Here is a 71,640-nt window from a genome sequence, read left to right as displayed (position 1 = left end):
TGCAGTCCACTTTGGCTAAATAACATCTCAGCTTAGTAAAATTCGCTTTTCCTCAATTGAGAACTTTTATTACTGGCCTATCCTTGTCCTTTTCCATAACTACCCTAAATCTAACTGAATTATGATCACTACTGTTGCGTCCGTGTATAATAAGACACAGACTGCGAAGAACGGTACAACAGGTGTTTACTCAACGTGGCTCACACTGCAACTGATCTGTACAGATTACTACTCAGTGCTATATACAGGTGTGGTCACTGCCGGTACTGCAGTATACATGAGCTGTAAAACATAGTTACCCCCTTAAAGGTATATACATTACAATTCCTCCCCTTTTAGATTAACAGCACCATAACACTCATTTAACAATTAAATATCAAACTAATTATAATTAACACTTTTAACATGCAACATTAGCTGAAAATAGTCAATTTATATATTCAGTCTTTGGGGAGGCTTCCTGATCCTTTCTGGATAGCGCCTTTCCTGAGTGGCTTGCTCTTGGTGCGGAGGCGATTCTGGCCCCCTGTCGTCGGTTGGTTCATCAGCTTCCGATGCTACTGTTTCTGGGGTAGATGCGACCTGTACGTCGGGTTCATCACCAGGTATGTATGGGCGAGGCATGGGTTGACTTGTTCCTGGGACTCTAGGATCTGGTCAGCATGGCGTCTCACGATGCTCTCCCCAACGTCCACTGTGTACATTAGTGGGCCCTGCCGTGTGCATATCGTTTCTGGCTGCCATTTTTCTGTTCGGTAGTCACGGGCCAAGACTGGTTGCCCTACATTGAAGCTCCTTGTTGGCTTCTCATGGATGTGCTGGAATTGCTTACTCTCAACATCTCTTCGTACGTTTGGTCTGAGCAAATCCAGGCGAGATCTTAACCTTCGGTTAAAGAACATCATGGCTGGGGCCTGGTTGGTGACTGCATGTGTCGCATTCTGGTAGGCGAACAGGAAATTGTCCACCTTGTGCTGCAGCGGAATGTTGTCATTGTACATAGCCTTTATTGCCTTCTTAAAGGTTTGTACGAACCTCTCAGCCAATCCATTTGTGGCTGGATGATACGGGGCGGATGTGTAATGCCTTACCCCATTCTTTTTCAAGAAACTCCGGAACTCTTCGGGCACAAACTGTGGTCTGTTGTCGGAGCAAATCTGTTCTGGCAAGCCATTCCTGGCAAAAATGGTCCGTAGGACTGCAATAGTTTTCTCCGTGGTGGTGGAGGACATTTTGATGACCTCAGGCCATTTCGAGTGTGCATCCACGGCTATTAAAAACATTGAGTCCATGAATGGACCAGCAAAATCAATATGCACCCGTTATCATGGAGATGAGGGCCACTCCCATGGGTGTAGAGGGGCCTGTGGTGGTGCATTTTGGACTTTCTGGCATCCTGAGCAGCTCTTGGTCAGGTCCTCGATTTGTTTATCGATTCCCGGCCACCACACATAAGCCCTGGCTAGGCTTTTCATTTTTACCCTCCCAGATGACCCTCATGAAGCTCATTGAGCACTCTATCCCTTAACTTGGGTGGAATTACCACTCGGGATCCACACATCAAGGTCCCCCGGCACACTGACATCTGTTCTCTCCTTGTCGAGAATGCTGGCAACAGTGAGTCACCATGTGCTGGCCATCCCTTCACCGTCAAATCATATACCCGAGACAGTGTCGGGTCATTTCGGGTTTCCTTTTCGATACAAGCGTTAGTTACCGGTAGGTATTCAACTATAGTCGAATGGAATATTTCGACAGGATCCACTGCTGGTGCTTCCTCTGCAGTAGGCAGTGGCAGGCGTGATAGCCCATCAGCATTTCCATGCTGTTTCGTGCCCTTATATTCAATCTCATAGTGGTGCGCCCCTAGAAAAAGTGACCATCTTTGTAGTCGTTGCGCAGTCATCACCGGAACGCCCTGCTTCGGATTAAAAATGGAGACAAGAGGCTGGTGATCAGTCAGCAAGGTGAATTTCTGCCCGTGCAGATAGTGATTGAACTTTTTCACCCCCCACACTAGGCTGAGGGCCTCCCTGTCGATCTGGGCGTAGTTACGCTCGGCTGAGGTTAGTGATCATGACGCAAAGGCTATTGGCCTCTCTGAGCCGTCCGAGAATTTGTGCGACAGCACCGCTCCAATGCCGTAGGGTGACGCATCACATGCCAACCGAATTGGTAATGCCGGGTTGTAATGGGCCAATACCTCTTTCGATGTGATTAGTGTTTTGCTCTTCTGGCAAGCTCGTCTACATTCGTCATTCCACTTCCATGGCACCCCAGTTTGCAGTAGGGTGTTCAGTGGGTGTAGTATTGTGGACAAATTTGGCAAGAACTTATGGTAGTAGTTTACCAGCCCGAGGAACGGCCTCAGTTGTGACACATTTTCCGGTGCTGGAGCCTTGACTACTGCCTCAATCTTCTCTGGGGACTTATGTAACCCCTCTTTATCGATAACGTGGCCACAATACGAGATCTGTTTTCTAAAAAACTCACATTTGGGGCGGTTAGCTCGGAGCCCATATTCCTGCAATCTAGTGAGCACCTGCTCCAGGTTGGCAAGGTGATCACTGTCATTTTCGCCCGTGACCAGGATGTTGTCCAAATAACACTGGGTCCCTGGGATCCCTTGCAGGACTTGTTCCATTGCCCTCTGCCAAATAGCCGGAGCTGATGCTACCCCGAATACCAGCCAGTTGTATTGGTAGAGACCTTTATGGGTGTTGATTGTGAGGTATTTTGTTGACGCTTCTTCTACCTCCATTTGCAGATACGCCTGGGCCAGATCAATCTTAGTGAAGCGTTTCGCTCCAGATAGCCAGGCGAAAATATCTTCAATCCGCGGAAGTGGATATTGTACGGTGTGAAGGACCGGGTTCACTGTTACCTTAAAGTCCCCACAGATGCGAACCTTCCTTGGTTCCCTAGGCGTGCTGCTCAATGACTTTTTCATCACAGGGACGATGGGTGTAGCCCACTCGCTCCAGTCTACCTTGGACAGTACACCTGAACGTTCCAGACTCTCCAGCTCTGCTTCGACGGCTGGGCAGATCGCATAAGGTACCGATCTGGCCTTAAAAAATTTTGGGCTTGCGTTTTCTTCAATTTTAATCGTCGTTGTCATGCCTTTTAGTGTTCCGAGTCCTTGCTGGAACACTTCTTTCGCGTCAGTTAGGATCTTTGACAGTCGCCCAGGTGTGACGTCGTCATCCTTTTTGTCAGCCACAGTCAGTGCCTGTATGGAATGCCAATCCAGTTGTATTTTCCAGATCCATTCACGTTCCAGTAATGGTGGTCCTCCATCTTGCAATACATACAGGTCTAGTTTTGGTGTTTCCTTACCGTTATATATAACGGTCACCCTTATTTTTCCTTTGGGGTAGACTTTTTGCCCCGTGTACGTCTTCAAAATAATTTTTGTGTCTCTCAAGGGTATGTGTGAGAATAGCCGCTCATAGTCCCGTCGGTTTATGACTGTTAGGGCTGATCCTGTGTCCAATTCCATCTTTACCTGGACTCCTGCTAGCTTGAGAGTGACCCAAATGGTTCGGTGATCCTCCGTTGTGATCACATTATGTAGTTTCAGACAACTCAGTTCCCTGCTTTCGTAGTCATTATCACTCTTTTGTTCGTCTGAACTATTCTCCGTCATCTTATGTACCTTCTTGTACTTTCCTTTGGTAGGTTTCTTATTGCTGGTTTCTTTCCCGACCTGCAGACTCGTGCTATGTGTCCTACTTTTCCACACTGTCTGCACACTTTGCCTTTGAACCAGCAATCATTCTGGTCGTGTGTTGTTCTGCCGCAGCGATAGCACTTCTCTGTTCCATATGACATTTCGTTTGTGCCATATTCTTGCGGTCTCTGTTGTATCTCTGCAGCGCCCCGTGCTGCTGCTTCATATGATACCGCAATGCTGAAAGCTTTTTCCAGCGTAAGGTCCTTTTCAGATAAAAGCCGTTTCTGGGTTCCTTCATGCTGTGTATGTGCCTTTAAGAGAAGAACTGATTCTATACTGCAGTACCAGCAGTGACCACCCCTGTATATAAATCCATAGCAGGCTTCTGTATTTCAGTCTTAAGTTACCCTCTGTTCCAGCATTTCTGGCTGTGCAGCTGCCTCAGTCAGCAGGAGGAGAAGGAGCAGCCAAACCAGGAGAGTGGAAAGTGGTGGTCTCCTGACCAGGAAGAGGAGGACAACGATAGGCCACCACCACCACCTCCACCATCATCATCACATCAACAGAGGTGCCTGGAGAGAGAGGACAGAGGAAGAGAAGGAGAAGGGAGGCCAGCAACAACACCAACTAGGGGAGAGGCCTTTCCTATCACTGCTTCCCCAAATTGGCCTCCAATTCAGGAGAGGGAGAGAGGGGTGAGAAACCACCATCAACAACCAACTGTTTGGAAGGAGGGAAGAACAACATCATCTTTTCTGAACATCTACAGGTGGGTGTTATTTGGGGCACTCTCCCAAAGACTTTGTATTTTAGGTGGGGGGAGAAAAGAAGAAACAAGGCCGGATCATCAAGGGGTGTCTGTGTGTGTGTGTGGCTCTTGTTAAAAGCTAGGCCACACACACCACTAATAAGCACCCCTTCTATTGCCTGACCTGGGACAGCTGGAGCTGCCTAGGTGAAGTCCAATTACATCATTAAGACCTGGTGTGGGATTGAGCCTGGGGTATCTCCAGCTTTCCCAGGTGAAGACATCTTCTCCCCCTGCCAGAAGACCACCACCATCAAAGACTTTAAATTCCCATCAGAGAGTGCACCCCTGCCAACACCCACCATCCTGAGTGGCAACCCTGCCTTTGCGGCCTCCCTCCTTCCCACCCCCTCTCTCTCTTTTTGTCTCTCTCTGCCTATTTCTCTGAGGCACCTCAATTTCACCTCTTTTTATTAATTGCCTATTGAGCAGAGGGGAGAAGGCCCCTCTCCCAATTTCAATCAATAAGGGGAGAGGTGTGTCTTCATTTTAAACAGCTCCCTCTGCTCAATAGAGGACCAAAAAATACCTGAGGCCATTAACACCTTCAGGCCTGTGACTTGGGGTGAGTGCAGCCCTTATAAAAACACCCCATAATGGCGACTGTATCTTCGCCGGTGGCGGGGCCAGCCAGGACTTATGCGGGAGTGGCAGCCACAGCCACAGCTGCTCCCGCTGCTTCTGCTGCCCCGTCACCTTTTAAACTTATGACAAAAAAGCTTGGGGTGAAGAGCTACACTCACCCCACTATGACCATTGAGGCCTGCGTTAAAGCCATGGCTGGGGTTGTCGGCCCCTCAGCCATCGTCGCGGCCTCAAAAATGTACGGGAAGGCTGTGTTCTTCCTGGGGTCGGAGCGGGCGGTGTCCCTGGCCGTCGCCAAGGGGCTCACCGTGGGCGGGACCTTCCTGCCGGTGGATCCTCTCGAGGCCACCGCGCAGAGGATCGTCATCTCGAACGTCCCGCCCTATGTTCCTGGTGAGCTCCTCCTCCCCCATTTATGCCAACTTGGGGAGGTGAGGTTAGGGATCACGCCCATCCCGCTCGGCTTCCGGGAAGCCAGCCTTCGCCACGTCTTCTCCTTCCGGCACCAGCTGTTTATCCAGCTGGCGTGGGAGGAGGACACTGACGGGGCGTTCGTCGTCCACCACGAGGGGACCGCCTATCGCGTCTTCTGGATGTCGGACGGTGTGCGGTGCCACGCCTGCAAGGAGGTGGGGCACATCCAGAAAAACTGCCCCGCCTCCAAGGCCGCCAGATCATCTCGTGCGGCTGAGGCTGGCGCCGCCGCCGCTTCTCCCCCCGGATCTGCCAGCGCGTCGGGAACGTCTGATGCGCGGTCGACGTCGGGGGCCGATGCCACCAAGGCCTCTGGCGGGGGGGAGGGAGCGTGTCTGGCCGGAAAGAAGGCGTGGCGAAAAAAATAAACACCTTAGGGCGGGTCCCCCCGTGGATGGCCAGCCCTTGCCCCTTGCGCCCCTTACACCCGCGCTCCTCGCGGAGTTAATCGGGGCAGACGCGAGTGGGAGGGGCCTCGTGCCCGAGCCTGTGGCCGCAACCGCCGTAGCGGAAACGCCAATACCTGTGGCCGGGCTCGGGCCCGAGGAACCCGACAAACCTGCTCCGCCGGAGGGAGCGGACGAGGAGGCCCCTGCAGACATGGAGGTCTCCCTCACTCCCTCCGCGTTAAAAAGAAGACGCGACCCCCTGGAAGAGGGGGAGGACCGGAAGGAGGAAGGTCCCTCCGAGCAGGGGGAGTCGTCGCCCGCCGCGGGTACTGCGCCCCCCCCCCCCCGCTGTCATTACCACCGGCGCTCGGCAGGGGTTGCCTGTCCCTCGGGAGGCTGAGGCAGATGGGTCTGTCCGGCACGTGCCTCCCGGGGATGGGGACAAGACCCTGCACGTGGGGGTGGGCGCGGGACAACCCGCAGCGGTGATTGACATTTTATCAGTGCCGTTACCCCTCGCCGGGTCGGGCGGCCTGGGGTCTGGGTCGGGCGAGCTCGAGGAAAATGAGCTCGCCCAATGCGACCCGGACATCTCCCAGGGGCTGCTCGTCCCAGTGGAGGTTTTAATTGAAAACACCCCATCCGCTGGGTCGGAGGCTGGTGGCGGGGAGGAGCATGGCCCCCTGGCTGCGTCTCTGGTGCCAGATGCACTGGAGGAGCTGGGAATTGTTCTCTCCCCGGTTTCTCCGGTCATTCTGGCGTCTGAGGCGGGGGGGGACTCCGAACCGCCGCCGTCTTCTGGCCCGGCGCCCCTAGAGGAGCCCAGGGAGGAATCCTCTGCCGCTGATCCTGGGGGTGGGATCAGGGCGGAGGCGGGGCCGGCTAGTGCGGCCAAGCCGTTCACTGCGCACTGCGCGACGGACGGGTCGGCCGCTGGTGATGACCCCCTGGAGGAGGATGGGGACTCGGTGATGGGCACGGAGGACGATTTGGACTCCACCGTCAACGAGGCGCTGGATGACCTCGTGCCCCTTGCCGAGGTCCCTCCTCATTCCCGTAAGGGAACTCCGCGACTTTATGGCCACGTGCCAGGGTCGGCAAAATAAGATCCGGCTGGCCCTCGACAGGTGGTCGGAGCTGGCGCTGCTCATCGTGTCCGTCCGCGCCGCCGTTAAAATCATGGGCGCGGACAAGGGCGTGGACCCGCTCGAGCTGCGTCGGCTCAGAACATTTCTCACTGGGCTGCTGAGGAAGTGGCGGCTGACCAGCGGCTGCGCTCCCTCCCCCCGTTAGGTGTAGGTAGAGGTTGCACTATGCTTCTGACATGAAGATAACCATAGACAGCCTCAACATCAACGGCAGCGGGGAGGCGCGCCGCAGATTCAACAACTTCTCGGTCCTTCGGGGCGGGAAGTATGCGGTGTGTTTCCTGCAAGAAACCCACACCGTTCCGGGAGACGAAGCCACATGGCTCCTGGAGTGGCAAGGAGGGGTCAGCATGAGTCACCTCTCCAACAATTCTAGCGGGGTGGCTATCTTGCTGGCCTTGCATTTTCAGCCGGAGATCTTGGGGGTCAAGGAGCACGTGCCGGGCCGTTTGCTCCAGGTCACTGTTTGCCTGGGGGGCGTGCTGCTCCATCTAGTGAACGTGTACGCCCCTCAGACCGGTGCGCAGCAAGTGCTCTTCTTCGAAGAAGTGTCCGCTCTTTTGGGCTCCGTCGACGCGGGCGAGTGCGTCATCCTCGGGGGGGATTTTAACTGCACCCTCGAGGCGAGGGACCGTTCGGGTCCCCCGCGAAGCCCGGCGGCGATGGAGAAGTTGAGGGACCTGGTCGGGTCCTTCGACTTGGTGGACGTCTGGCGAAATCTCCAATCCGACTCCAGCGCCTTCACTAGCGTGAGGTCTGGGGGAGGAAGGTCCAGAATTGACCGCCTCTACATTTCCCGGGCGTACGTCTCCTGCGTTCCGGCGGCTTCCATGCGGCCGGTGCCGTGCACGGACCACCACCCGGTGTGGGCGGAGCTCACTCCGCTGCGCGCGCGGGGGGTGGTCCGCGTACTGGCATTTTAACAACCTGCTGCTGGAGGACGCGCGGTTCCGGGATTCGTTTCGTCGGTTCTGGGCCGACTGGAGAAGGAAACGGGGGGGCTTCCCCTCCTTGAGGCTATGGTGGGACGTGGGCAAGGCTCACATCCGTCTCTTCTGTCAGGAGTACGCGAAGGGGTCGACCAAGAGGCGGGAGGCCCGGGCCGGGCGGTTGGAGAAGGAGGTGCTCGACCTGGAGTCCCGTCTCGGTCAGGTCGTTGAGGACCCGGCCCTGCGGAAGGTGTACGAAGAGAAGAAGGGCGCGCTGAAGGACCTGCAGCTCGTCGGGTCCCGAGGCGCGTACGTGAGGTCGTGGATCCAGCTCCTGCGGGACCTGGACCGCGGCTCCCCCTTCTTCTACTCGCTGGAAAAAAGACGGGGGGTCCGTAAGCAGCTCTTGAAGCTGCTGGCCGATGACGGATCACTGGTCTCGGATCCGGAGGGAATCAGCGCGGAGACCTGCGCCTATTACGGGGCTCTGTTCTCTCCGGATCTGTCCAGCGAGGATGCGTGCAGAGTTTTGTGGGAGGACCTGCCGAAGGTCAGCCCGGAGGGCGCTGAAAAATTGGACGCTCCGCTAAGCCTGGCGGAGCTGACTGGCGCCCTCCGCCAGCTCTCTAGGGGAAAGTCCCCGGGGCTGGACGGGCTGACCGTGGAGTTCCACAGGGCGTTCTGGGACGTCTTGGGGGGCGACTACGCGCGGGTCCTGGGGGAAAGTTTGGCGACTGGGGAGATGCCCCTCTCTTGGCGCAGGGCGGTCATTGTCCTGCTGCCTAAGAAGGGCGATCTCCGCCTCCTTAAGAACTGGCACCGGTCTCCCTCCTCAGCACGGACTATAAAATCTTTGCCAGGGCCATGTCTGCTCGCCTTGGCACCGTGCTGGCCCACATGATCCACCCCGACCAGTCCTACACGGTCCCGGGCCGGACCATCCACGATAACATCCATCTGGTCCGGGACCTGGTCCACCACTCCCAGAGGGCTGGTCTGTCGGTCGCCTTCCTTTCCCTGGATCAGGAGAAGGCGTTCGACAGGGTGGATCACGAGTATCTCTTCGGGACTCTGCGCGCATTCGGGTTCGGGACGCATTTCGTCACCCGGATCCGACTTCTGTACACCGCCGCGGAGTGTCTGATTAAAGTTAACGGGTCCTTGACGGCGCCCCTTCGCTTCGGGAGGGGGGTGCGTCAGGGATGCCCCATGTCCGGTCAGTTATACATCATTTGCGTGGAGCCTTTCCTGCGCCTCTTGCGGAAGAGGTTGACGGGACTGGCTCTGCAAGGGCCGGGCGTGGAGGTGGTCCTCTCGGCTTACGCCGATGACGTGCTCCTCACGGTCACGGATCCCGCTGACTTGCGGAGGATGCGGGAATGCCAGCAGATTTACTCGGACGCATTCTCCGCCAAGATCAACTGGGAGAAATGTTCCGGACTCCTGGTGGGTCAGTGGCGGGTGGACTCCCTGCCGGAGGAGTTCAGGCCTTTCGCCTGGAGCACCACGCACCTCCTCTATTTGGGAGTCTACCTTAGCCCTGCCAAGGACGCCTGGCCGGCGAACTGGCAAGAGCTGGAGGCCAAAGTCACCGCTCGCCTAGGACGCTGGACAGGACTGCTCCGAGTGTTGTCCTACAGGGGTCGAGCGCTGGTCATAAACCAGCTGGTGGCCGCCATGTTGTGGTACCGGTTGGTCACTTTGATCCCTCCCCCTGTGTTTGTCGCCAAGATGCAGAAGAAGCTCATCGACTTCTTCTGGGACAAAAGGAAGCACTGGGTCTCTGCCGCGGTTCTGTGTCTCCTGCTTAGGGAGGGCGGTCAGGCGCTGGTGTGCCTTCGCACCCAGGCTGCGACTTTCCATCTTCAGACACTGCAGAGATACCTATACGTCGAGAATCCTCTGAGATGGTGTGCGCTGGCGACGTTTTTCTTCCGCCAGCTGCACGGCCTCAATTACGACACGCAGCTCCTGTTCGCGAAAGTGGGCGGCAGGCGTGCCGGCCTGCGGGAGCTGCCTGTCTTCTACCAGGAACTACTATGGGTTTGGAACTACGTCGCTTCCAGGCGGAGTTCTCCCCCGTCAGGAGCGGCGGCTCTCCTTCGGGAGCCGCTGCTCAGGAATCCGCACCTCCACGAACGCGGGTTCGGGCGGCTGGCGGAGGGCAGGGCTGTGCCTGGCAAGGTGACCAGAGTCGGGGACCTGCTCGATGGCGGAGGAGCGGGCTGGATGGCGCCGGAGGAGCTGGCGCGGCGCCTGTCCTGGGCCAACGTCCGGCTCGCGGTCGAAGCCATCGAATCGGTGAAAGCGTCAATGGGCCCCAACTCCACTAGGTGTATCGAGGCGGCTCAATCACGTGGGTCGATCCTGTCCAAGCTTACCCCCATTCGGACGGAATTCCTCATCGGCGCCCGGCCCCGAAACTCCCCTCGGGAACCGGCGCCTCACAACTTGAGCCGTCTCGAGGAAATACCCTCCGTGCCTTTTCATTCCGCGCGGAGGGGTTTCCTGTACGGGCTGCTCCTGCACACTCTCCACTTTGCCATTTTCGTCTACCGTCCGGACACGCCTTGGCGTGGCGTCTTGCCGACTGGCGGTGGCGGAGGTCCCCAGTGGAGGGCTCTCTACGCGGGAGTCCTCCCTTGTTCCATCGGGGACTTGACCTGGAGGGTGTTGCACGGAGCGGTCCCGTGCAATTAGGTTTTAAGTAGGTTCACGGACTCCCAGGCCGCCTGCATTTTTTGCGGCCTGGAGGAGTCCGTGTTTCATGTTTATATGGAGTGTGAGAGGTTGTAGCCCCTCTTTCACTACTTCAAGGGGCTGCTCCTCGATTTTTGGTTGCACTTCAGTCCCACGCTCTTGATCTACGGTCACCCGGTGCGGAGGGGAGCGGACAGGTTGGAGGACCTCCTTGTGGGCCTGCTCCTGGGCCTGGCTAAAAGAGTCATCAATTGGTCCAGGCAGCGGGCGGTCGAGGGGGTCGTCCAGCCGGATTGCCTGCCTCTCTTCCGCGGCCATGTTCGCGCCCGGGTGGCCCTGGAGATGGAGCACGCCGTGTCCACCGGCGCGCTTGAGTATTTCCGCGACCGGTGGGCGCCGCAGGGACTGGAGTGCATTATCAACCCGGAAAACCAAATTTTAATTTGATTTGTTAAGTTTTAGTTGAACTTTTGTTTATTTACAGTCCAATTGGGTTTTTTTGGGGTCCAAACAAAAAGAGTACCCTCTGTTCAAGTAAATACCTGTTTTATTGTTCTCCTGCAGTCCGTTTATTATTTACTAGCTGAAGTGCCCGGCGGTGCCGAGGGATTCTTGAGGGCATGTTGTTGTTGGAAGAGAGAGAGAGAGAGCGCGACTGGGGGGAAGAGAGAGTGCGACTGGGGGGAAGAGAGAGAGCGACTGGGGGGAAGAGAGAGAGTGACTGGGGGGAAGAGAGAGCGCGACTGGGGGGAAGGGGGGGAAGAGAGAGCGAGACTGAGGGGAAGGGAGGGGGGAAGGGAGGGAGGGGGTGAGGGGGGGAGGGGGGAGAGAGGGGTGGGGAGGGGAGGGGTGGGGGAAGGAAGGGGGGGAGCCAGCAGACCCTCTCCCCTCTGCCAGCGATGGCTCCGCTGAGCTCCGTGCCGCCCCACGCACTGACATGCCGAGCGCAGCGCCCCGGTGAGCCCGAGCCCCGCCCTCCCGAGGTCGGGCCTGAGACGGCCGATTGCGGCTGGCCGGGTCCGGTTGCCTTGGTAACCCTCCTCCCCTCTCCGCCTCCCGATCTCCGGGACCGGGCCTGGGCCTGAGCGGCTTGAGACGGCCGATTGCGGCTGGCAAGCCCGGTTGCCGGGCTAACCCTCTCCGCTCCCTCTCCCCGCCGCCCCCCCCGCTAACCTGCTTGCTTCCCTCTGGCCGTGCTCTGTGTGGAGGTGCGCGTGCGCCGTGCAGCGCGAGGAGCTTGCACTGAGCCCAGCCAACCTTTACCAAGATGGCTGGCCGCTGGTTCGGAATCGGGCCCAGCGGGATGGCCGGTGCGTAGCTCGGGCGTGGCTGGGCAACAGACGCCCAGGCTTCGAGGCCTGCCTGCAAAAACGGTGAAATGTAGGAAAATTATAGAGGTTAGAAAAAAGATTTACAAATGAATTAACTTTTTTAAAAACAATTTGTGTTTTAAAAGCAACTTTTTTTTTGGTGGAAATGTAGATTTGAAAAGAAACACACAGAAAGCGGGAAAAAGAAATGAAAAGTTTGGAATCAAGATGGCGGCGACTCACCTTGGTTCAGAACAATAAGGCCCGCCCACACATGCACCGATTGGTCGACCGTCAGGTCACCGAAGCATAGGATTGGTCAATCGTCCCGTCACTCGACTCTAGGAGGGCCCGCACGCACGTGCCAGGAACCCGCCCCCACCACGCAGCGATTGGTCGACCGTCGGGTCGCTCGACCATACGATTGGTCGACCTCGACGTCACTCAATGCTAATGAGCAGATAATGAGCGTAATTTTGAACTTTTTTGGATACCGCGCGCGCAATTTTTGTCTCACCGAAACGTAAATACACTTACGACCGTTCTGGAATCGTAAGCTTTCTTTTGATGTAACACACGTGTAGGTACGCTCTATAACTTTTGATTGTATAGCCGGACAGAGACAGAAAGACAGACAGAGAGACATACCGTTTTATATATATACTCGGACATTACACTGGCGATGGGCAGGTTTGAACTCACTTGCAGTACTGTATCACCTCACGGGGATCTTTTCCCTGAAGAGAAGCTTCTTGGAGGTCGAAGTCAGAACGGCGGGCGTCGACCGCAGGCAACCGCCCAGGGATCCGTCGGAGAGTTGCAGGGGAGGCTGTGGAGAGCTGGGCCTGGCTCCCCAGTCGAGGTGTTCCAGCAAGTCGTGATGGTAGCAGGTAGTGCGCTGACCCTTCCGGACTGCGGCGGGCTCCGGCTCGATCGAGCGGCTCTGCAAAGGGGCCATGCAGCGTTGTCGGGAGGAAGAGAGAGAGAGAGGGTGGAGCGCACAGGGCGCGGTCGGTGCTCAAGAACAGGGCAGCGTGGCGAGGATAGAACGCGGGGAAGGAAAAGTGATATGCGCCGAAGCCGCGGGTCGCCGCCATTACCCTGTAGAATGCTAGGAGCAGCGTGGCAGCAAGGGGAAGAAGGAAAAGCGCAGGAGGCGCCATTTTATTACATTGGGGAAGAAGGAAAAGCGCGGGAGGCGCCATTTTATTCCATTGGGGAAGAAGAAAAAGCGCGGGAGGCGCCATTTTAAATCACTCAAGATGCCGAAGAGTGGCAGTATCACTGCTTTCGACAACGAGGTAGAAGACTGGACCACGTATGTGAAAAGAATTGAAGTGTACTGCAAGGCAAATGAGGTGGCCGATGGAAAGAAGGCGTCGGTATTATTAAATGTGATGGGCATGAGAACGTACGGCCTATTGCGGAATTTAATTACCCCAGCTAAACCAATGGAGAAAAGTTTTGAAGAGATTGTTAATATCGTACAGGAACACCTAAATCCTACACCACTGCTGATAGCAGAAATATTCAAGTTCCATAAAAGAAACCAGCACAAAGATGAGAGCAATGCTGACTATCTTACGGAACTACGCAAGTTATCGAAGCACTGCCAGTTCGGAGCAGGACTGGCAGACACCTTGCGGGATAAGTTTGTCTGCGGGCTCCAGAGTGAAGGAACCCAGAAACGGCTACTTTCGGAAAAGGACCTGACGCTAGAACAGGCTTTCAGCGTGGCAGTATCCTACGAAGCAGCAGCACGGGGAGCTGCGGAAATACAACAGAAACCATAGGAATACAGCGCTAACGAAATGGCGTATGGAGCAGAAAAGTGCTATTGCTGTGGCAGAACAACCCATGATCAGAAGGACTGCTGGGTTAAGGACAAAGTATGCAGGCAATGTGGGAAAATGGGACACATAGCAAGAGTCTGCAGGTCAGGAAAGAAAACCAACACTACAAGAACTACGAAGGAAAAGTACAAGAAAGTAAAGAAATTGACAGACAGTAGTTCGGAAGATCAGGAGAGTGATAAGGACTCCGGGAACAGGAGACTAAGTTGTCTAAAGTTACACAACGTGATCGCAAAGGAGGATCACCGAACCATTTGGGTCACCCTCATGATAGCAGGGTCCCCAGTAAAGATGGAATTGGACACAGGATCAGCCCTAACTGTCATGAATCGACGAGACTATGAGCGGCTATTCTCACACATACCCTTGAAGGACACGTCCATTGTATTGAAGACATACACGGGGCAAAAAGTCTACCCCAGAGGAAAAATAAGGGTGCCAGTTGAATACAACGGCAAGGAAACACAGAAACTGTATCTATATATACTACCAGATGGAGGACCACCATTATTGGGACGTGAATGGATCCAAAAAATACAATTGGATTGGCATTCCATTCAGGCGCTAACTGTGACTGATAAAAAAGATGATGACGTCACACCTGGACGACTGTCAAAAATTCTAACTGACAAGAAAGAGGTGTTCCAACAAGGACTTGGGACTCTAATAGGAATAACGGCAATGATAAAAATCGAAGATAACGCAAACCCCAAATTTTTTAAGGCCAGACTGGTACCTTACGTGATCCGCCCAGCCGTTGAAGCAGAGCTGGAGAGTCTGGAGCATTCAGGTGTGCTGTCCAAGGTGGACTGGAGCGAGTGGGCCACACCCATCGTTCCTGTAATGAAGAAATCATTGAGCAGCACGCCTGGGGAACCGAAGAAGGTTCGCATCTATGGAGACTTCAAGGTAACTGTGAACCCAGTCCTGCACACAGTACAATATCCACTTCCATGGATAGAAGATATTTTCGCCTCACTATCTGGAGGGAAACGCTTTACAAAGATTGATCTGGCCCAAGCGTATCTACAAATGGAGGTGGAAGAAGCATCTAGGAAATACCTCACGATAAACACTCACAAAGGCCTTTACCAGTACAATTGACTGGTATTCGGGGTAGCATCAGCCCCGGCTATTTGGCAGAGGGCGATGGAACAAGTCCTGCAAGGGATCCCGGGGACCCAGTGTTATTTGGACGACATCCTGGTTACGGGCGAAAATGACAGTGAACACCTTGCCAACCTGGAGCAGGTGCTCACGAGATTACAGGAATATGGGCTACGAGCCAACCGCCCCAAATGCGAGTTCTTCAGGAGACAAATCTCGTATTGTGGCCACATGATTGATGAGGAAGGGTTGCATAAGTCGCCGGACAAGATTGAGGCTGTAGTCAAGGCTCCAGCACCGGAAAATGTGTCGCAACTGAGGTCGTTCCTCGGGTTGGTGAACTACTACCATAAGTTCTTGCTGAATTTATCCACAATTCTGCACCCACTGAATGCCCTACTGCAAACTGGAGTAACATGGAAATGGAGTGATGAGTGTAAGCGTGCCTTTCAGAAATGTAAATGCCTAATCACTTCAAAAGAAGTATTGGCCCACTACAATCCAACACTACCGATTCGGTTAGCATGTGATGCGTCTCCCTACGGCATCGGAGCGGTGCTGTCACACAAATTCCCTGACGGTTCAGAGAGGCCAATAGCCTTTGCGTCGCGCTCGTTAACCTCAGCCGAGCGTAACGACGCCCAGATTGACAGGGAGGCCCTCAGCCTGGTGTGGGGGGTGAAGAAGTTCAATCACTATCTGCACGGGCAGAAATTCACCCTACTGACTGATCATCAGCCCCTGGTCTCCATTTTTAACCCAAAGAAGGGCGTTCCGGTGATGACGGCGCAACAGCTGCAAAGATGGTCACTTTTTCTAGGGGCACATCAGTACGACATAGAGTACAAGGGTATGAAACAGCATGGAAACGCTGATGGGCTGTCGCGCCTACCGTTGCCTACGGTAGAGGAAGCACCTGCAGTGGACCCTGTTGATATTCCATGCGACCATAGTCGAATGTCTACCTGTTACAAACTCAAGTATAGAGAAGGAAACCCGAATTGACCCGACACTCTCTCGGGTCTATGATTTGACGGTGAAGGGATGGCCAGCACATGGCGACTCACTGTTGCCAGCATTCTCGCCAAGGAGAGAACAGCTGTCAGTGTGCCGGGGGACCTTGATGTGTGGATCCCGAGTGGTAACTCCACCCAAGTTGAGAGATAGAGTGCTCAATGAGCTTCATGAGGGTCATCTGGGAGGGGTAAAGATGAAGAGCCCAGCCAGGGCGTTTGTGTGGTGGCCGGGAATCGATAAACAAATCGAGGATATGACCAAGAGATGCACAGGATGCCAGAAGGTCCAAAACGCTCCACCACAGGCCCCGCTACATCCATGGGAGTGGCCCTCATCTCCATGGCAATGGGTACACATTGATTTTGCTGGTCCATTTATGGACTCAATGTTCCTAATCGCTGTGGACGCCCATTCGAAATGGCCAGAGGTCATCAAAATGTCCTCCACCACCACGGAGAAAACTATTGCAGTCCTACGGACCATCTTCGCCAGGAATGGCTTGCCAGAACAGATTTGCTCTGACAATGGGCCACAGTTTGTGTCAGAGGATTTCCGGAGGTTTCTGAGGAATAATGGGGTGAAGCATTACACATCTGCCCCATATCATCCAGCCACAAATGGATTGGCTGAGAGGTTTGTTCCGACCTTTAAAAAGGCCATAAAGGCAATGCATAATGACGACATACCACTACAACACAAGGTGGATAATTTCTTGTTTGCTTACCGGAATGCGACACATGCAGTCACCAACCAAGCTCCAGCCATAATGTTCTTCAACCGAAGGCTAAGATGTCGCCTGGATTTGCTCAAACCAAACATAAGACGAGATGTTGAGGATAAGCAATTCCAGCACATAAATGAGAAGCCAACCAGGAGCTTCAAGATAGGGCCACCAGTCTTGGCCCGCGACTACCGAACAGAAAAATGGCAGCCAGGAACGATATGCACACAGCAGGGACCACTAATGTACACAGAGGACGTTGGAGAGAGCATCGTGAGACGCCATGCTGACCAGATTCTAGAGTCACAGGAACAAGCCAAACCCATACCACGAGCAGATGCACCTGGTAATCAACCCAAAGTACAGATTGCGTCTACCTCAGAAGCAGTGGTATTGGAAGCTGACGAACCAACCAATGACAATGAGCCAGAATCAACTCCGCCGCAAGAACAGGATACTCGAGAAAGGCGCTATCCAGTCAGGATCAGGAAGCCTCCTCAAAGACTGAACTTATAAATGATTATTTCAGTTGATGTATATAGTACAGAGAAAATTGTAATTGTAATTAGTTATTATTTAGTTGTTAAATGAATGTTATGTACTGTTTATCTAAAAGGGGAGGAATTGTTGTGTATGTGCCTTTAAGAGAAGAACTGATTCTATACTGCAGTACCGGCAATGACCACCCCTGTATATAAAGCCATAGCAGGCTTCTGTATTTCAGTCTTGAATTACTCTCTGTTCAAGTAAATACCTGTTTTATTGTTCTCCTGCAGTCTGAGTATTATTTATACTCGGACATTACACTTCACTTTGAAGCCCACAAACTGGCAGTGTTTCGATAGTTTGCGCAGTTCTGTTAAATAATCAGCACTGCTTTCATCCTTATGCTGATTCCGTTTGTGAAACTTGAATCTTTCTGCTATCAGCAGCGGTGTGGGGTTTAAATGTTCCTTTAGTATCGTTACTATGTCTTCAAAACTCTTTTCCATTGGCTTCGTTGGGGTTACTAGATTTCGTAATAAACCATACGTCTTTGCACCCATTAAATTTAACAATACCAATGCTTTCTTGTCATCTGACACCTCATTTGCCTTGCAGTACACCTCTATTCGTTCGACATATGTAGTCCAATCTTCGACTTCATTGTCAAATGCGGTGATACTGCCACTCTTCGGCATTTTGGGTGTGGTGTAAAATGGCGTCTCCCAATGGCTTAAAATGACGTCTCCCGCTCTTTCCTTCCTCCCCCGCTGCTGCCAACGCCGCTCCCGGCGGTTCTCGTGGCAATGGCGGCGCCCTGTAGGTTTCACGCGCTTCTCCTGCGCTGCTGCCAACACCGCTCTCGGCGGACCTCGTGGCAATGGCGGCGCCTCGCGGGTTTCTGCGCGTATTTCTCTCCCTCTCTCCGACGCTGCTCGGCCCCTGAACACCGGTTGTGCCCTGTGCGCTCTGCCCTCTCTCTCACTCCCCCGTCGACGCTGCTCGGCCCTTTGCTGTGCCGCTCGGTCAGGCTCTAGCCCGCCGCTGTCCGGGAAGGGTCTGCGCACTACCTGTTGCCAGCCCGTTTCGCTGGACCACCTCGACTGGAAAGCCAAGCCTGGCTCTCGACAGCCTCCCCTGCAATTCTCGAGTCTCTGCTGGATGACTGGGCGGTTGCCCGTGGTCGACGCCCGAGTCTCTGGCCTTGACCTCCAATCCACTGATCTCCAGGAACGAATCCCCGGGAGGTGATGCAGAGTTGCAGGTAGGTTCGAACCTGCCTCGTCGCCAATGTTGCGTCCGTGTATAATAAGACACAGACTGCGGAGAACGGTACAACAGGTGTTTACTCAACGTGGCTCACACTGCAACTGATCTGTACAGATTACTACTCAGTGCTATATACAGGTGTGGTCACTGCCGGTACTGCAGTATACATGAGCTGTAAAACATAGTTCCCCCCTTAAAGGTATATACATTACAACTACCACCAATATGTTCTCCCACTGATACCCTTTCCACCTGCCCAGCTTCATTCCCTAAAACTAGGTCCAGAACCGTGCCCTCCCTTGTTGGGTTTCATCTCCCGAAACTTTGGCCCAGTGTCTTCAAGCTCTGGCCCCGCCTGAGTCGGCTCCCCACTTCCCGAGGCCGCAGCTTACTGCTCAGGCCTGCCCCGCTGAGCGCTAGTAATGGAGTGGCGAGCACCCTCTGGTGCACATGCGCGGCTCTGGTGGGCGCAGGGCGGTGTTTAGGCCCTGCCCCCGTATGGGCGCATGCGCAGGATACCGTGCAAATAATGACCACGCACAAAGACGATCAGATCATTTCCAGCAGCAACTGATGTCGCTGAATCCGAGAAGATAACAGACTCAAATTTGTAATATATGGAAAATATTTATTGCTGTACTGGCCAGTTTATAAGCAGTTAACATTTTGTTGATAGTTTTGTGTCATCAAAGCCTTTGCACCAAATCCTGAAGTATCAGCCAGTTCTGAAACTTCCTAACATCTACTTGAACGTGAAACCCAGAAACATAATGCAAGAAATTTTGGCGACCGCTATTTGATTGTAACTTTCAGAGTCCCTGCCTCAACAACCGACCCAATTAAACCCACTCTTGCCGTAAACTCTTAGTGCAGAGAAACAGTCGTTAAACAGAAAAACGAGACCAGTCAACAGATAAAAACGACATGATAATGCTAGGGAAACACGACTGCAACATGAACATTGTGCGCTGATAACAACATGGTTGGTTTTATGGTCCTTTCACAGTCTTGTTTGAGCTTGTTCTAGCTGAGCTTTGAAATTGCGTTTGTGAAACTCCTGAGAAATTTCCAGAAAGGTCTTCCCTTTCGTTTCTGGCAGAAAGAATCCAATGAATAAAGTGGCGAGGAAACTACAGGAAAGGAACGGCACATAACAGAAACTGCCCAGTCCCTCCTGAAAGAGAGAAAAACCGGGTGAGTGCAAACAGCACCGATTTTACATTTGGTAATGATTCTGCTATTGCCATTTACACCTCCTCTAGACCCATCTTTTGTTTCATTCCTTGTCCCATTACCACCCCCTTTTGCCTTGCACCATCATCCCTTTTGTCATTTAATCTCTCCTGCCCTCCAGCCTATCACAGAACTTCCCTTTTATTCTTTCCTCCCCTCCCCCTTTCCCTGTCCCTGCACTTGCTTAAAATATGTTACATCTCTAACTTTTTCCAGTTCTGATGAAAGATCATCGACCTGAAACGTTAAGTCTGTTTCGCTCTCTACAGATGCTGCCTGACCTGCTGAATATTTCCAACATTTTCTGTTTTTATTTTAATTTTTCTTTAGCAATACAAGTTATTTTAATTTCACCCACTTTTTCTCTCACACCCCACCCTGACCAAGAGAACGTATAGTCTGTGTCACAATACTAAGTTAAATTTAATTTTCAAGTTCAAGATACTTACAATGATGAATGGGAAAGACATCCCAACAACAATAAGATTTATCCAGAGCAGGGAGCCATTGACCATGTAGGCTGCAGGCCGTGCAGTTTGGTCAAAGATCTCCATCGGTATGACCCCAGTTACTCCGGCTAAGGGCAAAGAAGTCAATGGAAGAGCAATGGCGATAGGGGATTCATTGGTTAGGGGAACAGATAGGCGTTTCTGTGGAGGCAGACGTGACTCCAGGATGGTATGTTGCCTCCCTGGTGCCAGGGTCAAGGATGCCACTGAGTGGCTGCAGGACACTCAGGGGGGCGGGTGAACAGCCAGAGGTCGTTGTCCATATCAGTACCAATGACATACGCAGAAAGAGGGATGAGGTCCTGCAGGCAGACTATAGGGAGCTAGGAAAGGGATTAAAAAGCAGGACCTCAAAGGTAGTAATCTCACATGCTAGTGAGTACAGGAATAGGAAGATAGAACAGATGAATGCATGGCTGGAGAGATGGTGCAGGAGGGAGGGCTTTAGATTCCTGAGGCAGTGGGACTGTTTCTGGAGAAGGCGGGACCTGTACAAGCCAAACTGGTTACACCTCAACAGTGCCGGGACCAATATTCTCATGGGGAGGTTTGCTAGTGCTGTTGAGGAGGGTTTAAACTAGCTTGGCAGGGGGATGAGCACCAGCGTGTAGGAGTAGAAAAGAAGAATAAGGTGCATAAAAGAGGGAGTGATAGTACTAGAGAAGTAGTACTAGAGGCAGAAGTAGTATCATATTAGATAGAAGCAGACTAAGAAAGACTACGAAAAATTCAAAAATGGGTTTAGAATGCATGTATGTAAACGGACAAAGTGTGGTGAATAAGGTTAGTGAGCTACAAGCACAATTAGCCGTGTGGCAATATGATGTTGTGGCAATAATGGAAACATGGCTTAAAAACGGTGAGGCACTTAATATTCAAGGGTACAAGGTGTCCAGAAAAGATAGGGGAGGAAAAAAGGGCTGTGGCAGTGCTGATTAAGGAAGACATTGTAGTGTTGGAAAGGGAGGATGTTCTTGAGGGGACAAGGACAGAATCCATTTGGTTAGGGCTGAGGAGCAAAAAGGGTATGATCACGCTATTGGGGGTATTCTACAGGCCTCCAAATAGTGAGAGGGAGGTAGAGGAGCAAATCTGCAGGGAAATCGCAGAGATATGCAAGAGTTATAGAGTGGTGATATTGGGGGACTTTAATTATCTAAATATCGATTGGGATAATGCTATGGTAAAGGGAAAGGAGGGGGAGGAATTTCTGAAATGTGTTCAGGGGAATTTCCTTGACCAGTATGTTCTTGACCCAACTAGGAAGGAGGCATTGCTGGATCTGGTGCTGGGGAATGAGGTGGGCCAGGTCGATCAAGTGTCTGTGGGAGAACACTTGGGTACGAGTGATCATCGTATCATAAGATTTAGATTAGCAATGGAGATGAGCAAGGAACAATCTAGAGTGGAACTTCTAAACTGGAATAGAGCTAACTTCAATGGAATGCGAAAGGATCTAGCCAGGGTAAAATGGAACCAAAGACTGACAGGAAAAGCTGTAACGGTACAATGGGTGATCTTTAAGGAGGAAATGTTCCAAGTACAGGTTAGGTACATTCTAACAAGAGGGAATGGTAAGGGAACCAAAGCATGTAAACCGTAAGCGGGTAGTAAGAGGTGGTGTGGGGCCTATTAGGGACAAAGAAGGTGATATATGCTTAGATGCGCAGGGCAAAGCTAGAATACTCAATGAGTACTTTGTATTGGTGTTTACTAAGGAGGTGGATGCGACAAAATATCGGAAGAAGTGGAATAGGTAGAAGCAATGGAAGGGGTGAAAATTGATAGATAGGATGTACTAGAAAGGCTAGGTATGCTTAGAGTGGACAAGTCACCTGGTCCAGATGACTTGCATCCCAGGTTGCTAAGGGAATTGGGGGAGGAGATAGCGGAAGGGCTTGCCATAATTTTCCAATTTTCCCTAGATGCAGGGGGAGGATCTGAAAGTGGCAAATGTGACATCATTGTTCAAGAAAGGGTGTAAGGACAATCCTAGTAACTACAGGCCGGTCAGTTTAACATCAGTGGTGAGTAAAGTTTTAGAAACAATAATCAAGGAAAAAATTAACGGGCACTTGGAGAGGTTTAAGCTAATTAAGGAGAGCCAACATGAATTTGTAAAATGCAGATCGTGTTTGACTAATCTAATTGAATTTTTTGATGAAGTAACGGAGGATTGATGAAGGGAATGCAATGGATGTTGTCTACATGGATTTTAGGAAGCCATTTGACAACATACCACATAGAAGACTGGTTAACAAAACTGAGGCTCATGGAATAGGTGGGTCAGTGGCAGCTTGGATAAGGAATTGGCTTAAGGACAGAAAACAGCGAGTTGTGGGATAAATAGCTGTTTTTCAGACTGGAGGATGATAGACAGTGGTGTTCCCCATGGGTCAGTGCTAGGGCCACTGCTTTTCTTGATATATATAAATGACCTGGATATTGGAATACAGGGTAGAATTTCTAAATTTGCCGATGACACCAAACTTGGAGGTATGACAAACAGTGAGGATGATACCAAACGACGGCAACAGGACATAGAAAGGCTAGCGGAATGGGCAGACAAGTGGCAGATGGAATTTAATACAAAGAAGTGTGAGGTGATGCATTTTGGCAGAAGGAACAGGGATGGGCAATATACACTTAATGGCACAGTTTTAAAGAGTATGCAGGGACAGAGGGACCTGGGAGTTAATGTGCATAGGTCCCTGAAGGTGGCAGGACATTGAGAGAGTGGTTAGCAAAGCATATGGGATCTTGGGTTTCATAAATAGAGGTATTGAGTACAAAAGTAGAAAAGTTATGCTGAACCTTTATAAAGCTCTTGTTAGGCCACAACTGGAGTATTGTGTCCAGTTCTGGTCACCACAATTTAGGAAGAATGTGAAGGCACTTGAGAGGGTGCAGAGGAGATTACCAGAATGGTTCCGGGGATGGGGGATCTTAGCTACAAGGACAGGTTGGAGAAGCTGGATTTGTTTTCATTAGAGCAAAGGAGGTTGAGGGGTGATTTGATAGAGGTGTACAAGATTATGACGGGTTTGAATAGGCTAGACGGGGAAAGGCTGTTCCCACTAGTTGATGGTACAAGGACTAGGGGACGCAGATTTAAGGTTTTGGGCAAGAGATACAGGGGGGATGTGAGAAAAAACTTTTTTATGCAGCGAGTGGTGAGGACCTGGAACTCGCTGCCAACGGAAGTGGTGGAAGAGGGCGCTAATGGGGTGCAAAGCAACTAGCACCTGGGCGTGGCAATGTTTGCACCGCTCATGAAATTGACCAGACATTTTGCGATGGCGCTCAACGCTACCGCCACGATCTCCTGCGTCTGCAGATCGTGACGTCAGTCGAGCGTGTAACGCCCGGGTAGCTCCCTGGACCGGATATTGAGTGGCGCCCCCTGCCTTTCTGCCTGCTGCTAGCGACGGCAGGTAGAGGGGAGCGTTTTGCAGTTGGGAAGGGACTGGGGGAGCGCTATTTAAAGGCGGCCGCTCCTGCCTTTTTTTGTCAGCGACATATTTGCACCACGTATTGTAGGGGTTGCAAAATTTCCCCTATTTCCCTGAAGATTGAAAATATTGGTCCACATCGTGGACGAAGAATTGGGTGATGTGACTTGTCTACAGTGTTTTAAAATGTGCCGAGAACCGCAAAAGACTGCACTGAGATGGACAGAATGTGGACAACACCGGAGTCGTAGAGCTCTGTGGAAAATATTCACACACCTTAAGACAGTGCTTTTATTAATAAAATTGTTTAAATTTACATGTATGCCAAATGTTTGTAATTTGGTCCGAGGTCAAGGGACCCGACCATGTCTCCACCTAAAGCAGCAGGTCAGTGAGACCTGGCTGCATGTCCTTTTAAGTTTTGCAGGAGATTGGACCATGAAGCAGCACTGTTCGCCCAGCCCGAGCTGGGCATCGAATGAAGATATGAATACAGAATGTTGGGGATCACCTCGCCACCAGACGAATCCAGAGGGAAACCCCGCAGCGACCTTCGGGAAAAACCGGACAGGGTCCGGAGGAACTTGCCTACTCCTCCTACGCGGAAGAGATGGCCCCAGCTGGGTGGGGCACGGCCCCCAACCCAGCACTATCCTGACCGAAGTTCACTTGCGGGAGACCTCGCTGTTGAGGAGTCATGGTGGGGAAGCGCGGGCGCATTGCCACAAAGGGACGTGTTCCCCGGGAGTGGGTGGTGATGGCCTGGGAAAGATTGTAAAGAGGAGGGGGAGACCCAAGAGTCACGTGGGTGCGGTCGGGGGAGAGAGGAACTCACCCGGGGTCCCACGGGCAAAGAGAGTAAGTGTGGCTGGGAAGGATGAGTGGGTGGCCGGATCTGGGATCCAAGTTTCAGTGTGGGGCCAGGGAGAGCCGCCACACAGGCACCCATCATTTTCTGCAGCTAGTCGAGGGAAGACGGGAGGGGGAGGGACTGGGAGTCACGGTCCCATACTCCCCGGTCTCAGTCTGTGCCAAGGTAATCTTTAACATGAGGGGCACCCCGCCTCCACAAAGGGACAAGGGAACAGTTCGGGGCTGGTGGAGCAGGCTGGTCTGTAAATCCATTCTGTCTGTTTTAAAGTTTAAGACGATCAAAGGGGGGTGGAAGGTACATTTACTGCCCGGGTGGGAGGAGCAATACCCACTCGAATTTTGTGACCCATCATTGGCACATGATGGTCAGGGTTTGTTTAAGCATGTTGTTCAAGTTTTTTTGTATTTTGTGTTACAGCCCCAAGTTGAGCAGAGGCGTAGGATCCTCTCCGTGCTTGGGATCATTTTGTGACAACTCCAAGTTGAGCAGAGGCGTAGGACCCTCTCCGTGCTTGGGATCATTTTTTGATTACATTGTGTAACTAAGATTGCAACATTTTGTAATAAGTTATAATGTAAAATGTGTTTGTAAATTTGGATTACATTGTATAATTTTACAAGCGTGTGGGGTATGAGACCCCTTATTGAAAACTGATGTATCTGTAAGATGCCTACCGTACCACGGTTTTTCTCGAATTTTAGGGGAAAGGACGGTTCAGGGGATCAGTGGCAGATAGCTGTTAGGTAAATACAGGGGATGGTTGTTTGTGAGGGGGTCTGAAAATTTTGCTCACTCCTTCGAGTTGATACTTCAATCAAGTTGGGAATATCAAAAGGGAGGAATGTAGGGGTTGCAAAATTTCCCCTATTTCCCTGAAGATTGAAAATATTGGTCCACATCATGGACGAAGAATTGGGTGATGTGACTTGTCTACAGTGTTTTAAAATGTGCCGAGAACCGCAAAAGACTGCTCTGAGATGGACAGGACGTGGACAACACCAGAGTCGTAGAGCTCTGTGGAAAATATTCACACACCTTAAGACAGTGCTTTTATTAATAAAATTGTTCCCTGGAGTTTGGGCAATCACAAAAGGTTTTAAAATGGCCACAGAAAGCATTGGCCATGAAGAATGGGGCTTGGAAAAAAAGCAGCGCGAGTTGTCTGTGTGAAAAAGTGGGTGGATACAGTGGCAGTCAAAGACCTGCCAATCAAACCCGGGAGTTTCCCTCGAAGCACTTGAAGTTGCTTATTTACTTAAGAGATTAGCCCACTTGAGAATAACTGCAGGACAATCGATTCAAAACTGCTTCTGTTTACACAGCCATTCAAAGCACTCACAGACAATGATAGACTGAAACCATGGAACGGATTTTGAATGGGAACAGTTTAAGCATTGAATGGGTTTAAATCACCCATCATTCTGGACAATAGGGCTGTTGTATTCCCTTTTGTTTTAGCCCAGGTGAGCTCCGGATGTGGGCGGGAACATTTCGGCACCACAGTGCAGACACATTAATCCATTCTAACCACTTTGAATTAGCCAATCACAGCGTTTCTTTTGTGTATTGGAACTTTTTGGGCGCAAATTTTCCAGACAGGCAAACAGCAGGGGGCTCACCAGGTATAAAGATAGCTCCTGAAAAGCTATTGTTCTGTTTTTACTTCCTGGGACCACAGGTGAGCTTCTCTCTCTCTCTCACTCCACTGGACCACATGTGAGCAGAGTTTCTGACTTCAGCAAAGCAACCTAGTAAGGAGTTAGGGGATGGTGAATTAAGGGGATATTGCTAAGATTGTTTAATTAACATTGTAGCCATTTAATCCCTCGTTTTTACCATCTACATTCCCCCATTTAAGCAATTTTACTGTAATTACTGTGTTCGTGTGGTATAGTTTATAATTTGATTGTAGTTCATTTAGTTAATAAAACTTGATTTTTTCTCTCATCCAAACCACGTGTCCGTTTTAATATTATTAATTATAAGTCCTTCAGTCAGAACTGGAAGGTGGGGTAGCGATTCAAAACCGCTGTTTGAAAATTGGTTTATTGGAAATTGGTTTACAGTGTAGCAGCAAGCTGCCTGACCAGGTGAATTACCATAAACCAGGTAAAAGATTGGAATTGGTCAGAGTGCAGGCAAAGGCTGCAAGACCAGGTAAATTAACTTAAACCAGTTAAAAAATGCCCCCTACAAAATGGCGACCACGGCAGGACTGGAGGCCGTTTATGATTTGATAAGTGGTTTGGATCTGGAGAAAGTACCAGCTCTTGTTTCTCTCGTTTTCAGTATGTGGGTAGCCCTGCAAATTTTAGCGGCAGTGTGTAGGCTGACCTTTCGGGGTATAGGTGGCTGGTTTAGGAAGGATGAGATGAGGGAGCAGGAGGGGGTTAAGGAGGCCAAGAATCGGGAGTCCCAGTTTGAAAAATGCCAGGCATTTATAGAGCGCCTGGTGCAGGAAGTCACTGAGGCCAGAGATAGCGAGATGAGACTGCGGGAAGAGAATGCCCGCCTCATCTCAGAAGTAAAAGAGCAGGAGGAAAGGTTTAGGGAAGTAAAGGCAGCCTATAAGCTGGCCTGCGCCCAAAGGTTTAGTGAAGCAGATCATGGCCCCTGTAGGGCAGAGATAGAAAGCCTTAACATGGCTTTAATGGTAGCAAGGGGAATGATTTGCCTGATCAGCCCGAAGGCAGGTCAGCCGGATTTTACTGGCAGCCCAAGTAGAACCATCCCACAGGCAGCACCCAGAACGGTGCTGGATAGGGAATTAGATAAACTTGGGGCTCCATATCAGCGCCAGGAGGGCAGCCATCCCTCCCAGAACAAGGTCACTTGTTACAAGTGCGGGGAGGAGGGCCACTGGTGCAGGGATTGTAAAAAGCCTGGGAGAGATGATAGAGCCAGGAACCCCGCAGCCCCAACTCAGAAGGCAGAGACAGACACAATCGAGTCTGTCCTGGAGACATTAAAATCTCTCATGAGGGCCAATCAGGGAAAGGGGGCAGCCATCAGTGGTACTGCAGCCCCCTCGCCCACCTCTGCCTCCCCACAATGACTGGAAAGAAAGGGGTTTAAAGTCTACCCCAACCAGGCAGCTGGGAATGAGCCTGAGAATAGGAATCCTCAGCCCACAGTAGGTACAAGTTCACAGGCAAGTGCTGTGGCTTGTGTGGGGGGAGGAGCCATTCCTGGGCAGGGTAAGCTGTTTAAGCCAGGGAACAGGGAAGGAGAGTTCTGGGACCCCTGTAGAGCAGGTCCAGCAGCAGAAATCCAGCACAAGGGAGGCACACAGGAGATAGTTTTGGCCCCAGACCAAAGGCAGGCCCAAGTCCAAAATTCCCCATTTAAAGCCACCCAGGTAAGAGGACATGAGTTTGCCCACCAGACAAGTTCAAGTTCACTGCCTGTAAAGACAGGCACTGTGGCTTGTTCCCAGGGAAAAGTTGTCCAGCCCACAAATTGGGACACTTCCCTGCCCCAGTGGGACCCTAGTTTTGCCCAAAGTCCAAATTTGAAAAGGTTAGGTGGCTTAGAAATGGAGAAACAGCAGCCTGGGATTAGAAATCAGCAGGCTGCTGCCCATTCATTCACAGAAGATCGCTTGGAGACTGCCCACGCATGCGCAGTCGCTGGTCTAGAGACAGGAATCCCCCAGTCTTCTGAACAGCAGGTTTGCACAGGCGCAGTCGCGCGACTCAGGGGAGAAGTTTCCCAAGACCAGGTTTGCGCAGGCGCGGTTCCCCAGCCGGTACCCCCAGCGGATCCTTTTCAGTTTTCCCACACAGGCGCAGTCGCGCGCCTGAGGGGAGAGTTTTGCCAAAAGGAGGGCCGCGCATGTGCAGCCGCGCGGCTGAGGGAAGAGGTTCCCCAACTCCAGCTTCACGCAGGCGCAGTCGCGGACCCGGAACCCCCAGCGGCTCTTGCTCAGTTTGAGGCCAAGCGCGTAGGTGCAGTCGGCCGTTTAAAGATCCCCGCTTCCCAGAATAGACGCGCAGGCACAGAAGCCTGCTTGGAAGACCCAGCGGTTCTTCCAACCTTTTTTAGAAAGACCGAACACGCAGGCACGGTTGCCTGTGCTAGTGTAGCAGTTCCCCAACCCTGTAAAGATGTTTGCGCAGGCGCAGTTGCCTGCGGGACCGCAGCGGCCCCTCTCCTGTTTTCCCGCGCAGGTGCAAATGCCTGTTTGAAGCCAGAGGCTTCACAGCCTCTGCCGTGGGACCAGGGGGAGGAGGTTTGCGCAGGCGCGGCCGCCTGTGTGAATACAGAGGCTTCACAGCCTCTGCCGCGGGTCTCCGAGGAGGAAGTTCGCGCAAGCGCAGTTGCCTGCGGGACCACAGCGGCTCTTCCTCAGCTTTTTCACACAGGTGCACCTGCTTGTTTAAAGACAGAAGTTTCACAGCCTCTGCCGCGGGACTCAGGCGAGGAGGTTTGCGCAGGCGCACTCGCCTGTTTAAAGGGACCAGCTTCCCAGCCCACTTCCAGAGTGGTCCCCCCCATGATGTGGGACCCTGGGGAGGCAGGGATAACAATTCCTCTTGCAGGGGAGCTGGTAACAGGTTTTGGACATGGGGAGGAAGATTTCCAGCCACCAGCAGCGGGTGGTGAAGGAATACCTGCCCCCAGCACAGGAGTGGGCAGGGAAAAGGAGGCAAACCCGGAGGACCGGCAGGCTGCCAGGTATCTTATACAGTCCGGGATGTTTTCATCAGGGGGAGAAGGTTCCCAGCCAGCTAGGGCGGTGACCCAGGCTCAGGGACCGCCAGCCAAAGTTTCCCCCACAGAGACGCCACTCAGAAGGTCTCAGCGGGCCCGCAAGCCCAAGAAAAGGTGGTCACCAGGGTTACTACCACAAAGAGCAATCTCCCAAACCGGGGAGAAGCCAAAGAACAGAGGTCCCCAACCAACGGCCATAAGCTGCGAGGGACCAGAGACAGGAGACAGTCCAGCTTCGCTGCAGCCAGCAGCAATCTGCGACAGTGCCAGAGATTAGCCTGGCCATCCGGAGATGGGCGGCATTTGTATCATAGCTTTGGTGTGAATATAGCGTGCTTTTAAGGTGTATTTCACGTTTTGTTGATATAACTAGTTTTAAGTTTAAGTTTAAAGAGTTTAAATTTATATGTATGCCAAATGTTTGTATTTTGGTCCGAGGTCAAGGGACCCGACCATGTCTCCACATAAGGCAGCAGGTCAGTGAGACCTGGCTGCATGTCCTTTTAAGTTTTGCAGGAGATTGGACCATGAAGTAGCACTGTTCGCCCAGCCCGAGCTGGGCATCGAATGAAGATATGAATACAGAATGTTGGAGATCACCTCGCCACCAGACGAATCCAGAGGGAATCCCCGCAGCGACCTTAGGGAAAAACCGGACAGGATCCGGAGGAACTTGCCTACTCCTCCTACGCGGAAGAGATGGCCCCAGCTGGGTGGGGCACGGCCCCCAACCCAGCACTATCCTGACCGAAGTTCACTTGCGGGAGACCTCGCTGTTGAGGAATCATGGTGGGGAAGCGTGGGCGCCTTGCCACAAAGGGACGCGTTCCCCGGGAGTGGGTGGTGATGGCCCGGGAAAGATTGTAAAGAGGAGGGGGAGACCCAAGAGTCGCGTGGGTGCGGTCGGGGGAGAGAGGAACTCACCCGGGGGCCCACGGGCAAAGAGAGTAAGTGTGGCTGGGAAGGATGAGTGGGTGGCTGGATCTGGGATCCAAGTTTCAGTGTGGAGCCAGGGAGAGCCGCCACACAGGCACCCATCATTTTCTGCAGCCAGTCGAGGGAAGATGAGAGGGGGAGGGACTGGGAGTCACAATCCCATACTCCCCGGTCTCGGTCTGTGCCAAGGTAATCTTTAACATGAGGGGCACCCCGCCTCCACAAAGGGACAAGGGAACGGTTCGGGGCTGGCGGAGCAGGCTGGTCTGTAAATCCATTCTGTCTGTTTTAAAGTTTAAGACGATCAAAGAGGGGTGGAAGATACATTTACTGCCCGGGTGGGAGGAGCAATACCCACTCAAATTTTGCGACCCATCATCGGCACATGATGGTCGGGGTTTGTTTAAGCATGTTGTTCAAGTTTTTTTGTATTTTGTGTTACAGCCCCAAGTTGAGAAGAGGAGTAGGATCCTCTCCGTGCTTGGGATCATTTTGTGACAACACCAAGTTGAGCAGAGGCGTAGGACCCTCTCCGTGCTTGGGATCAGTTTTTGATTACATTGTGTAACTAAGATTGCAACATTTTGTAATAAGTTATAATGTAAAATGTGTTTGTAAATTTGGGTTACATTGTATAATTTTACAAGCGTGTAGGGGTACGAGACCCCTTATTGAAAACTGATGTATCTGTAAGATGCCTACCGTACCACGGTTTATCTCGAATTTTAGGGGAAAGGACGGTTCGGGGGATCAGTGGCAGATAGCTGTTAGGTAAATACAGGGGATGGTTGTTTGTGAGGGGGTCTGAAAATTTTGCTCACTCCTTCGAGTTGATACTTCAATCAAGTTGGGAGTATCAAAAGGGTGGAATGTAGGGGTTGCAAAATTTCCCCTATTTCCCTGAAGATTGAAAATATTGGTCCACATCGTGAACGAAGAATTGGGTGATGTGACTTGTCTACAGTGTTTTAAAATGTGCCGAGAACCACAAAAGACTGTTCTGAGATGGGCAGAACGTGGACAACACCGGAGTCGTGGAGCTCTGTGGAAAATATTCACACACCTTAAGACAGTGCTTTTATTAATAAAATTGTTCACTGGAGTTTGGGCAATCACAAAAGGTTTTAAAATGGCCACAGAAAGCATTGGCCATGAAGAATGGGGCTTGGAAAAAAAGCAGCGCGAGTTGTCTGTGTGAAAAAGTGGGAGGATACAGTGGCAGTCAAAGACCTGCCAATCAAACCCGGGAGTTTCCCTCGAAGCACTTGAAGTTGCTTATTTACTTAAGAGATTAGCCCACTTGAGAATAACCACAGGACAATCGATTCGAAACTGCTTCTGTTTACACAGCCATTCAAAGCACTCACAGACAATGATAGACTGAAACCATGGAACGGATTTTGAATGGGAACAGTTTAAGCATTGAATGGGTTTAAATCACCCATCATTCTGGACAATAGGGCTGTTGTATTCCCTTTTGTTTTAGCCCAGGTGAGCTCCGGATGTGGGCGGGAACATTTTGGCCCCACAGTGCAGACACATTAACCCATTCCAACCACTTTGAATTAGCCAATCACAGCGTTTCTTTTGTGTATTGGAACTTTTTGGGCGCAAATTTTCCAGACAGGCAAACAGCAGGGGGCTCACCAGGTATAAAGATAGCTCCTGAGAAGCTATCATTCTGTTTTTACTTCCTGGGACCACAGGTGAGCTTCTCTCTCTCTCTCTCTCTCTCTCTCCACTGGACCACATGTGAGCAGAGTTTCTGACTGCTCAGCAAAGCAACCTAGTAAGGAGTTGGGGGATGGTGAATTAAGGGGATATTGCTAAGATTGTTTAATTAACATTGTAGCCATTTAATCCCTCATTTTTACCATCTGCATTCCCCCATTTAAGCAATTTTACTGTAATTACTGTGTTCGTGTGGTATAGTTTATAATTTGATTGTAGTTCATTTGGTTAATAAAACTTGATTTTCTCTCTCATCCAAACCACGTGTCCGTTTTAATATCATTAATTATAAGTCCTTCAGTCAGAAGTGGAAGGTGGGGTAGTGATTCAAAACCGCTGTTTGAAAATTGGTTTATTGGAAATTGGTTTACAGTGTAGCAGCAGACTGCCTGACCAGGTGAATTACCGTAAACCAGGTAAAAGATTGAAATTGGTCAGAGTGCAGGCAAAGGCTGCAAGACCAGGTAAATTACCTTAAACCAGTCAAAAGATGCCCCCCAACAGCATTCTGAGAGAGAGAGACTTTTGGAGAGATTCAACGCTGTGTGAAGGAGTTTTGGGTACTGAGCAGCACTTTGCAGGTTCATTTTGATTTGATCTTCCTTGCATCGATTTAGAAGAGAGTATGGGGGCTGCACTCTGAGCTCTTTCCCTGGGCCTCTCCATTGTTTTTTCCAGCAGAACTAATGTATAGGTCTCTCCAGGTCGAGATTCAAGGCTGCAATGAGCAAGGTGTTGATGAAGAGCAAGATCGACCCTCCCCTTTAAGAACTGGCCGGCGCCAGTGTGTCTGTGTTCCATTGCGTCTGTGTTCCATTGCAAGCTGACATCACATGAGCTTCGCCAGCGCTCTGAGGTAGCGCCTCACTCCTCGGCATTAGCGCCTTAGGAGAGGTGTGTAGCGCTCCAATCACCTCCAGGGGCGATAGAAGCCAAGTTTGCAGTCGGAGGCGATAATTAGCGCCAGGCGCTAAACTTTGCGCCTGGCCGATAATTGCGCCCCAAACGGGCGATACCGAATTTCTCCCCCTATGACTCTAAACAGCAGAGACCCAACATTTCCTTGGAGGTTCCACCGGTCTCCCACTCAAGTTACAGCGAGAGGCCCGTACAACCCTGATGGAATTTCAGGGGCCCAAATCCACGGTGTTGTGGTTTTTCATGTACTACCAATCACCACCCATTCTGTGCACCGACCAGCTCCCACCCGCCACCCCCCCCAGACCAAAGTTGAATTTCACCGCCTTTAACTCGCCAGGCTCAGGTGCGGACAGGAAACATGAGCTGAGTTGTCACTGCTGCGTACTATGAGGACAGAATCAGGTTTCCCTGTGGAACCCTCTATAGTTCAGGAGCCTGTGAAACTGCACCGTGCCAGGAGTCAGCAGCTCAAGGGAAGGAGGGGAGAAAGCTGCAGGGGAAAAATGTAAAAGGAAGGGAATCTCCTAATGACAAATGTGGTTGAAAGATCAGGGCAATCAGCCAATTCATGGAATGAAAGCACATCTGCTCCCATTCACCCCCTCTGCTAGGACCCTTGGTGAGTCAGCAGGAGAGCCCAATGACTTGTCAAGGTGAAGAAACTGCGTACAGTTTTGGATTCCATATTTGAGAAAGGATATATAGTACCTGCTCTCGAGGCAGTTCAGAGAAGATTCACTCGGTTGATTCTGGAGATGAGGGGGTTGACTTATGAGGAAAGGTTGAGTAGGTTGGGCCTCTACTCATTGGAATTCAGAAGAATGAGAGGCGATCTTATCGAAACATATAAGATTGTGAGGGGGCTTGATCAGGTGGATGCTGTGAGGATGTTTACACTGATGGGTGAGTAGAACTAGGGGGCATAATCTTAGAATAAGGGGCTGCCCTTTCAAAACTGAGATGAGGAGAAACTTCTTCACTCAGAGGGTAGTAAATCTATGGAATTTACTACCTCGGAGAGTTGTGGAGGCTGCGACATTAAATAAATTTAAAACGGAGATAGACAGTTTCCTAGCTGATAAGGGAATTAGGGGTTACGGGGAGAGGGCAGGGAAGTGGACGTGAGTCTAGATTCAGATCAGCCATGATCCTATTGAATGGCGGAGCAGGCCCGAGGGGCCGTGTGGCCTACTCCTGCTCCTACTTCTTATGTCCTTATGTTAAAATCCAGCTACTCCTGTCCACAGACTAATTCAAGTTTTACAAGGATGATACCAGAACTGAGAGGTTATAACTATCAGGAAAGATTGAACAGTCTGGGGCTCTTTTCGCTAGAAAAGAAAAGACTGAGGGGGGTGACCTAATGGAGCTCTTTAAAATTCTGAAAGGGATTGATAGGGTAGACATAGAGAAGATGTTTCCACTTGTGGGGAGTCCAAAACTAGGGGCCATAAATATAAAACAGTCGCTGATAAATCCAATCAGGAATTCAGGAGAAACATCTTTACCCAGAGGGTGGTTAGAATGTGGAACTTGCTAGCACATGAAGTAGTTGAGGCGAATAGCAGAGATGAATTTAAGGAGAAGCTAGTTAAATACATGAAGGAGAAAGGAATAGAAGGATATGTTGATGGGGTTAGATGAACCAGAGTGGGAGGAGGCTCATGTGGAGCATAAATACCAGCACAGACCAGTAGGGCTGAATGGCCTATTTCTGTGCTGTAAATTCAATGTAATCTTGAGTATTGGACAATGCTGGATGCAAACCCCAGGTCTCTCAGTCAGCAGGCAAGCACACTAGCTCCTCATGTAGTCAGGACTTCTCTCATGAGTTTTTTGATGAGGAATTGTTTCTTTCAGTATTATATGAATAATTTATAGCAGATAACCTACCTGGCCCAATTCCAAAGCTTAAGATGGATGCAAAGATGCAGGCCATGCTCAAGAATGGCATCCAGCTGATCTTGTCCTAGGTCAACAGACAGAGTGTGTCAGTAATACATGCAGGGCTTAGCCCTTCCTCTTACCACTTCCTAGTTACAACTAACTGTCAGTGTCAGCAAAGCTCAGTTAGTAGTATCCATTTCTTTTAGGAATAGAAATCTCTGAGTCAGCAGGTTGTGTCTCAAGCACCACTTCAGGGCAAGAACATAAGAAATAGAAGCAGGAGTCGACCATTTGGCCATTCGAACCTGCTCCGCCATTCAATAAGATCATGGCTGATCTTCTACCTCATCTCCACTTTCCTGCATTATTCCCATATCCCTTGATTCCCTTAATATTAAAAAATCTATCAATCTCTGTCTTGAATACACTCAACGACTGAGCCTCCACAGCCCTCTGAGGTAAAGAATTCCAAAGAATCACCACCCTCTGAGTGAAGAAATTTCTCCTCATCTCAGTCCTAAATGGCCGACCCCTTATTCTGAGACTGTGACCCCTGGTTCTAGACTCCCCAGCCAGGGGAAACATCCTCCCTGCATCTACCCTGTCAAGCCCTGTAAGAATTTTGTATGTTTCAATGAGATCATCTCTCATTCTTCTAAACTCTAGAGAATATAGGCCTAGTCTACTTAATCTCTCCTCATAGGACAATCCCCCCATCCCAGGAACCAGTCTGGCGAACCTTCGTTGCACTCCTTCTATGGCAAGTATATCCTTCCTTAGGTAAGGGGACCAAAACTGTACACAATATTCCAGGTGTGGTCTCACCAGGGCCCTGTATAATTGCAGTAAGACATCTTTACTCTTATACTCAAATCGTCTTGTAATAAAGGCCAACATACCATTTGCTTTCCTAATTGCTTGCTGTACCTGCATGTTAACTTTCAGTGATTCGTGTACAAGGACACCCAGGTCCCTCTGAACACCAACATTTCCCAATCTCTCACCATTCAAAAAATAATCTGCTTTTCTATTTTTCCTACCAAAGTAGATAACTTCACATTTCTTCACATTATATTCCATTTGCCATGTTCTTGCCCACTCACTTAGCCTGTCTATATCCACTTGAAGCCTCTTTGGAACAACAACAACTTGTAGTTATATAGTGCCTTTAACATAGTAAAACGTCCCAAGGCGCTGCACAGGAGTATTTTAAGACAACAAATTTGACACCGATCCACAAGGATAAATTAGGGCAGGTGACCAAAAGCTTGGTCAAAGAGGTAGGTTTTAAGGAGCGTCTTAAAGGAGGAAAGAGAGGTAGCGAGGTGGAGAGGTTTAGGGAGGGAATTCCAGACCTTAGGGCCTAGGCAACAGAAGGCTAGACCACCAAAGGTTGAGCGATTATAATCAGGGATGCTGAAGAGGGCAGAATTAGAGGAGCGCAGATATCTTGCGGGGGGGGGGGGGTTGTGGGGCTGAAGGAGATTACAGAGATAGGGAGGGGCGAGGCCATGGAGGTATTTGAAAACAAGGATGAGAATTTTGAAATCGAGGCGCTGCTTAACCGGGAGCCAATGTAGGTCAGCGAGCACAGGGGTGATGGGCGAACGGGACTTGGTGCCAGTTAGGACATGGGCAGCCGAGTTTCGGATGACCTCAAGTTTACGTAGGGTGGAATGTGGGAGGCCAGCCAGGAGTGCGTTGGAATAGTCAAGCCTAGAGGTAACAAAGGCATGGATGAGGGTTTCAGCAGCGGGTGAGCTGAGGCAAGGGCGGAGACAGGCGATGTTACGAAGGTGGAAGTAGGCGGTCTTTGTTATGCTGTAGATATGTGGTCGGTAGCTCATTTCAGGGTCAATGACACCAAATGCTAAAAATTGAGTAGCGCCCCAATTGAGGCGCTAACTTCACCGGGGCGCTAAAAATTAGCGCCCCCGCGCCAGAAATTGAGTGGTTGCACCCCAAGAGGGAAGCGGGGCGCTACTGGAAGTGCCCCACATCCCTCTTGGGGCACTGCGAGTGAATATCATGGCGCTACGTGCCGCAGCGCCACGTCGCGCTGCGGTATTGCAGGCCTTCCTCCCCTTCTTAAAGGGGAGAGGCCTTGTGCAGCATGACCTGGGGCCCAGCTGGGCCCCCGGGGATCGGGAGTGAAGGCAAAAGTGCCCGGCACCCAAGAGAAGTGCAGCCGGCACTCCACGGGGGGGGAGGGGGGTTCAGGAGGCCGGGGACAGGGGCGCAGGCAGGTGCTGGCAGGCGGCCAGCAACAAAAATGGCTGCCCCGCACCTCACCTTTAAATTGCGCCTCCCCGGCCGCAGGTACGCCCCCCTGACCCTGTCAGACATAGCGTCCGGTGGTAAATCAGGGGGCGCTCCCAAAGATCGCGGCCGGGGCGTGAGCGGGGCGCTGCGCACACCAATGACATCATCGCCAGTGGTGCAGTGCTACCAGTTAGCGCCACCACTAACCTCCCGCTGAATTTTGCGGGAGGCGTGGGCAGTGCCGCGCCTGGGCGCTAGTTGGTTTGCGCCCCACTTAGTGCCCTCTTAAGGCGCTAACGGATGGTGCTACCAACTGAATTTTTCCCCCCAAGGATGCGAACAGTGTAGTTCAGCCTCAGACAGATGTTAGGGAGAGGGATGGAGTCAGTGGCTAGGGAACGGAGTTTGTGGCGGGGTCCGAAAACAAAATCTTCGGTCTTCCCAATATTTAATTGGAGAACATTTTTGCTCATCCAGAACTGTATGTCGGACAAGCAGTGTGACAATTTAGACACCGTGGAGGGGTCGAGAGAAGAAGTAGTGAGGTAGAGCTGGGTGTCGTCAGTATACATGTGGAAACTGACGCTGTGTTTTCAGATGATGTCCCCAAGGAGCAACATGTAGATGAGAAATAGGAGGGGGCCAAGGATAGATCCTTGGGGGACACCAGAAATGGGAGGATTTCACAGAAAGAAGTTTTAAAATCCACAGCAGAAAAATCTGAAGTCTGTAATGATTCAAAGCGTTTTCAGTAACTTATGTTCCAAATGATGTTTCTATATACTTCTCATTTCTTCCACACATTATTTTAATGTCATTTATGTGACAGGAGCCACAGCACTTTTACCATCTCCACTGTCAGTTATTTACACAAAACTCTACCAGTAACAGTGTGTAAATAACTTACCAGCTCCATCTATAAACTTTTTTAGTGAGAAAGCTAGGTAGGTCAAGATCCAGGGACAGGACAGCATCAAGGTTGAAAAGAGGAGAGAAGATGAGGTAAATCAAGCTTCCTTACTCAAGCAAGAGGTGAATTACCTGTTCCATAAAGACAAAACAAATGGTCACTTAGCAATAATCTGTGTGTCTTTGAAGTAGCAAAAGGAACTGAATGACAAACTTATTATCCCCTTCATTCAAAAAATGCTTTCCATGTTTGACCTTGTGACAGGTCATGGAAACTATAGCTTAACTCTAAAGCTCAAAGAGATCAACTGCACTTGAATCACTGTTCTCCACAATGTTCACTTGCAAAGTTGTTCTTACCCACTGCCCCTCCACCCGATAAGCTGCCTCCTATCCCGATGGCAGAGTCTGCCCCTGCACAGGTGCAGATGGAGCAGTCTTTGGAGGGGTCCTCACAGATTCCAAAACCCAGAGGTCGTGGGCCAAGAGCATCTCAGCAGTCAGAGCAAGGATCTGAGCAGCCTGCCTCTACCTCTGCTGAAGTCACAGGGGTTGCACCACATAGGAGGTACGAAAAGAAATTGATAAAGGGAAAATGGAATATGAGCACAAACTAGCGAAAAATATAAAAACAGATTGTAAAAGCTTCTATAGGTATGTGAAAAGGAAAAGACTGGCGAAGGTATATGTAGGTCCTTTACAATCAGAGATGGGAGAATTTATAATGGGGAATGAGGAACTAGCAGAGAAATTAAATAAATACTTTCTTTCTGTCTTCATGGAGGAAGACACAAAAAACTTCCCAGAAATGAGAAAATCAAGGGTGTGGCGAGAATGAGGAACTTAAAGAAATTATTAGTAAAAAAAACAGTACTAGCAAAATTAATGGGACTAAAAGTCGATAAATCCCAAGGACCGGATGACCTACATCCTAGGGTTTTGAAAGAGATGGTCATTGGGATAGTGGACCCACTGGTTGTCATCTTCCAAAATTCTATAGATTCTGGAATGGTTCCTGCAGATTGGAGGATAGCAAATGTAACCCCGCTATTTAAGAAAGGAGGGAGAGAGAAAACAGGGAACTACAGACCTGTTAGCCTCACATCAGTAGTTGGGAAAATGCTGGAATCTATTATAAAGGATGCAATAATTGGGCACTTAGAAACTAATAGTAAGATTGGGCAGAGTCAACGTGGATTTATGAAAGGGAAATCCTGTTTGGCAAACCTATTGGAGTTTGTTGAGGATGTAACTAGTGGAGTAGACAAAGGGGAACCGGTAGATGTGGTGTATCTGGATTTTCAGAAGGCCTTCGATAAGGTCCCACACAAGAGGTTGGTGAACAAAATTAGGGCACATGGAATTGGGGGTAACATACTAGCATGGATTGAGAATTGGTTAACAGACAGAAAACAAAGAGTAGGGATAAACGAGTCTTTTTCAGGATGGCAGGCTGTGACTAGTGGGGTACCGCAAGGATCGGTGCTTGGGCCCCAGCTATTCACAATCTATATCAATGATTTGGATGAGGGGACTAAATGTAACATTTCCAAATTTGCTGATGATACAAAGCTAAGTGGCAGTGTCAATTGTGAAGTGGATGTGAAGAGACTTCAAGGGGATCTCGACAGGCTCAGGTGAGTGGGCGAGAACATGGCAGATGGAATATAACGTGGAAAAATGTGAAGTTAGCCACTTTGGTAGAAAAAACAGAAAGGCAGAGTATTTTCTAAATGGTGAAAGATTGGGGAATGCAGATGCTCGAAGGACCCGGGTGTCCTTGTACATGAGTCACTGAAAGTGAATGTGCAGGTGCAGCAAGCCATTAGGAAGGCAAATGGTATGCTGGCCTTCATTACAAGAGGATTTGAGTACAGTAAAGAAGTCTTAATCCAATTATATAGGGCCTTGGTGAGACCACACCTGGAGTACTGTGTACAATTTTGGTCTCCTTACCTAAGGAAGGATATACTTGCCATAGAGGGAGTGCAACGAAGGTTCACGAGATCGATTCCTGAGATGGCAGGACTGTCGTATGAGAAGAGATTGAGTAAACTAGGCCTGCATTCTCTTGAATTCAGAAGAATGAGATGGGATCTCATTGAGGCATACTAAATGATTACAGGGCTGGATAGGCTGGATGCTGGGTGAATGTTTCCCTTGACTGGGGAGTCTAGAACCAGGGGCCACAGCCTCAGGATAAAGGGTAGGTCATTCAGGACTAAGATGAGGTCGATGACCAGGCGTTGTTTCTCGCCGGTCTTAACGACCACAACCTGGGCTCGCCAGGGGCTGGAGCTGCCCTCAATAATCCCCTCCTTCAGGAGCCGTTCCACTTCGGTTTTGATGAAAACCCTGTCCCCGGCACTGTATCGCCTGCTCTTTGTGGCGATGGGCTTACAGTCGGGGGTGAGGTTAGCAAACAGTGGGGGGGGTGGGACTCTGAGTGTGGAGAGGTTGCATCTGGTGCGCGGCGGGCAATTTGGAGGCTGCTGGCTGCGGACTGTGAGTGGGGGGAGGGGGCCACCGTATGCCATCGTAACGCTTTTGAGGTGGCACTGGAAATCCAACCCCAGTAGAACGGCAGCGCAGAGGTCGGGCAGGACCAGGAGTTTAAAATTATTGAACACAGTCCCGTCTACTACTAGTGTCACCACGCAGTAGCCGCCAATGTCCGCTGACTGGGACTCGGAGGCCATAGAAATCCGCTGGTGCGCAGGCAGGACTGGGAGAGAGCAACGCCGCACCGTGTCGGGGTGGATGAAGCTCTCTGTGCTCCCGGAGTCAAAAAGGCAGTTTATTGCATGGCCGTTTACCTTAACGTCCATTTTGGACCGAGCTAGCTGGTGCGGTCTCGTTTGGTCCAGCGTCACAGAGGCCAGCGTAGGGGTCGGTGTGTCGCTGCGAGTATCAGATGGGGGGGGGGGTTGGCGGTCTGCTGCGTCCCGGCTGGTGTCCAAGATGGCGGCGTCCATGATTCCCATGTGGCTGGAGTCGTCCAAGATGGCTGCTGCTGCGGTGGTTCGCACATGGCTGGGGAGGCCCAAGATGGCGGCTCGCACGGCCCACACGCGGCGCTGCTGGCGTTCGGGGTGGCTTTGGCCTTGCAGACGCTGGCGTAGTGTCCCTTTTTCCCGCAGCCCGAGCAGGTCGCATTCTTCGCCGGGCAGCGCGCTCTGGGGTGTTTGGCCTGGCCACAGAAGTAGCATTTCTGGCCTTGGGATACTGCTGTCTGGCTTTGGGACACTGCTGCGGTAGTTGGGCCGTTGTTGGGCTGTGGCTGGGGTGGCACGGTGCTATGGGGCTGTCCTACCGTGTCCCAGGTTGTCGTTCCCCGCGGCATCCACGGTGCAGAGGAGTAGGCATCCATGCCCCGGAAGGCTGCGTCCAGCGTTAGTGCGATGTCGGAGGCTTTGTCGAGGGTGAGGTCACTCTGCTCCAGCAGTCGCTGTCGGGTGTAGTTGGACCTGTGGCCCGCTACGAAGGCATCCCGGATCAGTTCCTCCGTGTACTTAGTGGGCGTTACCGCCTTACACCCACAGGCCCGGCCAAGCACGGACAGTGCTTGGAGGTATTCCTCAGTCGATTCCCCAGGTTGTTGCTTGCGACTCCCCAGAAGGTGCCTAGCGTATACTTCGTTCACAGGGCGCGTGTACTGGGTCTTGAGGAGCTGGAGGGCGGCTGTGTACGAGGTCGCGTCCCGGATGACTGAGTACACTCGGTGGTTCACCTTGGAGAACAGGACAGACAGTTTGTCCGCATCCGTTTCGACCGCAGTGGAGGCAGTCAGGAATGTCTCGAAGCACGTGAGCCAGTGAGCAAACTTGGTGGAAGCGTCCACTTCCCGACTGTCCAGGTCCAGGCATGCTGGTGTGAGGATCTTCTCCATTATAAAAAATTTAGTTAATAAAATTGATGCGCCATCAATTACTCAAAAGACTGAGGTTGAGCGAGTAACAATCAGGCTTTTATTAACTAAAGAATGAAGGTCTTGTCTCGAGTGGTCGACCCGTCCAGAATACTAAGGGACTGGGAGGTAGTCACTTATATACCTGGAATAGTGGGAGGAGTCAGCCGAGGCATGTCCAGACCTGTACCTAGTGGAATACACATACAGACACAGACAGGTATAAGAAATTTCTTCACACAAAGGGTGGTGAATCTTTGGAATTCTCTACCCCAGAGGGCGGTGGAGGCTCAGTCATTGGGTATATTCAAAACAGAAGTCGATAGATTTCTGACTAGTAAAGGCATCAAGGGATATGGCAATAGGGCCAGTGAATGAAGTTGAGGCAGAAAATCAGCTATGATCTCATTGAATGGCAGAGCAGGCTCGAAGGGTCGAATGGCCTACTCCTGCTCCTATTTCTTATGTTCTTATGAAAAGGAAGAGTAAAGCTTTGTAGTTGCACAAGGGTATGCACATGGGTGTATGGTAAAATATTATGCTGTGAAGTTTCCGTTCTTTAGTAGAACCACATAAATGTTATTACTTTGCACCACTTTACGTGTTGCCCATTCTTGGTTGCTGGTGGGAATTTGCCTGTTAACTTGCTTGTTGATGAATAGGAAGACATGAATTGATGGGAACTAATGAGGGGATGTGCAATTGGTGATTGGTTGACTGCTTTGTGTCAGTGGGATGGCAGGGGGGCAAGAGGAGAGTGGCCGTTGGATATGATTGATACATCGGTCCAGTGGTGATGTGCTGTGCTTTTGCACAACATTGCGCAGCAGTGAGATTTGAACCTGCAGGAGGAACCTGCATGTGGTTCTGACATCGGTCCATTGGTGCTACCCAAGTGAACCTTGCATTAATAAGGGCATCTCGGGCAACAATGTGAGCAGCTGGTGCTGCATTGCCCTCATCACCATCCTCCTCATTCTTAGAATCATCTGCAGATCACCGGCCACTCTGTGCCTTTTTCCTCCTGCAGGTCCAAATCTCACTGCTGCACAATTGTCGTGCAGTGCGGAGCACACCATGACCATTCTGGAGACCCTGGCTAGTGCATACTGAAGGGCCCCTCCAGATCTTTCTAGGCACCTGAAGCGCATCTTCAGCATGTCGATGGCTTGTTCGATCACACATCTGGTGGTCATATGTAACGCTGTTGGGCTTCCTTGGTCGGGTTTCTGACGGGTGTCATCAGCCAAGTTTGAAGGGGGTATCCTTTGTCGCCTAGCAGCCACCCCTTAAGTCTGCTTACAGGTCCAAAGAGGTCAGAGAGCTTGGACTGCCGCAGGATGAAAGCATCATGGCAGCGCCCGGGAATCTTGCACAGACCTGCAGAAATATCTTCTTTTGGTTGCACACCAGCTGCACATTGATGGAATAGAAGCCCTTCACAAATACTCCTAGTTGACCTGGGGGTGCTCAGATTGCCATGTGTGTGCAGTCAATGACGCCCTGTACCTGTGAGAAGTCAGCCAGAGACGTAAACCTGAGTGCTTGCTCATTCTGACTAGCGTCATCGCAGGTGAAGTTCAGATAATTGCCGACCTTGGCAAACAACCCATTAGTCATCTGTCTTACAAGCAGCCACTGGTAGTGTGTGGCCACCAGGGAGCAGGTCTTCTTCTGGGAGGCTGCAGATGTCTGCTAACACCTGATGTGACAACCTGAGCCTCCTGAAGCACTGCTGTTCTGGCATGTCAAGGAAACTCAGCCTCTGCCTGTACACCCTCTGTCGCACATAGTGCTCCCTGCGAGCAGCACCTCTCTGCTGTGCAGCTGCAGGTCTCTCAACAGCATACTGCTGCTGGTCCTCATCTGAGGTCCAATCTAAGGCAGCCAAACGCCATCCCTCATGATGTGATTTGGAAAACCTCCAAAGTACTCTCAGGAAAGGTACTTTGAACAAACCCTATCCCACTTGTAGGTAAGAAAGCAGCTATGAGTACTGAGTATTTATTGCAGTATTTCCATGAGTTTTAATCAGCCTGCTCAATTGCCATTGTGTTCTTGCCCTGCTTTCAATGGCAAGTTTCAGTTAGCCTGGGAAACCCATGGATGTGACATTAAACTTAAAATTGTGTTGTAATATCATTCCAATTGAGCAATTAGCATATGTTAATAGGCAACCCACCTCTCCCGAGGGGGTCAAGCACAACCAGTGTAACGCGTCCGAGTTAAATGCAGAAGTCGGCGGGTTGGAGCTGGCTTCCTGATGCTCTCACATTTTCTCCGGATTTAACTCCCCCCACTGGCACCTAAACCCACATATTCATCCACGTTAAAATTTCCCCAGTGTTTCTTTTTATAAAGAATTATATGACACTAGCTGGGGGGGCCCCGGCGTTGCCAGGGCTGTTTTGGGCCGGGCGGTTTAAATCGAGTCCCAGGCTTTGGAGCCTGTCTGTCTGTCCCTGTGTGAATCTGCTGCCGGGCAACGTTTTAAATCGAGTCCCAGGCTTTGGGGCCTGTCTGTGTCCCTCTGTGAATCTGCTGCCGGGCAACATTTCTACCTTTTAATAGCTTCAAAGATGAAAGTGAAAGTACTTATAAAACGTTTTTGGTAAATGTGTTATTTTTAAAAGAGATACTAACTTTTTCGAAGCTGGATTAGCAGATTTTGAGCTGGAAGTAGCGAAGCAATGGCTGCCCGATGCCTGAGTTGAAAAGCATTAGTCCCACCCACAGACGCAGTGATTGGCCAACCATCAGGCGACTGAACTGTAGGATTGGTCAATCGTGACGGCACAGGATTGGTCGACCTTGACGTCAGTCAATCAATGCTATTAGCAGATAATGAGTTTAATTTTGAAGGTTTTTTGCATAACGCGCGAACAATTTAGTCCAACCAAAAAGTAATTACGCTTATGACGGTTCTGGAATCGTCAGCTTTCTTTCGACGTAACGCACGTGTAGGTACGCTCTATAACTTTCGAGTTTATTCAAGACAGACAGACAGACGGAATGACAGACAGAAGTATCCTTTTATATATATATATATATAGATATACTAGCTGGAGTGCCCGGCGGTGCTGAGGCTTTTTCGAGGGCATGTTGTTGTTGGAAGAGAGAGAGAGCGACTGGGGGGGGGGGAAGAGAGAAAGAGAGAGCGACGGGGGGGGGGAAGAGAGAGAGCGACTGGGGGGGGAAGAAAGAGAGTGACTGGGGGGGGAGAGAGAGTGACTGGGGGGAAGAGGGGAGGGTGGGGGGGAGAAGAGGGGAGGGTGGGGGGAGGGAGAGGGAGGGGGAGAGAGAGGGAGGGGGAGAGGGAGGGAGGGGGAAGGAGAGAGGGAAGGAGGAAGAAACCGGGCAGCCTAGACTAAAGATGGCGCTGTTCGGGCCCACATTGAAGTTCTGCCATGATCAAAGATGGCATCACGAGAAAATTGTCATGCCGCCAGGATCAAATATGGCGCTGTGGTGTCGCTGCATTGAACTGCTGCCAGGATGAAAGATGGCCGGGCCCAGTTGCCGGGGTAACACTCCTCCCCTCCCGATCTCCAGAGCCGGTTGCCGGGTTAACCCTTGAGAGGGGGGGGGCGGTGGAAGAGGGGATAGGGGGCGGGGCCAGAAAGAAAAAAGAGCTGTCTGCCAGCCTTCAGGGCGGGTGTGGCCAGCCTTGAAGGTGTGTGAAGAAGCCGGCGGTCATTTTCTCATGTCGGTTGGAAGCACGGAAAAAAAAAATTTCTTAATAAAAACTGCAAAAATTTCTTTACTTTTAAAAAAAAGTAGCTGCAAAGTACAAAATCGGAAATCTTCTAACTTTATATGTTCTTTCCTTAAAAACTTTTGGCTTTTGTATATCTTCTAACTTTATATCTTCTTTCGTGAAAAACGTTCGGTTTTTGTATATCTTCTAACTTTATATCTTCTTTCCTTAAAAAACTTTTGCCTTTTGAAAACCGAAAGTTTTTTTAGGAAAGAAGATATAAAGTTAGAAGATATACAAAAGCCGAAAGTTTTTAAGGAAAGATATAAAGTTAGAAGATATAAAAACTGAATTATTTATTCTCTATCTCTTCACTTACGTTGCAATAGTTGCTGCAGTCACTCCAGTGCTCGCGAAGACTAAAGTAACTTTTATTTATTCTGTCTTATTAAGCATCAGGCCCCGCCCACACACGCCATAGGATTGGTCAACCATCACGTGATGGGGGAGACCAAAGGGGGGGGTGAGGGGTGGGAAGAGCTTGCCACAAAACAATTGCCTAGGGTCCAGCATGGCTGGCAACAGACACCCAGGCTTACAGGCCTACCTGCAAAAACGGGGAAAGGTAGGAAAATTAATGAGATTAGATCAAAGATTTAGAAAGTAATTAACTTTTTTTAAAAACAATTTCTGAAAGTAATTAACTTTTTTTAAAAAGAATTTCTGTTTTAAAAGGAACTTTTTGTTAAAAGACGCAGAAAGCGGGAAAAAGAAATGAAAAGTTTGGAATCAAGATGGCGGCGACTCACCTCGGTTCAGAACGATAAGGCCCGCCCACACACGCACCGATTGGTGGACCGTCAGGTCACCGAAGCATAGGATTGGTCAGTCGTCCCGTCACTCGACCGTAGGAGGGCCCGCACGCTCCAGGAACCCGCCGTACGATTGGTCGACCTCGACGTCACTCGATGCTAATGAGCGGATAATGAGCGGAATGTTGAACGTTTTTTGGATACCGCGGGCGCAATTTTTGTCCGGCCAAAACGTAAATACGCTTAGGACGGTTCTGGAATCGTCAGCTTTCTTTCGATGTAACACACGTGTAGGTACGCTCTATAACTTTCGAGTTAATTCAATACAGACAGACAGACGGAATGACAGACAGACAGATGTATCCTTTTATATATATAGATAGATATTGAGAGTCTTCTTAATGGGCACTTGTGAACATTTTCCAAATGCAGTATTTTTGGTGAGGAAAATGTGTTTCACTTGGCACAAGCACAAGCCACTTGCCACATGAGTATATTAATGAAAACAGGACCAGAGGGCTAAAGAGCCCATGTGACAAAACTGAGAGTGAACCGAGCAGAGTCAGAGGGAAAATGCTGCAGGTTGTTCCTGTATATATAAAAATGGGAATAGGAAACACAACAACAACTTGCATTTATATAGCGCCTTTAACGTAATAAAACTTCCCAAGGCACTTCACAGGAGCGTTATCAAACACCTCGCCACATAAGGAGGTATTAGGACAGGTGACCCAAAACTTGTTCAAAGACGTAGGTTTTAAGGAGCATCTTAAAAGGAGAGAGAAGTAGAGAGGCGGAGAGGCTTACAGAGGGAATCCAGAGCTTAGGTCCCAGGTAGCTGACGGCACGGCTGCCAATGGTGGGAAAATTAAAATCGGAGATGCACAAAAGGCCAGAATTGGAGGAGCACAGAGATCTCTGAGGATTGTAGGGCTGGAGGAGGTTATAGAGATAGGGAGGGGCGAGGCGAGACCATGGAGGGATTTGAATACAGGGATGAATTTTGAAATCGAGGCATTGCTAGACCGGGAGCCAATGTAGGTCAGCGAACACAGGGGTGATGGGTGGACAGGACTTGTTGCGAGTTAGGACACTGGCGGCTTAGTTTTGGAGGAGTTCAAGTTTATGGAGGGTGGAAGATGGGTCGCCAGCAAAGCGAGCATTGGAATAGTCAAGTCGAGAGATAACAAAGGCAGAGATGAGGGTTTCAGCAGCAGGTGAGCTGAAACAGGGGTGGAGACGGGTGATGTTACGGAGGTGGAAGTAGGCGGTATTAGTGATGGCGCGAATATTTGGCTGGAAGTTCAGCTCAGGTTCAAGTAGGACACCAAGGCTGCGAACGATCTGGTTCAGCCTCAGACAGGGAGAGGTATGAAGTCGGTGCATAGGAAACGGAGTTTGTGGCGGGAACGGAAGACATTGACCCCGATTTTAACTCCAGGTGAATTCCACACTCAGGCCCGAGTTAAAATTAGTCAGGTCTCAATTATGTCATCGGCCCACAACATGCATGTATAAAGAAGGGCCCTGTTGGCTCCTTGCTGCCTGCTCAGGAGAGCAGGTTAAAATGGCAGATGTTGCGATCATGGCAGCTTTTGGACAAGTAAGAGCCGGGGCGATTTTAAGTGCCCGCCCGCCAGGTTTCTGCTGAGCGAGTAGGGTTAAAATCGTCCCCAATGGCTTTGGTCTTCCCAGTATTTAGTTGGAGGAAATTTCTGCTCATCCAGGACTGGATGTCGGACAAGCAGCGTGAGAAATCAGAGACAGTGGATTGGTTGAGATGGTGGCGAGGTAGAGCTGGGTGTCGTCGGTACATATGAAACCCAACATTGTGTTTTTGGATGATGTCGCTGAGGGGCAGCACGTAGATGAGAAATAGGAGAGGGCCAAGGATAGATCCTTGGGGGACTCCAGAGGTAATGGTGCGGGAGTGGGAAGAGAAACCATTGCAGGTGATTCTCTGACTATGACTGGATAGATAAGAATGGAACAGAGGGACCTGGGGGTGTTTGTGCACAAATCTTTGAAGGTGGCAGGACAGGTTAGCAAAGCAGTTAATAAAGCATATGGGATCCTGGGCTTTATAAATAGAGGCATCGAGTACAAAACCCAGGAAGTTATGATAAACTTATATAAAATACTAGTTTGGCCCCAGATGGAGTATTGTGTCCAATTCTGGGCACCGCACTTTAGGAAGGATGTGAAGGCTTTGAAGCCTTGGAACGGTTCCAGGGATGAGTGATTATAGTTACGTAGATAGACTGGAAACGCTGAGGCTGTTCTCCTTAGAGCAGAGCAGGCCAAGAGGAGATTTGGTAGAAGTGTTTAAAATAATGACGGGTTTAGATAGAGTAAATAAAGAAAAACTGTTTCCAATGGCTGAAGGGTCAATAACCAGAGGGCACAGATCTAAGGTGATTGGCAAAAGAAACAGAGTGAGGAAAACCTTTTTTACACAAGTGGTTAGTATTTGGAATGCGCTGCCCGATAGGGTGGTGGATACAGATTCAATAGCAGCCTTCAAAAGGGAATTGGATAAATACCCGAAGAAAAAATTGCAAGATGGGGAAAGAGCAGGCGAGTGGAACTAATTGGATTGCTCTTCAAGAGAGAGCCAGCGCAGACTGGATGGGTCGAATGGCCTCCATCTGTGCTGTACTATTCTATGCAGCTGTGCTGGATTGAGATAACAAACACGGTGGTTCTGTAGCCAATCTATTCATTTCATCTGTGTACAACCTGCAGCCCTCTTGCTTTTAGCACTGAGATTCCATTAGTTATTCAGAGCTCTCTTTTGAATCCACTGAAGTTGTATTTACAGAGGATCTGGGACCAATATCCAGTTCTCCTGTGGCTGAGATGGTACCAAAACCATGGTACTACCATGTGGAGGTTCATCCAGAGCTCAGCGGCTGTAAATAGAACAAAACTGATCATTTTAATATAGAAATCATACTATATATCTATCACATACAATGACAATGTACTTTCTTCAACCTAGCTGATAGAATCATAGAACCACAGAGGGAGGCCATTCAGCCCATCCTGCCTGTGCCAGCTCTTTGAAAGAGCTATCCAATTAGTCCCACTCCCCCTGCTCTTTCCCCATGGCCTTGCAATTTTTTCCTTTAAGTATATATCCAATTTATTTTTAAAAGTTACTACTAATCTATTTCCACCACCCCTAGTGTTGCAGCAGTAAACATAATCACTTTTCGCACTCTAAATTTTGCATGAATTGGTTTATAATATTGTAAATGTATTAGCTATTCTTTCCCAAAGGCCACCAAAGCTCACACTGCTGCATATATTTGTTTTACAACACAAATTATTTTATTCCCCCAAATATTTGACTAATTGTAATAGATTAAATTTTTCACAAGTGTGTTTTCCCCCTCCATGTCTTTCAAATACAGATTATACGCAGTTTGAAATATTGAAATCCTTCAGCTTGCTCACTCTTCGGGTGCAATTCGAGCAGCTACTGGAATGTTGAGTCACAGGCTCTCTTGTTGAGGTATTATTATTAAACTATTCCTGTTGATGACTTGTGCCAGTTACAGCAACAAAATCCAAAGCATGTGACTATTCAGTATTTGCAGCATTCCTAACATGAATGTGGATGCAATCCTCTCAAAAGGATTAACAAAATGAATACTTTCCATACGTAAACATATTAAAAAATTATTACAGTTAAATCAGTCAGAACTTGCAAACTGGCATTGTACCATTCAAAGCAGGGCTTGAAACTTAGACTGCGTTCAATTCAAGCATGAAATTCAGACAGTTCCAGTTAAACTGAAAATCGGGAAAACATCAACAAGTAGGAAGAGCCTCTGAACTATGTACTAACCTCGCATTATACAGACATCCTTGATCTCTGCTCAGCCTCCAGTTATCAAATTCCTCAAGTTTCAGTGTTCGTGCATGTTAAAATCACTCAGCTCCACTGCAGCGTCTGAACTGGGTTGAACAGCCCGCTGAGAATCTCTAAACTAAAATATCTATATTATTATAATCAATGCTTGAACAGAGTTTGAGCCGTCAAGCTATGAATGTAATAGTTGTGCTGCAACCACAACATTGCATATTAACCAATTTACAAAGATCCTTTCAATCTTATCACCTACAAACAGCAATCTATATGATCAAGTTTATTCCTCAAAAAAAAACATTTTTCACAATTTGAAACATATATAGACTCACTCCAAAATGTTGTTAACCAATTTACCCAGTACTTTTTCCCCAATTGCCCAGACATCAAACCTGTATTGTTTCAGTCTAGAAATAATCTTAATTTTAGACTTAGGTTAATTTTTTGGACCTCAAATTTTGGGCTTATTTTATGTAAAGTCTCAAGACAAAATATAATGCTAGTTTTAGACTCGTTGTTCCTATTTTTATTTCAGACTTGGGAAAATTTTAGTATTGGAAATGTGTTTTAAGAAAAAGGCACAGGAGGAATTTTAATAGTAAAGAGAGCATGGGTTTGGGATTGGGATGGTTGTTAAAACTCGGCGAAAATGACAGCGCCTCCAAAAGCCGGCTCCACCGTGCCAACTTCCAGGTTTATCTCAGGCGCGTTTCGATGCGTGCGCGCAATCCCCTCCGGAGAGGCGAGTTACTGCTTATAATATTTAAAGGAGCCACTTTTGATGAGATTTTGCATGGCATTTAAACAGAACTTCACATGCAGGGGTTTCCCAGGCTTCCTGAAACTCACCATTGAAACGTAGGTGAGAAGACTGAAAGGCAATTCGTGGCGCTCATTAAAAGTCAGGCATACGGAAATCAATAAATACCCAGTGCTCACAGCTGCTTTCTTACCTCGCGCCAGGGAAGGGCTTGTTTAGAGCGCCAATGCTGAGAGACTAATTTGTGCACTTTGAAGATATTGGGACTCAAGATCAGGATGGGTGGCACCATGGCTGCCTTAGATTGGACCTCAGATGGGGAACAAGATGACCAACAGCAGCAGCAACAGCCTGCTGTGTTGGGAGCAGCAGAGAGGGGAGCAGCAGAGAGAGGTGCAGCAAAAAGGGGACAAGGTCGCAGGAGGCACTACCTGCGAAATAGGGTTTACAGGCAGGGGCTCAGCTTCCTTGACCTCTCGGAGGAGCAGTACTTCCAGAGGATGAGATTGTCACGTCAGGTGGTGGCTGACATCTGCAGCCTCCTAGAAAAATGCCTGCTCCCTACTAGACCTGGTGGCCACGCATTATCAGTGGCTGTGAAAGTGACCATCACACTCACCTTTTTTGCCTCCAGATCCTTCTAGGGCTCTACTGGAGACATATCCAGGATTTCCCAGTCAGCTGCACATAAATGCATAAGGCAGGTCACTGGTAGATTGTTTCCCACGGCCGGCAATTATGTCAACTTCACCTGTGCTGACACTAGCCAGAATGATTAGGCATTCGGGTTTGCATCTCTGGCTGGCTTCCCACAGGTGCAGGGCATCATCGACTGCACACACCTGGCAATCTATGCACCCCCAGATCAAGCAGGTGTATTTGTAAACCACAAGGGGTTCCACTCCATAAATGTTCAGCTGAAGAAAAGGTTTCTGCAGGTGTGCGCCAGATTCCCGGGGAGCTGCCATGATGCTTTCCTCTTGTGGCAGTCCAAGCTCTCTGACCTCTTTGGACCTGCAAGCAGACTTAAGGGGTGGCTGTGAGGAGACAAAGGATACCCCCTCAAACTTGACTAATGACACCTGAGAGAAACTCAACCAATGAAGCCCAAAAGCGGTGCGACAAAAGCCATATGACCACCAGATGTGTAGCTGAGCAAGCAATCAGCATGCTCAAGATATGCTTCAGGTGCCTGGACAGATCTGGTGGCGTCCTTCCTTCAGTGCTCAACAGCCAGGGTCTCCAGATTGTGGTGTGCTGTGCTCTGCATGAGATTGCGCAGCAGTGAGGACTGGAGCTGCATGAGGAACAAGGCGCTGAGCATCCATCATCTGCAGAAAAATCAGAGGAGGAGGAGGAGGAGGAGGAAGATGGTGACCCCAACACGCACTAGCCGCTCATATTGCTGCCCGGGATGCCAGGATTTCCTTATAGGTGTAATGTTCAGTTAGTCACTACTACTGGACCAATGAAACAATCACATCCAACGGCCACTCTCTTCCCCCCCACCCCCAATCCCACTGACACAAAGCAGTTCTGTAACCAACTAGCCACCCATTGCACAGCCACCATTGGTCCCCAACAATTCATGTCTTCCCAATCATCAACAAGCAACCCAGAATGGGCAACACAGGAAAGTGGTGCAAAGTATATGGGGATAGTGCAGGAAAGTGGTGTTGATGACAAAAATCAGCCAGGATCTTACTGAATGGCAGAGGAGGCTCGAAGGGCCGAATGGCCTACTCCGGCTCCTATTTCTTATGTTCTTAAAGTAATACATTTTATGTGATTGTACAAAACAGAGGAAACTTCACAACATAACATTTTCTCATACACCCACGGCGACTGTTGGGATGCTCTTGGCCGATGACCTGTGGGTTCTGGAGCCGGTGAGGGCCCTGCCAAAGACTGCTCCACCTGCACCTGTGCAGGGGCAAATTCGGCCATCAGGATAGGAGGCAGCATATCAGGTACTGACTGGGGGTGGGGAGGGGGGGGGACAAACGGGTGAGAAGTGGGAGCGCTTAGAGTGGAAATCCCACTTCCATGTCCCCTTTCACCATCATCCCTCGCATGGCCCAGCTGCACTTTATGTCTCCCATTATGCTGGAGAGCAGTGATGTGCTGCAAGGCCAAGGCTAAGGTGTCTGTTATCCTATTGAAGACGCCAGACATGTTGGCATTCAGTGTCCGCAGGGCCATGGTCGAGGCCTACGTGGACTCATTTGATTGCCGTGATTGATGTTCCAGGGACTTGGCCACTCTATCCATGGAAGAAGACATCATCGCCATGCACTGCAACATCAACCCACTCATGCTTGTGGTGGACTCCTCCAATCTCTGTGCAATCGTGGACAGTGTGGGTGGAAGGTCTGTCTGTACATTGCAATTTTCTGCAGCCCCTCAATGATTACCCTTTTCATCAATGGCAACCCCCCCCCCCGCCCCCCTCACTGGGGTACAGCTTCTGTGTCCAGCTGAGCAGAGCTTGGAGAGGGCTGTGCCCTCCAAAACGGACTCTCCAGAACTGTCCCTGCCACCACTGTCTGCTCTTGCTCATTTGTGAACTGTGAGATCCCAGCTAACAATTTAACTGGACCCACTGACGTGCGAGTATGTGCAGTGGTGCATGGATGGCATGTGTCCTGTGACGGTGTTCCCTCAGAAGGAATCAGCTCCTCTGAGGAATCGTCGTCCGGAAAGTCCATGGACTGCTGCTGCACGCATGAAGTTCTTGGAGGAGAGAAGAGATGGATATGAATTAGTACTGACAATGTCAAAATGTTGCTACTGAGCACAATTAAGATGATATTTCACTCATTGCAGAAATCAAGTCAACATGACCGAGTCTTATATACGATTTGGGTCAGAGATATTTAATTTCGTCGCCAGGCAGCAGTCTCTCCATCTCCGATGGTCAGGGACGTAGATTTGCCTCTGATCTCCACAGCCTCTTCCTCTGATGATGTCAGCTGTACTATCTGTGGTGGCCCATCTCCGGTCTTCTCCCTCTCCCTCGTGTTCTGTGCTTGCTTCTTCTGCAATGGGGAGGGAGCGACAGACCTACGAGTGTCTGTAAGGCATATGTTCACCCGATGGATGCAGTGCATTCAGTGAGGGTGACTATCAGGCACATCCATCACATTGCATCAATTTCAATTTCAATTTTATTGGTCACATAACTAAATACAAGAAGTGTAATCTAGTCAATGAAATGCTTTTTTCTTGACGAGCCGAGAGCACCAAGCAGCAAGAACACTGAGCTGCCTGGTACGCACGGAGCTCGCAAGGACGGCAGCCATCTTCATCGGCACCATCACAAAAAAACACATACCGACATACACACGCATACATACTTTAAATATAAATAAAGCAGACATTAAATAAATAAAAGACATAAAAAGACAGCACATAAAATGAACAAGCAATAATGTAAAAAAAGTAATTTCTACAGTAATTACATGGATATTTCTACCCAGGCTTCTAGAATAATCTCTGGTTACAGGGTGGCCGCACTGGGAGAGCATCGTGAGGAACTCACAACTTATAATAAAATAAATTTAATTAATTAATTAAATAAATAAATAAAGCGCCCCCTCAGTCTTTCTCGATGTTTCCCTTCTCTCTCTCTCGATGTTTCCTCTGTCTTTCTCGATGTTTCCTCTCAGGTTTTTCTCGATGTTTCCCCTCGGTTTCTTCCACACACCTGGCCTGCACATTACCCTGGCTGTCCAACTTGGCATCCTGGTAACCGGGTTCCGCTCCAGCTCTCATCCTTCAAACTGTCTCTCCAGCTCTCGACCTTCAAACTGTCGCTCCAGCTCTCGACCTTCAAACTGTCCTCTCTCCAGCTCTCGACCTTCAAACTGTCTCTCCAGCTCTCGACCTTCAAACTGTCTCTCCAGCTCTCGACCTTCAAACTGTCTCTCCAGGATTGGGCCGAGTGGCAGCGGTGGGTGGATAAATGGGGAAGGGAGGAAGTGCATAGAAAGTGAAGGATGGGTGCTCTTCAAACTTAAGTAGGGTGAGGAGCAATGTTTCCTTTCATTTTTTTTGGGTGCGCGGTCCATTCAAGATGCCGCGCATGCGCGGTTTGTCCCATTTGAAAGCAGGTGAACCGGCTGCACAGGACCTGCAGGGCACTGCACAGCTTAAAGGGAACATTGGTGAGGAGTGATGTGATGGAGTACACTTGACAAGGCAGAGTGGGAGGGGGGGGTGCGCACTACAGGAGGTTGAGGAAATGTGCTACTATATTCACCTTATCTGACCTGGTTAGGTCATTAAAGCACTTCCTGCACTGGATCCAAGTACAGGGCACAATACTCCTGCTGATCACCTCCTCAGCCACCTTCTTGGTGACAGCAGCAGGTTTCTTCTTCCTGTTGCTGAGAAAGATTGGCCCAGAAATTCGGGTCTCCACGGGTGAGTACACACGGGGTACTCACCCATAAGCCTGATGGAAGTGCCGGTTTTGTGCATACACTGCGCATGCGCGGGAAACCGGCACTTCCGTTCCTCTGAACGAAGAGGTTCAGAGGTCGAACACTTGCGTGGGGGAGGATGCACGTGCGCATCAAACTTAAGTTTTTTTTTTATACAGGTTTTCCCGGGATCGTAAGCCTGCAGGATTTAGAAATATAAAAAGCAGGCGTAAGGCCTGCTTTTTACAAGGCAAGTGGTGAATTAATTAAAATTTAAAAAAAAATTTCCACAGGTTTATTATTTTTAAATACTTTAAAGCAAGGTAAGTTTATTTTTAGTCCCGTTAGAATATAAAATTACTTTTTTCAAAAATTTTAATTATTGTTTAAAATAGTTATTTCATGTAATTTATAGTTTATTTAAAAAATGTGATTTTTTAAAAAATGTATTTGAATGTTTAGTGCTATTTTGGGGCATAGTATTTATAAGTCTTGACAGCTCTTCCTGTCAGACTTATGAATGGGCTTTTCCCTGCTCCGATTGGCTGCCCATGGCCCACATCGAACTAACTGCGCCCCTGGGATACGCAAGCACAGCGCGCCGGCAGCTGGACCAGGCCCCGGATTGGAATTCCACGGGGCTCTATAGCTCAACGGCCGGCGCGCAAGGTAAGTGCAGATCGGGGGCTTACATCCGTGGGAAGCCCCCGACCCGAATAGTGGGCCATTATCTCCTTCCTACTCGTTACTGTCCCCAGCAGTACATCAATCAGTAGTCTTTGCAGGAATGGTTTCAAAATTTATGTTTTTAAAAAGAGTAACAATTGTTTCACTTCTCACAAAAGAAATTGAAAGAAACAATGTATTCGCTTGTTTCAATTTCCAATAACTGTCCCCCAAGCTATTGGCCAGTGTTACAGAAACAATTTTAATTTTAGTCTTGTCCGTTTATCACAAATTATAGTCTCATATCTTCTATGTTTCTATGTTCACTCACTCCAGCAGGACAGCATGGGCCCTGCTCCGTCAACTTGACGGGGTAAACCCCGCCTATAAACACAGGACGACCATCAGAGCGGACGCCATCGCATCCCACTTGATACAAACATCAAAGGCTCCGGTGGACAAAGAATTTTGACGCCAGGTGAAGCGGCAGCTTTCAACAAACTTGATGGCGGCACCAAGATCGTCAACCATGTCTGATCCATTCACCTTGGACAAACTAAACGCAGCCCTGTCGACAACCACATCTGGAAAAGCTGCTGGTCCAGATGGTGTTTACCCAGAATTCGTAAAAGCACTGGGACCTAAAGCGAAGAGATGGTTGACCTCCTTGTTCTCTGAGGTACTGGCAACTGGTAATATTCCACTTATTTGGAGGGAGACTAAAATAATTGCCCTCCTGAAGCAGGGGAAGAATGCTTGTGAAGCCCCCAGCTACCGCCCGATCTCCTTACTTTGCACTTGTTATAAAGTGCTGGAGAGGCGACTACTCCACAGACTAGCCCCCATCAGCGAGCCAACCAACCATGCCAAAAAAACCTCCTATTTAGGCGCCATGCTCGATCGCCCCTGTCGTATAGACAGCATCTCCAGAACCTTGGGAAGAAACTAAAGAGTCGGGTCAACTTGATCCAGAAACTGGCCGGATCCACATGGGGAGCAGACACTCAAACCCTCCGTACGGCAGCACTTGCCCTGGTGTACTCTACAGCGGAGTACTGCTCTCCGGCATGGACTGCTCGCCGGCATGGCTATCAAGTCCGCAAGTCAAATCCGTTGATGTCCAGCTGAATTCTACTATGAGAATTATCACCGGTACGCTTTTATCGACACCAACACCTTGGCTGCCCGTGCTTGCAAACATCGCACCACCACACCTACGCCGCGAATATGCAGTCTCCAGAGAATGGAGGCCTACTTCCAGCGCCAGCTCAAGACCGCCGTAGCACTCGTGGACCCGTCAGCGGCGTATGACGCTTGGAAGAGCTGCGACATACGGAATGGATTCGTTATAGAGGACCCCACAGTACAACCTGAAGGATCAAACCTTCCTCGCAAACAGTGGACAACCATCAACCGCCTCAGAATGGATTCGTTATGGAGGACCCCACAGTACAACCTGAAGGATCAAACCTTCACAAACAGTGGACAACCATCAGCCGCCTCAGAACTGGTCATGGTAGATGCTGCCACCTTCTCCATAGATGGAATATTAAAGCATCCCCATCATGTGACTGTGGAGCTCCTAATCAGACCCTGGAGCACATCATTGAGCACTGCCCTCAGAGGAAATTCACAGGCAGCCTACAAGATCTCCACGCTGTTACACCGGAAGCTTTGGTCTGGATATCTGACTTCGATATTGACATTTGATTTGCTTTCCTACTACCCTATGAAAGAAGAAGAATGAGATAAATGATCAGATCATCAGTTTTAGTGATATCGGTTGAGAGATAATGTTGGCCATGACACCGGGAGAAATAGTGCCATGGGATCTTATACATAGTGCCATGGGATCTTATACATAGTGCCATGGGATCTTATACATAGTGCCATGGGATCTTATACATAGTGCCATGGGATCTTATACATCCACCTGAGAGGGCAAATGGGGCCTCGGTTTAACAAGTGCAGTCACTATTATGTGGCAAATGTAACAGTTAATTTGCACACAGCAAGGTGCCACAAACAGAAAATGAAAGAAAGGCCAGGTAACCAGTTTTTGGTGCCATTATTTGAGGGATGAGGGTTAGCCGGAAATTTAGATCTATTTTAATTTAGTTGATAGAAGCACGATCATTTTAATCCACAAAAATAACGCAGTTTATCACACAACCAGCACAGGTGCTTTTTCAACTATTTGTTCTTGGGTTGTGGCCGACGCTGGCAAACCAGCATTTATTGCTAATTTCTAGTTGCCCTGAGAGCACCACGAGGCAACCACCTAGTACCGAGCTGGAGTGCCATGGGATCTTATACATAGTGCCATGGGATCTTATACATAGTGCCATGGGATCTTATACATAGACCGGTTAGGGGTGTCAGGTTCCCCTCTCTGAACGACACTGGTGAATCAGTTGCAATATTACGACAATCAGGTAGTTTTTCCATGGACATTGTTGCTGCTGCCAGCCCACAAATGTGTGTATTTCATTGAATTCGATTTTCACAACTTCTTTACAGGCCTCATAAGAGAATTATCATCAAATCTCTTCTGAAAATCCCGGTGGATTATAGCCACTGGGTTATTACCTTATTTCTTCACTAGCAGCTATCGCAAGGAAACCCAAAGTTGTGAGGCACGATGTGTTGCTTCTAAATCCACGACGATGAATCCTTATGCCGTTCTCCTCTTTAGGTGAACGCTAATATCACTCTGTAGAATGCTCAAGCATCTTCCCTGCTATGAATGTTAGGCTTACCGGTCTATAATTCTTAGGAGTTAGAGTAAGTGGGACATCTCAATTTAACTGCCAAGAAACAGGGCACATCATAAAGAGGCACCATCATTGTTTCAGGTGGTTTGGTTCCAATTCCTGGAACACGCTGATGTGAAAACGGTTGTGAGCTACTGGCTGTGATGGAAGAGGATCTGCATCAGGCCTCCAGCAGAAAAAAGGTCTCCTTTTTTTTAAAAATTAGACTAATGTGTTTTTCTGATCAGCTTACACCATAGGTTTTCAAATGGAGTAGATCCCGGGGTGTCAGATTTCTGTCTTTCCATCATTACATTTCTGCATTTACTGACTTACTTCCATGTTATTTCTGTTGCATACCAGTAAAAACATTTGCTGCAATAACACCATCTTCCTTTGGGTAGCTGACACTGTCTTTAATGTCTCCAAGGGGTAAAACCAGAATATTAAAAGAGCATTTGCAAACAATCTATAATGTAATAGAGCAAGTTATAGACCAAAACAGGACAAAGTAAAATCACAAGGTCAACTCAGATGAAGAAGCCCATTTAATCTAATGCAGCAAACCCAACAATTTTCCCCTTTCCCCTATAAAGGAAGAAATAATGGGAGCTTGTCAGAAAGGTACGGCAATAATCACGGGGGATTTTAATCTACATATAGACTGGAAAAATCAGATGGGCAAAGGTAGCCTAGATGAGGAGTTCATAGAATGTTTTCAGGATAGTTTCTTAGAACAGTACGTTCTGGAGCCAACCAGAGAGCAGGCTATACTAGACCTGGTATTGTGCAACGAGATAGGATTAATTAATGACCTCATAGTGAAGGTGCCCCTAGGTAGCAGCGATCATAATATGATTGAATTTTACATTCAGTTTGAGGGAGAGACGAGTGGGTCCAAGACTAATATTTTAAACTTAAATAAGGGCAATTATGAGGGCATGAAAGCAGAGCTAGCTAAAGTAAACTAGCAAATTAGGTTAAGGGATAGGTCAATATAGAGTTGCAGTGGCAGACATTTAAGGGGATATTTCAGAATACACGGAATATATACATTCCAACAAGAAAGAAAAATTCCAAGGGGAGGACCCACCATCCGTGGTTAACTAAAAAAGTTAAAGATAGTATCAAACTTAAAGAAAAAGTATATAATTGCGCAAAGATGGGTGGCAGGTCAGAAGATTGGACAGAATATAAAAAACATCAAAGAATTACTAAAAGATGAATAAGGAGAGAAAGATTAGAGCACGAGAGAAAGCTAGCTAGAAATATAAAAACAGATAGTAAGAGCTTCTATAGATATTTTAAAAAGAGTTAACAAATTGAGCATTGGTCCTATAGGAAGTGAGTCTGGGGAATTAATAATGGAAAATAAGGAGATGGCAGTTGAATTGAACAGGTATTTTGCATCGGTCTTCACTATAGAGGATACAAGTAACATCCTAGAAATAGCTGTAAATCAGGAAGTGGAAGTGAGGGAGTAACTCAAGAAAATTACAATCACCAGGGAAGTGGTACTGAGCAAATTGTTGGAGCTGCAGGCTGACAACTCCCTGGGTCCTGATGGACTTCATCCTAGGGTCTTAAAAGAAGTGGCTAGTGAGATAGTTGACACGTTGGTTTTAATTTTCCAAAATTCCCTAGATTCGGGGAAGGTTCCATTAGATTGGGAAACTCTTTTTTATCCGGCACCGACGGGACCGGCGTGGTGCCGGTTTATCAAAAAGTCCGGATTACAGAGAGGCATAGTTAAAAGGTACGAGAGCTCCGTACACAGCAACAAATCCAGGCTTCCCTGTTGCTTAGCAACAGGTGCAAGAAGCCCGGCCACAGACCAAGCATCCAAGTGCAGGAATCCCGATTACACAGCCACACATCCAGGAACGGCCACTAATATGAAGTAAAACTTACCTGAACCTACTCCTGAATTTTGCCGGTTAACAGAGATTTCCGGTTATTTAGGTGCCGGTAAATCAAGAGTTTCCTGAAGCAAATGTAAATCCTTTAATCAAAAAGGGGAGACAGAAAGCAGGAAACTACAGGCCAGTTAGCTTAACATCTGTTATAGGGACGATGTTAGAAGCTATTATTAAAGACGTTATAGCAGGGCACTTAGAAAAGTTCAAGGTAATCAGACAGAGTCAACATGGTTTTGTGAAAGGGAAATTTATTTCGCTAGGATGAAGTCCATCAGGGCCCACGGAGTTGTCAGCCCGCAGCTCCAACAATTTGCTCAGTACCACTTCCCTGGGATTGGGGGCAAGGTACTGACTTGGGTAGAGAACTGGTTGGCAGACAGGAAGCAAAGAGTTGGAATAAACGGGTCTTTTTCCGAGTGGCAGGCAGTGACTAGTGGGGTACCGCAGGGATCGGTCCTAGGACCCCAGCTAGTCACAATATATATTAATGATGATCTAGACGAGGGAAGTAGATGTAATATCTCCAAGTTTGCAGACGACACAAAGCTGGGTGGGCGTGTGTGCTGTGAGGAGGATGCAGAGAAACTCCAGTATGATTTGGACAGGTTGGGTGATTGGGCAGATGCATGGCAGATGCAGTATAATGTGGATAAATGCGAGGTTATCCACTTTGGTGGCAAAAACAGGAAGGCAGATTATTATCTGAATGGCAATAGATTGGGAGAAATGGAAGTGCAACGAGACCTGGGTGTCCTTGTGCAACAGTCGCTGAAGGTAAGCATGCAGGTGCAGCAGGTGGTTAAGAAGGCAAATGGTATGTTGGCCTTCGTAGCGAGAGGGTTCGAGTACAGGAACAAGGATATCTTGCTGCAGTTGTACAGGGCCTTGGTGAGACCACATCTTGAGTATTGTGTGCAGTTTTGGTCGCCTTATCTGAGGAAGGATGTTCTTGCCATGGAGGGAGTGCAGCGAAGATTCACCAGGCTGATACCTGGGATGGGAGGAATGGCGTATGAGGAGAGATTGGGTCGATTGGGCTTGTACTCGCTGGAGTTTAGAAGAATGAGAGGGGAGCTCATTGATACTTATAAAATTCTGGCAGGACTGGACAGACTAGATGCAGGAAGGATGTTCCCGATGGTCGGGGAGTCCAGAACCAGGGGTCACAGTCTAAGGATAAGGGGTAAGCCTTTCAGGACAGAAATGAGGAGGAATTTCTTCACCCAGAGAGTGGTGAACCTGTGGAATTCTCTACCACAGAAGGCAGTAGAGGACAATTCATTAAATATATTTAAGAAGGAGTTGGATATATTTCTTAAGGCTAAAGGGATCAAGGGATATGGAGAGAAGGCAGGGGACAGGGGACTGAATTTGGATGATCAGCCATGATCGCATTGAACGGCGGAGCAGGCTCGAGGGGCCGAATGGCCTACTCCTGCTCCTATCTTCTATGTTTCTATGTCACCCCTGCCCCTCGGGCAGTGACAGGAGGCTCAGCAGGCCCTGTCTGGATTCTGGGTCCAGTGGGTGGCCAAGTAACAAAACCAGACAAACTGGACTATTCCTCCAGCAAAATGCAGCGAGGAGGACGAGGATAGTTAGATAATACAAATGATGTGCAATAAAATTAATCCCAGTCACTCGCAGCCGTACGGACTACAAGGGAATTGCCCGGTCACCGATCCACACTCTGGCCGGCGGCTGGTGCTTCCTGCACAGACAGCAAGATCGGTTCCCACAGAGCGGCCATTGCCTGCTTCTCCCCCGGGGGCAATGCCGCCGGCCGCTGCCCCAGTTTGGGTCTCACCGTCTCCGTACCTGCTGCCGATCCTGATCCTGATCCTGCTCCAGCTCCAGCACCAGCTCCGCCGGGCACCTCAGATCCACCTTCAACAAATGGCTCGGCATCTCTGGTGGATAATTTACTTTGCGCTGTCGTACTCTCTCAATATTATATTTTCCCTCCTCCAGAAAATTGTTTCCGCATTACCTGCTGGGATAGTGTCGCTCGCCGACCTGCCGCCAACCGAGTCCTCCGGTCAGCAGGGGGCGCTGTTCCCCAGCCTCCAACCGAGTCCTCCGGTCAGCAGGGGGCGCTGTTCCCCAGCCTCCAACCGAGTCCTCCGGTCAGCAGGGGGCGCTGTTCCCCAGCCTCCAACCGAGTCCTCCGGTCAGCAAGGTGCGCTGTTCCCCAGCCTCCAAATGAGTCCTCCGGTCAGCAGGGGGCGCTGTCCCCCAGCCTTCAACCGAGTCCTCCGGTCCGCAGTGGGGCGCTGTCCCGCAGTCGCCAACTGAGTCAAGTTGGAAGCGAAGAAAGTGGGATTTCGTCTATTTGCAACAGTGGTGCAAGTATCTCCATTTCTCATTCTCACCAAGAGAAGTAATGTCAACCCCACTATTTCAGAAGTCATGAGACAAACTCTTAAATATCATGAGATTTGGTAAGAGATCGTGAGTTCCTATTTTTTTGCTTTATTAACCATGATGACTAACTTTATTTAATCTCCAACAAACTATATTACTGCATCTGAAAATGCTTTACAAAAACCTATCACCACCCTTCACCTGGTGCCCAACACAACCACCACGCAATGCAGTCCCTGCAGCTGCCAACCTAAGTTTTGGGGGGGAAAATGAAAAAAACACCTTTCCATGGAGACAGGAGTCACGATCACCCCCAGTGAACATTGATGTGATAGGTGATGTGAAAACTTTTATCTTCCCTTCAGCTGAAAGGTAACCGTACAGGTTCAGCAAAATGCCTGTTGAATACTTCACCGCACAATACCTTCCTGGAATGGGATTAGGCTCGGTGGCTCCTGTTGGGAACACTGGCAATTCATCCAAGACTGGATGTTGGACAAGCAGTCTGATAACACAGAGGTAGTGGAGGGCTCGAGAGAGGTTGGTGAGAAAGGGCTGGGTGTCGCCAGTATACATGTAGAACCTGATGTCATGTCTTCGGATGATGTCCTCAACAGCAACAACTTGCGGTTATATAGCACCTTTAACATAATAAAACGTCCCAAGGCGTGTCCCAGGAGGGTTATCAAACAAAATTTGACACCCAGCCACATAAGGTGATTTGCAGCTTAGAGGTGTAAGATTCGCGAAATTCTTCATTAATTAATCACGTAGGAAAGTAGGGTTAATAAAACAGCTTTATTGACCAAAAGAAGCTTATACAGAGAAACCTTTGATAAAAGGGCACACAAAATGGCCGCCAGACCTTGTGACCAGCTTCTGGGACCATTTGAATTTCTGTTACTGCAAGCCAGACAGGCTTGTGGATTGAGGACATTAAAAGCCCGCGAAAACCAGTTTCGGGAAGCCAAAACTCATGGAACTGAGCATACATATTGATTAGATTATAAGTACAGGACAGATTTGGGTGACAGGATGAGACCCATCAAGAAATGGGCGGACAATTGAACGAACGCTTAAACCCATTACGCTGTACAAAGAGAAGCCGTTTAACAGCCATCCAGGGCAATCTCCAGACCGATCAATATACAAACCAAGTTACGGTAACAAAGCAAAGACATTATTGGCCCAGGAAGGCCAGTTAAGCTATCACCGACTCCCGTTATGAAGACAAAACACCCCTGCAGAGAGTTCTGCCCGCCAAAATTATTACAAAGACAGGACTATGATTTGGCGGGAGATAAGAATGTTCCAAAAAGGTATAACTGTGGATTGAAAAAGTCCATCTATGGGTTCTCCTTCGGTTCAAAACCGCTTCGGGACAGACTCTTCGGTTAGAAAGCACTTCGGTTCAGACCTGCGAAACTCTTCGGTTCGGAACGCATTCGGGGTTCGGCCAGGCAAGGCCCGGCCACGACGGGAAGACGACGAGGGAGGCCCGGGTACCTTTGTCGGGAGATCATCGACGACCCAGGCCGGAGAAGAAGACACTCAGGGCCCAGGTACTCCGGTTCTGCTCCACCGTTGGAGAAATCAGAAGGACAATTCTGACTGTATAAAGAGTCATTTCGGAACCAGCGTCCCGCCCCGGGGAAGACCATCGGGAGATCATCGACGACCCAGGCCGGAGAAGAAGACACCCAGGGCCCGGTACTCCAGTTCTTCAACATCACATCGGCGAGCGCTCATCGCAGGAGAACCAAGAGGAAAACAAGCTGCACCAGAAGCTTCCAAACCCACGTGACGACGGAAAGCTGTGTCGAAAGGCTGCAAAGCCTTTTTCGAAATTCTTAAAGTGGTGAGCATGATCCCGAGTCCCTCAAATCGAAACTTAGTTAGGGTTAGGGGAGGGAGTTAAGAGTAATTGTAATGTGTTACCCCTTTTACGATGTGCCGTATGTTCCCCATTTCTATAGAGTTAAGTTTATAGATGTGTGCATGCTTGTAGTTGCTTTAATCTGTGCATATGACATGTATTTTATAATGCTGCAAACTGTTCAATAAAGGCATCCATTTCGTGCTATTCGACCTGGTCTATTGAGTTTTTTCTGCACTACAGTTCCCTGCACCTAAGTCCAAGGTCTAGAACCGTAGGGGCGAGTGGGTCGAACCACTCACAGGTAATTATTGCAAGAAGCCTGGCAGGAGACCAGAGCGAGCAAGAGAAACCCCCTACAGAGGGAACATTGGTTGGAGGGCTGGAGGAGGTTACAGAGATAGGGAGGGGCGAGGCCATTGAGCGATTTGAAAACAAGGATGAGAATTTTAAAATTGAAGCGTTGCTTAACCAGGAGCCAATGTAGGTTAGCGAGTGCAGGGGTGATGGGTGAGTGGGACTTGGTGCGGATTAGGACACGGGCAGCAGAGTTTTCGATGAGCATAAGTTTATGGAGGGTGGAAGATGGGAGCCCGGCCAGGTGTGTTTTGGAATAGTCGGGTCTATAAATAACAAAGGCATGGATGAGGGTTTCAGCAGCAGATGAGCTGAGGCAGGGGCGGACACGGGCGATGTTACGGAGATGGAAATAGGCAGTCTTAGTGATGGCACGGATATATGGTCGGAAGCTCATCTCAGGGTCAAATACAACACGAAGGATGCGAACAGTCTGGTCCAGCCTCAGACAGTTGCCAGGGATGGAGTCGGTGGCTAGGGAACGAAATTTGTGGCGGGGACCAAAGACAATGGCTTCAGTCTTCCCAATATTTACATTGGATTACGTAGGCTATACAGCACAGAAATAGGCCATTTGGCCCAACCAGTCCATGCCGGTGTTTATGCTCCACTCTCCTCCCGTCTCTCCTCATCTAACTCTATCAGCATAACCCTCTATTCCCTGCTCCCCCACATGTTTATCTAACCGCCCCTTAAATGCATCTATACTATTCACTTCAACCACTCCCTGTGGTAGCAAGTTCCACATTCTCGCCACTCTGAGTAAAAAGGTTTCTTCTGAATTCCCTATTTGATTTCTTGGTGACTATCTTATATTGTTGGCCTCTAGTTTTGCTCTTCCCCATTCTCTCTGTACCTACTCTAATTCATAATTTTAAGGACCTCTATTAGGTCACCCCTCAGCTTTCTCTTTTCAAGTAAAGAGAGACCCAGCCTGTTCATCCTTTCCTGATAGGTATCCCCTCGCATTTTGGTATCATCCTTGTAAATCTTTTTTGCACCCTCTCCAGTGCCTCTATATCCTTTTTATAATATGGAGACTAGAATTGTACACAGTACTTCCAAGTGTGGTCTAACCAAAGTTCGATACAAGTTTAGCATAACTTCACTACTTTTCAATTCTATCCCTCTAGAAATAAACCCTAGTGCTTGGTTTGCTTTTTTTATGGCCTTGTTAACCTGTGTTGCTACTTTCAGTGATTTGTGTATTTGTACTCCGAGATCCCTTTGCTCTTCTACCCCACTTAGATTTGTATTTTCCAAGTAATATGTGACCTCCCTATTCTTCCTACCAAAATGCAATACCTCACATTTATCTGTGTTGAACTTCATTTGCCAATTATATTCCCATTCTGTAAGTTTATTAATGTCCTCCTGTAATTTGTTGCAGTCCTCACCAGTATTGACTACCCACCCCCCAACCCCCAATTTGGTGTCATCCGCAAATTTAGAAATTGTGTTTTTGATTCCAAAGTCTAAATCGTTAATATAAATTGTGAACAGCAGTGGTCCCAGCACTGATCTGTGTGGAACACTACTTCCCACCTTCTGCCACTCTGAATAGCCACCCTCTGCTTTCTGTCTTCAAGCCAGCTAGCTATCCATTCTGCTACTTGTCCCCTGACTCTGCATTCTCTGACCTTATTCATTAGTCTATTATGTGGTACCCTATCGAAGGCCTTTTGAAAATCTAGATAAATTTTATCTACTGCCTTACCATTGTCTAATCTCTCTGTTACCTCTTCAAAAATTCAATGAGGTTGGTCAAGCAAGACTTTCTATTTTGAAATCCATGCTGACTATTCATTATTATATTTTTAGAAACATAGAAACATAGAAGATAGGAGCAGGAGTAGGCCATTCGGCCCTTCGAGCCTGCTCCGCCATTCAATGAGGTCATGGCTGATCATCCAATTTCAGTACCCTGTCCCTGCCTTCTCCCCATATCCCTTGATCCCTTTAGCCTTAAGAAATATATCCAACTCTTTCTTGAATATACTTAATGAACTGGCCTCCACCGCCCTCTGTGGCAGAGAATTCCACAGGTTCACCACTCTCTGGGTGAAGAAATTCCTCCTCATTTCAGTCCTAAATGGCTTACCCCTTATCCTTAGACTATGACCCCTGGTTCTGGACTCCCCGGCCATCAGAAACATCCTTCCTGCATCTAGTCTGTCCAGGCCTGACAGAATTTTATAGGTTTCGATGAGATCCCCTCTCAATCTTCTGAACTCCAGTGAGTATAAGCCCAATCGACACAATCTCTCCTCATACGTCATTCCTGCCATCCCAGGTATCAGCCATGTGAATCTTTGCTGCACTCCTTCCATGGCAAGAACGTCCTTCCTCAGGTAAGGCGACCAAAACTGCACACAATACTCAAGGTGTGGTCTCACCAAGGCCCTGTACAACTGTAGCAAGACATCCTTGTTCTTGTACTCGAACCCTCTTGCTACGAAGGCCAACATACCATTTGCCTTCTTAACCGCCTGCTGCACCTGCATGCTTACCTTCAGCGACTGGTGTACAAGAACACCCAGGTCTCTTTGCACTTCCCCTTCTCCCAATCTATTACCATTCAAATAATAATCTGCCTTCCTGTTTTTGCCAGCAAAGTGAATAACCTCACATTTATCCACATTATAGTGCATTTGCCATGTTTCTGCCCAATCACCCAACCTGTCCAAATCGTGCTGGAGTTTCACGACATCCTCCTCACAGCATACCCTCCCACCCAGCTTTGTGTCGTCTGCAAATTTGGAGATATTACATCCAATTCCCTCGTCCAGATCATTAATATATATTGTGAACAGCTGGGGTCCTAGGACCGATCCTTGCGGTACCCCACTAGTCACTGGCTGCCACTCGGAAAACGAACCGTTTATTCCAACTCTTTGCTTTCTGTCCGCCAACCAGTTCTCTATCCAAGTCAATACCTTGCCCCCAATCCCATGTGCCTTAATTTTGCACGCTAATCTCTTATGCGGGACCTTATCGAAAGCCTTCTGAAAGTCCAAATACACCACATCCACTGCTTCTCCCTTATCTATTTTACCAGTTACATCCTCAAAAAATTCCAGTAGATTAGTCAAGCATGATTTACCTTTTGTAAATCCATGTTGACTTTGTCCGATCCAGTCACTGCTTTCCAAGTGCTCTGCTATTACATCTTTTATAATGGACTCTAGCATTTTCCCCACTACCGATGTCAAGCTTACCGGTCTATAATTCCCCGCTTTTTCTCTACCACCTTTTTTGAATAGTGGGGTAACATTAGCTACCCGCCAATCCATGGGTACCGTTCCAGAGTCTATCGAGTTCTGGAAGATGACCAGCAATGCATCTACTATTTCTAGGGCCACTTCCTTAAGTACCCTGGGATGTAGATTATCAGGCCCTGGGGATTTATCGGCCTTCAGTCCCATCAATTTTCCTAACACCATTTCCCTACAAATACTGATTTCTTTCAGTTCCACCCTTTCATCAGACCCTATGTTCCCCGGCATCTCTGGGAGGATATTTGTGTCCTCCTTTGTGAAGACAGAACCAAAATATGTATTTAGTTGGTCTGCCATTTCTTTGTTCCCCATTATAAATTCCCCCGATTCTGACTGCAAGGGACCTACGCTTGACTTCACCAATCTTTTTCTCTTCACATATCTATAAAAGCTTTTACAGTCAGTTTTTATGTTCTCTGCAAGCTTACTCTCATATTCTATTTTCCCTTTCTTAATTAATCCCTTTGTCCTCCTTTGTTGAATCCTAAACTGCTCCCAATCCTCAGGATTATTGCTTTTTCTGGCCAATTTATATGCCCTCTCCTTGGACCTTATGCTATCCCTAATTTCCCTTGTTAGCCACAGTTGGGTCACCTTTTTTGTTTTATTTTTATGCCAAACTGGGATGAACAAATTCTGTAGTTCATCCATTCGGTCTTTGAATGTTTGCCATTGCCTATCCACCGTCAACCCTTTGAGTGCCATTCCCCAATCAATCCTACCCAACTTGCTCCTCAGGCCATCATAGTTTCCTTTATTTAAATTGAGGACCCTAGTCTCCGAGTCAACTACTTCATTCTCCATCTTAATGAAGAATTCGATCATATTATGATCGCTCCGACCCAAGGGGCCTCTTACAACAAGATTGCTAATTAATCCTTTCTCATTACATAATACCCAGTCTAAGATGGCCTGATCTCTGGTTGGTTCCTCGACATATTGGTCCAGGAAACCATCCTGTAAACACTCCAGGAATTCCTCCTCCACAGTATTGTTACTCATTTGGTTGGCCCAATCTATATGTAGATTAAAGTCACCCATGATGACTGCTGTGCCCTTATTGCACGCTTCTTTAATTTCTCTTTTAATGCCATCCCCAACCTCCGCCTTACTGTTTGGAGGTCTATAAACCACTCCCACTAACGTTTTTTTCCCCTTAGTATTTCTCAATTCTACCCATACAGATTCCACCTCATCAGAGCTAATATCCTTCATTACAATTGTGTTAATCCCTTCTTTAACCAGTAATGCTACCCCACCTCCCTTTCCTTTTTGCCTATCTTTCCTGAATATCGAATACCCCTGGATGTTGAGTTCCCAGTCCTGGCCTTCCTTGAGCCACGTTTCCGTAATCCCAACCAAATCGTATTTGTTTACTTTTATTTGCGCAGCCAATTCATCCACCTTATTACAAATGCTCCTCGCATTAAGACACAAAGCCTTCAGGCTTGTTTTTTTAACGTTCTTAGACCTATTAGAATTATTATTTACTGTGGCCATGTTTGATTTAAACCGTTGATTTCTCTGACTGCCACTTTTGTTTTTCTCCTTCCTATCTTTTGCTTTTATCTTTGTTTCCCTTTCCTCTGTCTCCCTGCTCAGGTTCCCAACCCCCTGCCATTTTAGATTAAACCCTCCCCCACAGCACTAGCAAACACTCCCCCTAGGACATTGGTTCCAGCCCTGCCCAGGTGCAAACCGTCCGGTTTGAACTGGTCCCACCTCCCCCAGAACCGGTTCCAATGTCGCAGGAACTTGAATCCCTCCCCCTAGCACCATTCCTCTAGCCACGTATTCATCTGAAGTATCCTTCTATTTCTACTCTGACTAACACGTGGCACTGGTAGCAATCCTGAGATTACTACCTTTGAGGTCCTGTTTCTTAATTTATCTCCTAACTCCCTATACTCCGCTTTTAGGACCTCATCCGCTTTTTACCTATATCGTTGGTGCCTATATGCACCATGACAACTGGCTGTTCACCCTCCCCTTCCAAGATGTTCTGGAGTCACTCGGAGACATCCTTGACCCTTGCACCAGGGAAGCAACACACCATCCTGGAGTCTCGTTTGCGGCCGCAGAAATGCCTATCTATTCCCCTTACAATTGAATCCCCTATTACTATAGCTCTACCCCTCTTTTTCCTCCCATTCTGTGAAGCAGAGCCACCCCTGGTGCCAGGAAGTTGGCTGCTGCTGCCTTCCTCTGATAAGCCACCCCCCCCAACAGTACCCAAAGTGGTGTATCTGTTGGAGAGGGGGATGGCCACGGGGGACCCCTGCACTACCTGCCTGCGCCTAGTACTCTGCTTGTTGGTCACCCGTTCCCTTTCTTCCTGTCCAACCTCTACCTGCGGTGTGTCCAACTCCGTAAATGTGCTATTCACGATGTCCTGAGCATCGTGAATGCTCCAGTATGTGTCCAATCGCAGCTCCAGCGCCGCAATGCGGTCTGTCAGTAGCTGCAGCTGGATGCACTTCCTGCACATGTAGTTGTCAGGGACACAGGAAGTGTCCCTGATTTCCCACATATCGCAGGAGGTGCAGATCATGGGGCCCGGCTGTCCTGCCATGACTTACCCTTTAATTAATTGAATTTAAATTAAATCAATCAATCCCACTAATTACACTACAGTTAACTGGTTTACCAACAGTTCCTGCTACACCAGAGAGACCTTAGAAACTATAAACCAGAGTTAAAGTTCTAAAAAAAGAGAAATACTCACCAACCAATCACTTACCTGCTTCCTGGTGACGTCACACTTTGATGACTTTTTACCTCTCTCCCCTGCTGTTGATCAGTTTTGGAGGAGGAGAGTACGACCCCGATAGTGCTTTATGTGGTCCAGCCAGATCTGGCAATGAATGGCTAAACCTGTTGTTGCCATATACATTCAAGTCTGCGTCCCTTGGACTTAAGGGAGCGGAGATGAGGGCCGTACTAGGGGGAGCAACCAGCGTGAGATAGAGAAATGGTTTTAATGGGGACAAGGGCATCAAAGGTGGAGGCGAGGATGTTGTTGAGCAGATTGGTAGCTGCAGAAATGTGCTAAATGGA

General features: G+C 49.0%; 1 protein-coding gene across 2 annotated transcripts; it reads right to left on the bottom strand.

The window, feature by feature from the left end:
- Nucleotides 1-19,076: 19,076 nt before the first annotated feature.
- LOC147104510 (solute carrier family 2, facilitated glucose transporter member 11-like) lies at nucleotides 19,077-62,837 on the bottom strand. Of its 2 annotated transcripts, XM_085961870.1 has the most exons (4): nucleotides 62,527-62,820; nucleotides 34,732-34,807; nucleotides 20,152-20,279; nucleotides 19,077-19,643 (listed from the first exon to the last, which is right to left on the bottom strand). In XM_085961870.1, the coding sequence occupies exons 1-4, from the start codon at nucleotides 62,614-62,616 to the stop codon at nucleotides 19,470-19,472; spliced, it is 468 nt and encodes a 155-aa protein (XP_085817996.1). In that variant the 5' UTR covers nucleotides 62,617-62,820; the 3' UTR covers nucleotides 19,077-19,469. The 2 variants fall into 2 exon arrangements, 1 of the variants encoding a protein (XP_085817996.1); XR_015072351.1 differs by lacking the exon at nucleotides 20,152-20,279 and having other exon boundaries at nucleotides 62,527-62,837.
- Between the last annotated feature and the right edge of the window lie 8,803 nt (nucleotides 62,838-71,640).

The sequence above is a fragment of the Somniosus microcephalus genome, chromosome 19, assembly GCF_052327205.1.
Source record: "Somniosus microcephalus isolate GS21.2 chromosome 19, FLI_Smic_1.0, whole genome shotgun sequence".
NCBI classification, from domain to species: domain Eukaryota; kingdom Metazoa; phylum Chordata; class Chondrichthyes; order Squaliformes; family Somniosidae; genus Somniosus; species Somniosus microcephalus.
This window is presented reverse-complemented; position numbering and strand designations above follow the sequence as displayed.

What these genes read in the sequence shown, in the direction of transcription:
- LOC147104510 (XM_085961870.1), bottom strand. Translation starts at nt 62,616, where the DNA reads ATGCCGAGCCATTTGTTGAAGGTGGATCTGAGGTGCCCGGCGGAGCTG. An exon ending in AGGATCAGGATCGGCAGCAG is followed by an intron (nt 34,808 to 62,526) that starts GTACGGAGACGG and finishes CTGTTGACCTAG; the next exon opens with GACAAGATCAGCTGGATGCC. An exon ending in TGTCTTTCCCATTCATCATT is followed by an intron (nt 19,644 to 20,151) that starts GTAAGTATCTTG and finishes TCTCTCTTTCAG; the next exon opens with GAGGGACTGGGCAGTTTCTG.